The following is a 72,089-nucleotide window of genomic DNA, read 5'->3' as shown; positions in this document are numbered from 1 at the left end:
CAGCATGACTTATATGAGACCAGGGAGGACAAAATAACCTCCAAAATGTCATTGTGGATGAACTGCACTGCATCTTCTCTAAGCAATAAAAAAAAAATTTTTTAATAGCCTTCCCTATTTTACCTCTATAAATTCTTTTGTCTTTTAGGAAGAGATGGGGAAGATCTAAAGAGAACTCAAAGCATATGTGCAATGACCCTGCACAAGATAGAGTTAAAATGTGGTTCCGTTATTAAATTGCAGTCCATTCTTATTTTTAAATAAGTGTTTCTACAATTTAAATTCATTGGCTTGCTTTTACTCTTGGGAATTTTTCTTATTCAGGGACTATTGTCTTTGATATTAGACCTGGGGGAAAAAAAGGGAAACAAATAATCAAAGATTATTTCATTAAAAAAAAAAAAAAAAAAATCCAGCTTCACAGGTATTTATTTCCCTGTAAGCTAGAATGACAGTGTCTGCCTTTCCAATGAATTACTAGTCCAGTGAGTCAAAGTGGACCATCTGGTTATCTGAGAATATATTATCTAAGATAAATCTGGGCGAAGTCATGAATAGATACGGTGCCCTAAAAGAGACCGTCTTGAAAAATGTCCTCATTTTGTTATTAAAATCTCCTATATTGAAAACAATATGGGGGTAGTGCTTTTTTTAATCAATAGACCTGGATATTTCATTACGGAGATACACAGTGTAGATAATGTAGAAAATGCGCGAGCTTTTTGGGAGTTCAGGTTCCTGGGTGGCGCAAATGGTTTGCATTCAACCACTAACCTCAAGATTGGCAGATTAAACCCACCTAGCAGTGCCATGGGAGAAGGGTCTGGTGATCTGCTTCCATAAAGATTATAGCCAAGACAATCCTATGGATCATTTCTACTCTGTAACACATGGAGTCACTATGAGTCAGAATCGACTCAAAGGCAACTTTTTTGGAGGGGTGGGGGGAGGATATTTTTGGCCTCTTCCCAGTTCATCTATCTATAAACCACTTATAGTCAGCATAGTCCAGGATCTCAGATATATACCAACTTGAACTTATCTACAGCGCACCACAAGGCTCTTTGATAAAACTCAGAATATTACGGGAGATACACATAGAGTTTCCAAGGAGCGCCTGGTGGATTTGAACTGCTGACCTTTTGGTTAGCAGCCGTAGCTCTTAACCACTATGCCACTAGGGTTTCCATGGGAGATACACAGTTAATTTAAATAACAGATTTCCAGTGCAACTTACAAATTGAAAATGCCCTTTTTTCATATTGTTTCTGGAAATTGTAGTCTGGGTTGTTCAGACCTGTTGTTGTTAGTTGCTGTTCAGTCATCTCAGACTCATGGTGACTTTATAGACAACGGAATGAAATGCTGCCTGGTCTTGTGCCATCTTCATAATCTTCGGTGTGTTTGAGTCCATTGTTGTATCTTTTGAATATATAGATTTATTTTCTTGTTAAAATGATAAAAACTACGGATAAAAATTTTATTTAAAAATCAACTTAAAAGCTTTGAAGTGCTGAAAATAAAAAACGGGGGAACTGCCAGGCCAATTTACGAATGAAAGCCAGTATCAAAAAAAAAAAAAAAAGGTAGACTATTGGAACAGCCAAGCTGCCTATGCCATCAAAGCACTTCCCAATGCAACACACTTGGGTTTTGATTCAGTGCCTCAGTCTTGCAAAGAGGACAGAAGTCAAGGCCCAAGCCACGCTGAAGCTGGGAGGTTTTGTGAGAGTCTCATTAAGCTGAAACTCAAAGAGCTATATACTTGGGATTGACCCAGAACTAAATCCACTGTCTCCTCCTCAACCCTAGGAAGTGTAGAGAAGACTGCAACAGTACTGAGTAGAGTGGAAGGAGAAAAGGAAGGGAAAAATTAAAACTATCCCTGAGATATGATGGCAACAAACTCTACAGATTTGTACTCTGCACATATATAACCTGAGGGAACCCTGAAGCCTCAAGCCTTTGTTTGAGATGGTCCCTGACTACAAGTGCACCTAGGTGCCTGGCAGAAGTAAATACAAGCTCTCGCTATGGGAGGACACCGTTCATCCTTCGTTGCATATTATTTTTCAAGGACACTGATCAGCATGCACTCAAAAATAACTATGCACCCAGGGAAGCAAGGCAATATGCGTGAGGACTAGCAGAAACAATAGGCAGTAGCAGAAATAGGCTAGCATAGACATTAAATTTTGGAATTATCAGACCTAGATTAAAAACAACTAAATTTACCAAGTTTAAAATAGTAATAAAAAAGTTTGAAACTATCTACAGGAAATGGGAAACCATAAAAAGTGTCAGAGAAGAGATTTAGGGTTTTAGGGTCTCATATTGTAAATGAAACCTATAAAAGGATAGAAATCACATCACTTCTTACCCCTGGAGCTTCTTCTCCGATTCTGATGAGCAATAAAATTCTAAACATAGTTTCTTTGTAAACCTCAAGGAGTCAGGTAACGGGATATATCTATTTTATCTTGTATACAAGATAATCATCTCAGCAAACAAATGAAAATAATTGTCCACCATCCTTCTCACATACTCACAAACCTCCAAACAAGTACAAACTGAGCTAAGTTTAATGGTGGTCTGGCACAGAGCGAGTGGTTTATATAAATGAGAACTACTGTTTTATTTTTTACCTGTGAGGATGTTATTTTAGCACTGGGTCTCCGTATAAGACAGTCTCTTTATAAATCTCACTTGAAACCACAAAGGAAGATTAAGGCTAGGTTCTGCATTTCTGTCGTTGAACAGTTTATCTTCTTTTGAATATTAACTGTCTCTAGATTGTTTTGAACATCTATTTCAGTATAGGTTTTTTGAGTATGTGTGTACATGTGTGTGCATGTATATATATGTATGTAAGTGGTGTGTGTGGTGTGTATCTTGTGTGTATATGTGGGTGTATGTGAGTGGTGTATGGCTTTGTGTGTGTGAATGTGTACACAAATGGTGTGTGTGTGCCTCTGTGTGTGTGTGTGTGTGTGTGTGTGGTATGTGTATGCCTGTGATATTTACATTTCTGAAATAAGACTCAGCGCTTTGGGTCATAAATCAGGACTTCCTCTTTCTCTTGGTTTTAGACTTACTGCTGACAACCGTTTGTAACCAAGTTCCCCCAAACACCCACACACAGTGAAAGAATGGAGACCTGTACAGTCAGGCTCAGCAACTTCAGGCTTATGAGAAATATGCTCCAATTTCTTGAAAAACTTTTTCAGCGTGGACACAAGTCAAAGGCTGGGGCTGTGAAAGTGATGTTTACATTGTTCCTCGACACCAGGGCCTCCCAATTACAGAAATTATTGAAACTAGAATAACTCAGACAGCTCAAGAGCTTGCATTGCTCTTCCTAGGGCCAGGTGTAAAATATAGTGTGCGTGTGAGTGTGCATGTATGTATGGTGTGTGTGTGTCTGCATGTGTGTGGTTTGTATGTGGTGGTGTGTGCGTGTGTGTGCATGTATGTATGTGTATGGTGTGTACAATGTGGTATGGTATGTGGTGTGTATGTGTATGTCTGTATGTACATGTGTGGTGTGTATACGTTGGTGTATGTGTATGTGTGTGCATGTATATATGTGTATGATGTGTGTCTATGTATGTGTGTGTGTGTGTGATGTGGTATGGAGTATGGTGGTGTGTGTGTGTGTCTGTGTGGTGTGTATGGTGCAGTATGTATATTCCTCCAGCCTTTAGGCTGAATTAGGAAGCAATGTCTTTGGGGGTTCCTGCTTTGCCCAAATCCTGCATACTTTGTCATTTCCTTCACTTTTAAATTGACTTTTGTCAACATGGTAAGTAGAACTGTGGTTGCAATCCTTGCACTGTAAAAATCCTTTCTTAAAACAGCAAAACAAAATAAACAAAAAACTTGTAAGTGAAACAGAAAGCTTTGTAGAAATAGTGAGTTATCCTTATAAAGCTAAGTTTATTTTAAGTAAATTTGTTTTTTAAGGATAGTTTGGGTCTTCTTTAACACAGGATATGAAGGGCACAAAAGTACCTCTTATTAAAGGGCAGTTTGTATCTCCTCAACAATGCTTTAAAGCTGGTGAGTAGCAAATTTCTGGCACAGAGTGGCAGCTCAATACATATTTCTTAAACAAATGAATGAAGATAGAGCAAAGTGATCAAGAGCAACGAGTTAATCTTGGTCAAGGCACTTAAACTCCTGGTGTCTCAGATTTCTTATCTGTTAAATGGGAATAAGAATAATATCTATCCCTTGCAGTTGTGAGGACGAAAAAAATTAGCAAAGGTAAATTGCCTAGTAGAGTGTCTGGCACATAGGAAATACCCAGTAAATGTAAGTATTACTATGGTTGATGGTAATCACTTCCTTCTATATACATAGGAAACTAAAGCATCGAGAACTGTTTATTTTAATATGACACATCTAATCACATCTTTAAGAACTGATAAGATAGACTTGGACTTTATCTGATTCTCCTTATTCCATTTCAACTGTGGGGGCATCTCTACAGACGGAAAAAGTGTGAAGGTGTCTAAGACTCCAACAGCTCGCCTACAGTCTAACCCTGTGATCTTGGTAGAGGGCTTCCTGGAAACCCCTCTGATTGGCAGGAAAACCCTCTTTCTCATTGTCTTCCCAATTTCCCTTAATGTCAGTAACCCCCTGTGCTGGGCTCCCCTGCAACCTGCGAAGAAAATGGTTTTCATCTGCCTGGAAGTGGTACGTGTGACCCGAGCAAATCAATCTTGGGGCTGTCACATTCTGTGATGTAAGAGCGATTATTCATCTCTTTTCCTAGCTGGTTTCTGAGACTTGCAGGCAAAGTGGGCTTAAGGTGAACACAGACTGAGGGTTTGGGGGAAGTACTGCTTGGGCGGAGAACCACCACCCTCGCTTGACATCACATTGGCCTCTAGTGGCTCACAAGCGACTGGCAGACGGCTCAATCATTTCCTCAGGGCCAGCGGGCTCCCGGCTCCAGCTGGCTTTGACATTAATGCTCGGGCCTTGACTGACAGGGTACTTGTTCTTGGCCAAGCCCTGGGGGCCCGTGAGAGTCTATTCAAACTCCTCCTTTTGTCTGTTGATTTACCGTCCCTGCTGGTCGGTTGTTGATCCATTTTTCCTCTCCGTTTGCTCACAGGGCACCCTAGAAACCGTCCTCTGGTAATATATTTGGTTTATGATTTCCTCAGGAGCTAAGGAAGACAAACAACCTAGGCAGTGCACCTGTTGGATTTTAATGTGCAAGGGGCCCTACAGCCAGGAGAGCCCAGGAAGAGAGGCTGTGAGTGTCCCAAGCCCACAAGGAGCTCACATTATGCTATCAGGCTATCAGCAGAAGCGGAATTAGTTCCCTTTCAAATATATTTGTTATTTCATTTGTAGGTCCATTTGGACCCTGCTGCCTAGAATCTGACTTTGGCCAGTTCACTGCTGAAGAATATGATTCCAAATGACAAATATCAGGGAAGTAGCCAGTGTATGCTCCAGATGGGTGGGGGGTCAGCTCCAGCATTGATAAGGACGAAGGACAGAGGCATAAAACGTTGGTGGTTCAGTGGTAGAATTCTCGCCTTCCATGAGGGAGACCCAGGCCCCGTTACTGGCCAACGTACCTCAGCACAGGCACCACCAGTCTGTCAGCGGAGGCCTGCAGGTTCCTATGCTGCTGAACAGGTTTCAGTGGAGCTTCCAGACTAAGACGGACTAGGAAGCAAGGCCTGTGGATCTGCTTCCGAAAATCGGCCAGTGAAAACCATATGGATCATCACAATGGTCCAATCCTATTGTGCACAGGGTCGCCGTGAGTTGCCGGATGACTCAATGGCAGCAAACAATTACAAGAGCAAAGGAAACCTGGTCACTATTGTTTTCCCTCGCAGACGTGAAAGTTAGGTCAAGTGTTCCCTGCCCAATACTCAAGAGACTCAGCCAGTCTTGAAGCAAGTCAGTATGGGAGAAATTAAGTGTCTTTTTTTTTTTTTCCCACATATTTATGGAGAGTTTCGAGCTGCTTTGAATGAATCTGTCCATGATAGACATTTCACTTTTAGTCCGGACTATGCTATTTTGGGGAGTGAGCAATATTCACCCACAGAAAGACACAAAGCAAACTGATGTCTACCCTTCCTGGTCAGGTGGGGATTTCAAGGGTTCCATAAACTCCTCTCTTCTCCCCTTCTCTCCTCTCTCCCCACTACTTCCATCCACCTCCTACCCTCCCTTGCCCTCTCATTTTCTCTGAATTTAAAAGAATAACTTAAAGGAAGTAAAAGGGGCTGTGGACACAGAAGTGGGCTGTTGTAATGTATACCATTTTCGGGTATACGTGCATGTGAGAAGTGGCGAATGCATGTGAAAGGACAGTTGGCCTCTGTTTTTGGAGTTGAACACATGGGTGATTCTCACAGTATACTTCCCATACCAGCATCAGCATCGCCTGGAAACAAGCTAGAAACTCAAATTCCTGGGCCTTTCTGTTGCTGTGAGTCTGACTCAACTCGATGGCACCCAACAAGAATCACCACCCCAGAACCTGGGAAACAGAACTCCTGGCGGTGTGGCCAGCAGTCTGTTTGATTAAGTCCCCCAGCTCCACGGGATTCGGATGCACAGCCAAGCTGAAGACCACTGTTCTACACCAACAGCATCATCTTAATTGTCCACCTGATGTTGACTAAGGAGGAGCGCCTTAGCTGGTGAGAAAGAAGTATCGTGCTTAGGGTAGAGAAGGACTTTCAGCACAGGAATGACAATGATGCCAAGGATTTTCAAAAAAGATAAAATAGGAAAAGCACAAACTATGCAAAATCACCTCTGGCAAGTGAAGGGTATTGTTTTCTCCATTTATGAAAAACAACAGTAGCAACACATCAGCCTCTCCACTGCTACAGGGAACTCTAAAAGACTAATTTTTGAGATATATCTCATAGGATGTGTTTCTCAGCTGGAACAATAAAGTACAGTGAGAGACTGATAATAAGCTATCCTTATAACGAGGCTGATAATCCTGTCCCTGCACATGAAAAGTTGAATGTACCAGCTTAGAGTAAAAGAAAATTGTCCAAATCTCCTGACAGGTCCGTTGACAGGGCAGAGGTGCTAGAGGTGGACATTGAGGGCCTCAGATTACGTGTCTGGGGAATATCGCGTGGAAGTTCTTGGCCCTCAGGACTCTGCCATCAACTGGCTTTGGGATCTTGGGCGCTATTTTATTTGCTGGACCTTTCCTTCCACGTCTGTAAAATAGGGAGGTTGGACAAGAGGATCTGTAAGATTCCTTGATAGTCCATGATTATCTGATTTATCATACAGTCACTCAGCTAGTTAATTGGAGAAAAATGATCTTTCTGTGTGGGAGGGAATACTCTTTCCTCATCTGAACTTAAGAAATCACCACTCTTTCCTGGAATATTTCATTTAGGCTCTACTGGGTTCAGTAAATATTTATAAGAAGCAGATTCACAAGTAGTCTTGGTTATATAATGTCACCTTAACGTAGCTTCCAACAGCACAGTTATAACGTTGCTTACTGAAGAAGAGTGTGCCTACAAGAGTTGCTTTGTGTGAAGATCAGAAGCCAGCTACTATACATCTGCCAGGGACGGATTACTTAATAAGCAAGGTACACATGGGCTTACTTATGCTTACTTACTAATCTGTAGTGCACAATTTCACCTGTTTGAAATTGTACTTGTACTTCCTTGCTAATCTGCAGTGCACAATTTCACCATGTTTCAGGGATTTTACGTACCTTGCTCACTGGTTAATCCGCGCCTGCAGTCAACTCAACAGAGGAGAGAGGAGTTAGGATGAGCAAGAGGTAAGGTTTCTCTCTGGGGGCAGCTATGTCAAGTCAAACTTTCTCCCATGATTTAGGTGGAAGGGTTTGGAAAGCATCCTGCTGAAGTCTTTCCTTTTGGTGGTGTCTACACAATGGCTTTCGGGTACTAATCAACACACCTGCAGAGTCTTGTCAATACGCATGCTGACAACTTTAGTAACCTCCAGCTGAAATGAATCCAGGTCCTGGGAGAATGTTGCCCCCTTAACATCTGGGAGGAATCTCAATTTTAATGCTGGATCCAAAAGACTCACTCTCAGGAAACTGCCAGGTACTAAATGTACTTTCTTCAGGAGGCTTTAGTCTTCTTGCCAGAGTTTAATGATTCTCCAAACCTCAGTGTTCAAAATCCAGGCTTAGTTCTATGATTCACCCTCTGCAGGTTGCCCAACCATGGCTCAGAGTCATCTTGTGAAACTCCAATAGGAAAACAAAGGCCCTATGTAAGGGCAGCAGTTTTAAAACCTAATAGGAAAAGAGTTGCTCCTAAAATCAGATGGGAGGAAGAAAAAAAGGTGTGAGGAGAGAGAGAAGAGGGGGAGAGAGAAAGGAAACATGCAAATCAGGATTGGGGACAAGTGTAGCTTGAAAATTTCTAGATCCTTTATTGAGATCAGAAGAAAATTTCTTTAAATATTTCCATTTCGTGTTGAGTTATTGTTGTTGGGTGTGGTGGAGTCGGTTACAACTTAGAGCAACCCTGTGTACAACAGAACGAAACACAGCCTGATCCTACTCCATCCTCACAGTCATTGCTATGTTTGAGCCCGTTGTTGCAGCCACTGTATCAATACATTTCATTGAGAGTCTTCCTCTGTTTTGCTGACCCTGTACTTTACTAAGCACGGTGTCCTTTTCCAGGGACTGATCCCTCCTGATAACATGTCCAAAGTACATGAGACAAAGTCTCACCATCTTCACTTTTAAGGAGCATTCTGGCTGCACTTCTACGAGGACAGATTTGTTCATTCTTCCGGTAGTTCACGGTATATTAAATATTTTTCACCAACACCATAATTCAAAAGCATGAATTCTTCTTCGGTCTTCCTTATTCATTGTCCAGCTTTTGCGTACATATGAGGCGATTGAAAACACCGTGGCTCGGGGCAGGTGCACCTTAGTCCTCAAAGTGACATTTTTGGTTTTTAACACTTTAGAGAGGTCTTTTGCAGAACATTCGCCCAATGCAGTATGTCGCTTGATTTCTTGACAGCCGCTTCCACGGGCGCTGATTATGGATCCAAGTAAAATGAAATCCTTGACAACTTCAATCTTTTCTCCATTCATCAAAAATGTTGCTTATTGGTTCAGTTGTGAGGATTTTTGTTTTCTTTATGTTGAGGTGTAATCCATACTGAAGGCTGTAGTCTTCGATCTTCATCAGTAAGTACTTCAAGTCCTCTTCACTTTCTGCAAGCAAGGTTGTGTCATCTGCATAATGCAAGTTGTTAATGAGTCTTCCTCCAATCCTGATGCCATGTTTTTCTCCTTAAAGTTCAGCTTCTCAGATTATTTGCTCAGTATACAGATTGAATAAGTATGGTGGAAGGATACAACCCTGACACACACTTTTCCTGATTTTAAACCACTCAATATCCCCTTGTTCTGTTTGAAGAGCTGCCTCTTGGTCTACATACAGGTTCTGCAATTTCCATTTTTTGCAATGTTATCCATAATTTGTTATGGTCCACATAGTCGAATGCCTTTGCATAGTCCATAAAACACAGGTAAACATCTTTCTGGTATTTCCTGCTATCAGAAAAAAAATCCATCTGACATCAGCAATGATATCCCTGGGTCCACCTCCTCTTCTGAATCTTGCTTGAATTTCTAGCACTTCCCTGTTGATACACTGCTGCAACTGCTTTTGGATGATCTTCCATAAAATTTTACTTTTGAGTGATAGTAAAGATATTGTTCAATATTTTCTCCATTCTTTTGGATCATCTTTCTTTGGAATGGGCAGAAATATGGATCTTTTCCTGTCGATTGGTCAGGTAGCTGTCTTCCAAATTTCTTGGAGTAGACGAGTGAGAACCTCCAGCACTGCGTCCATTTGTTGAAACATCTCAATTGATATTCAGTCAATACCTGAAGCTTTGTGTTTTCACCAATGCCTTCAGTGCAGCTTGGACTTCTTCCTTCGATACCACTGGTTTTTGATCATATGCTACTGCCTGAAATGGTTGAATGTCGACCAATTCTTTTTTGGTACAGTGACTCTTTGTATTCCTTCCATCTTCCTTTGATGCTTCCTGTGTCATTCAATATTTTGCCCATAGAATCCTTCAGTATTGCAACTTGAGGCTTGAATTTTTTCTTCAGTTCTTTCAGCTTAAGAAATTCCAAATGCATTCTTCCCTTTTGGTTTTCTAACTCCAGGTCTTTGCACATGTAATTATAATACTTTGTCTTCTCGAGCCGCGCTTTGTAATCTTCTCTTCAGCTCTTTTACTTCCATTTCTCTCCATTCGCTTTAGCTACTCTGCATTCAAGAGCAAGTTTCAGAGTCTCTTTTGACATCCATTTTAATCTTTTCTTTTTTCTTGTCTTGTTAATGACCTTTTGCTTTCTTTGTGTATGAGATCCTTGATATCATTCCACAACTCATTTGCTCTTTGGTCATTAATGTTCAATGTGTCAAATCTATTCCTGAGATGGTTTCTAAATTCAGGTGGGATATACTCAAGGTGGTACTTCAGTGTTCACAGAATTGTTTAGATTTTCTTCAGCTTCAACTTGAACTTTCATCTAAGCAATTGACTGTTTCTCAGTCGGGCCCTGGCCTTGTTCTGACTGATGATATTGAGATTTGCCATCATCTCTTTCCACGGATGTGGTTGATTTGATTCCTGGGTATTCCACCTGGCAATATCCACATGTATAGTAGCTGTTTATGTTGTTGGAAAAGGTATTTACAATGAATAGGTCATTGGTCTTGCAAAATTCTATTATGCAATCTCTGACATTGTTTCTGTCACCAAGGCCGTGTTTTCCAACTACTGATCTTTTTTGTTTCCAACTTTCACATTCCAAACGCCAGTAATTACCAATGCATCTTGATTGCATATTTGATGAATTTCAGACTGCAGAAGTTGGTAAAAATCTTAAATGTCTTCATCTTTGGCATTAATGGTTGGTGCATAAATTTGAGTAATAGTTGTACTAACTGGTCTTCCCTATAGGCATATGGGTATTATCCTATCACTTACGGTGTTTTACTTCGGGGTTGATCTTGAAATATTCTTTTTGATAATGAATGTGATGCTGTTTCTCTTCAATTTGTCATACCTGGTGTAGTAGACCTGATGGCTTTCTGATTCAAAATGGTCAATACCAGTGCATTTCAGCTCACTAATGCCTAGGATATCTATCTTCAAGAGTTCCATTTCATTTTTGACAACTTCCCCTAGATTCATACTTCATACATTCCATGTTCCTATTATTAACGGATGTTTGCAGCTGTTTCTTTTCATTTAGAGTCATGCCACATCAGCAAATGAAGGTCCCAAAAGATTTACTCCATCCTCATTGATTTGGGTTGACTCTGCTTTGAGGAGACAGCACTTCTCCAGTTGTGTTTTGAGTGCCTTCCAGCCTGAGGGGCTCATCTTCTGAGAGTATATCAGTGTTCTGCTGCTATTCATAAGGTTTTCACTGACCTTTTTTTTTTGGAAATAGATAGCCAGATTCTTCTTAGTCTGTCTTAGTTTGGAAGTTCCACTGAAACCTGTCCATCCTGGGTAACCCTGCTGGTATTTGAAACACTGGTGCTATAGCTTCCAGCATCACAGCAACATGCAAGCCTCCACAGTCTGACAAACTGACAGATGAGTGGATGGTCTTGTTGAGTAGCCTGGGATTAATGGCTACAGGGAAGTAGGTCAGCATTACTGTGGGTGTGTGTATGTCCTGGGGAATGGCCAAATTCATTGGTCTACTGTTGCTACTTTTTCCATATCATCATGGGTAAAATTTAGTGGTTAGGCAGCTTTGGAACATTGTTGAAGTCTCTGATCAGTCATTGCTGTTATTAGGAAAGAGTTCTATCTCATTTAAGTTCAAGGTGGGCTAAGTTGATGAAATAGATTGTATTTTCAAAAGATGGCTCCAACAGCATCTTGCATCCTACGTGTTCTTCAATATGACATTGCCACTCCCCATCAAGAAAACCAAACCAGTTGCCATTGAGTGGATTCTGACTTATAGCAACCCTATAGGACAGAGTAGAACTGCCTCATAGGATTTCCAGGGAGCAGCTGGTGGATTCAAACCGGCAACCTTTCGGCCAGCAGTCGAGCTCTTAGCCACTGTACCACCACAGCTTTCCCCATCAGGTGGTAGAGTCCAGTTCCTCTTCTCCTGAATTGAGGCTGTCCTTAGTGACTCAGCAGGATGCAGCACAAAAAATGCTCCAGAACTTCTGAAGAGAGGTCATAAGAAATCTTACAGCTTCTAATTGGGTCTCTTGGTGGCTTGGCTTTCTCTAGAATATCTTCTCTTGGATCCAGTCTCCATGTTGTGAGAGTCCTCTTAGCTGAGCTTCCAGCAGACAAGCAGTATCAGCTGCCAACCATCCGAGGGAGCCATTTGGATACCCAGCCCAGCTGAGCCTTCAGATTATAGCCCCAGCTAATATCTGATTCAACCAACCCCCTGGAAGATATCAAGGAAGAACAATGAAGTTGAGCCCTAGTCAAATCACAGAACCACTGACAGACAGTAATATATTTTTGTTCCAAGCCATGAAGTTTTAGGATAGTTTGTTATACAGGGATAGACAGAGCAGTTGGCTATGGTACTTGAAGAAAGACAGCTCCCTGATTTCCTAAACTCTAGCCTAAACATTTTATAGGCTCCCTTTCTGTCTCTGTTTTATAAAGCATTTCAATATTCCCTCATTTTAAATGATAAATTAGAAGATAAGCATTGGGATTTCCAAAAATGTTCTCACTTTACCAAATGATTCCCTACCAGCCTTCAAAGCAGACTTTCTTAGTATATACAGAATAAATGAAGATATTAGTGGGAATGTACATGGGTCACTACAAAGAAATACGTTTTTAATATGATTCATCCTTTAATATTTTATGTGAAATCTCACTCATTTATTTTCACTGGTGACAATAGAATGCTGAGCCTAAGTCCTGGAGACACTTTGGTTTAGGATCTGAAAATCAGCCCAGGAAGTGCCTTCATATTTCTTAAAACCAAGAATGGAAAAAATTGGGATCTGGCTTATAAGAGGAGCCCTGGTGGTGCATTGGTTAAGCACTAGGCTGCTAACTGACAGGTCAGTGGTATGAACCTATCAGCCGTTTTACAGGAGAAAGGTGTGGCAGTCGGCTTCCATAAAGATTATAGCCTTAGAAACCCTATCTGGCAGCTCTACTCTGTCCTATAGGGTCACTGTGAGTTGGAATTGACTTGATGGCAATGGGTTTGGTTTGGTTTTTGACTTATTTAAAATTCATAGACTAAAGCACTTTTTTAAAATAATTTTTATTATGCTTTAAGTGAAAGTTTACAAATCAAGTCAGTCTCTCACACAAAAACCCATATACACCTTACTACACACTCCCAATTACTCTCTGCCTAAGGAGACAGCCCGCTCTCTCCCTCCACTCTCTTTTCGTGTCCATTTTACCAGCTTCTAACCCCCTCCACCCTCTCATCTCACCTCCAGGCAGGAGATGCCAACATAGTCTCAAGTGTCCACCTGATCCAAGAAGCTCACTCCTCACCAGCATCTCTCTCCAGCCCATCGTCCAGTCCAATCCATATCTGAAGAGTTAACTTCGGGAATTGTTCCTGTCCTGGGCCAACAGAAGGTCTGGGGGCCATGACCATAGACTCAAGCACTTTTAAAGAAATGCAAATATTTAATTATTCTTAAAAAGGAAAAGCAGGTGAATTAAAAATACATAAATATCTTTTCATATACTTAAGAATTAAAAAAAAGGAGAGAATAAAGGAAAAGTCAGGAGGAAAGGGCTGTGGTGTGCAATACATTTGAAGTTTTATCAACCCTGGGATGGAATTAGCTAAACTAGTTGAGTCTAACATGCCATTGTGGTATGTGTCCGAAGGAGGGAGAGATTCACAGCGTCCATTTACAGAGGAAATTCTGATAGAAGGTCTCTAAATTCCTGAGTTGTGTGGTGGGAGGAACTATTGGGTAATTTATACTTTAGATATAGAACATTAATCTCAGTTTAACAGCAGGTTGAGTGAAATAACAATTTTTTAGTAATTTATAATTCCCTTAGCGGGAGTGTTAAAGAAGTGATACACGGTCATCAAATCATGTGTCTAGAAAGAATTATTCACAGAATGTGGTCCATCTCCTGGTTAGGAAGTGACTCAGTCTCTTTATCCTGAAGGGTGATTAGCCCAACTGATCATAGCATGTCTTCATAGTCTTCACAGAGGAGAGGAGAAAGAGCCAGGGGAGAGGGGTGGGGGAGGAAGAGGAGAGGAGAGGAGAGAACAGAGAGTCAAGAAGACAGAGAACAGCTTCCCCAGTTGTCAGCAATTTTATAAAGGGGAAAGCCAGGACTAGGATGTACAGGCTGAATTTAGTCTGTGAAGACTTAGTCTCATTCCTCCTAGAAGGAGACTTGAGAGTGCCAGATCACAGATAAGAATCTGCTTTAATTGAAGCGGATTTTCTACTTCTCTATTGCCCCCATTTAATCTTCTGTAATGATCTTAAACTAATCAAGCAACCAACCAACGAACAGAAAATAGATTCACCCATTCATTCAATACAGCTTGATTGTGCACCGAGTGCCAAGTGCTCCGCTAGGCTTGGGGATGCAATAATGAGAAAACCACATAGTACTGTTTCTGCCTGTCCTCCCGGAGCTTACAGTCTGGTGGGATAGATTTCAAACAATTACAGGAAAAAAAAAATTGTAAAGCTGGAACTGTGATGAGCTCTCTAAATGAGGGTTTACATGTGCTTATGGAAATATATCATAAAATGTTAAACATAGTCAAGGAGTTGAGGGAAGATGTCTCTCCCTACATGGTGGCAGCAGACCTGAGAAATAGGATGAGTAGGCAATATCTAGGTGAGGAGAGGAGGTAAGAGCAGTCTAGGCAGAAAAGCAAGTGTGCAAAGACCTTGTGGACTCAGAAGCAATGATAAGGCAATGATATGGCTGTGTAAAAGCAGGCCCTTGGAACTGGAATTCATTGCCTCTCCACCCCCAATTCTAACTTCTGCTTCCCTCTCTCACCTTTTAAGTTCCAGTCATCTGGATCTTTTACTAAAATTACATTGATATCATAATGATTATGTTCACTGATCATAATTCAATAAATACGGAAATAAACACAGAAAGATATCCAAGCTTGTTTTCCCCATACTAACACTGTTTAATAAGCTCATGAGCAAAAAGGAAATTAATATGGAATTGTAAAATATTTAAAAGACAAAGAAAACAAACACAGTTTCTAACATCTATGGGAACGAAGCCAAATTGATTCTTAGGCAGAATTTTATAATTGTAAATGCATTTACCTGGGGAACAAAAAGCTTTCAAGTAAATGAACTATGTTTTTAACTTTGGAAGTTAAAAATAAACAAGAAAACAACACAAGGTGGTGAAAAAGAAGTAAATGATAAAGATAAAAGCAGACATTAAAGAAAAAAAAAATAGTTAAAATAGGGTCAATTAACAATCCAGAAGCTGGATCTCTGAAAAGAAATAAAAGAGACAAACTTGTAGCAAACATGACAAAGGAAAAGAGAAAAGTCATGAACGACACCAGGAAATAAAGGGTAATTTGCTCTACACCCACAGAGAATAAAATTTTGAGTTTACTATTAAACACAAATTATATCAATAAATTTAAATACCTAGATGCGACTTTTAAGGAAAATACTCATTACGAAAATTGTTCTAAGATACAGGAATCCTGTGACCATAATGACCTTAAAAGGAACAGAACCAGTAGTTAGAGATGTACCCGTAGCCACCAACCTTCAAACACCACTACAAATCCAACCAACTTGCTGCCTTCCAGTTGATTCGGATTCATAGCGACCCTATAGCACAGAGTAGAACTGTCCATTAGTGTTTCTACGGAGTGACTGGTGGATTCGAACTGCTGACCTTTTGGTTAGCAGCCAAGCTCTTAACCACTGAACACTGGGCCAAACTAATAGTACATTTTTACTAAAAATCTAAAGACCAGCTAATTCTTACCATACAAATTATTCTAGAGCATAGAAAAGATGAAAAGTTATCTAATTATTTTAATGATATTAGCACGGAGTCCTGGTTAAGCACTTGGCTGAGGGAAAGGTCTGTGATTCAAACTCGTCAGTGGCTTTGCAGGAGAAAAGACCTGGTGATCTGCTCCCGTAAAGATATTAGCCTAGGAAACCCTATGGGGCAGTTCTCCTCTGCCATATAGGGTCGCTATGGGTTCCAATTGACTAAATGGCACACAACAACAACAACATATTTCAAAGACAACAAAACAAAACCATAGGTTAATCTCAGTTATAAGTGTGGATGTAAAAATCCTAAATAAGGTTATCAGAAAAGAGACGCTAGCAGTGTTTTAATAGAATAACATGTTATGACCAAGTAAGGTTTATTCTGGAATGTGAGGTTGTTTAATATTTTTTAAAAAGTATTAGTGTAATTTGTTACTTTAACAGATTAAAGGACAAGAGAGTATGTTCATTCCAATGGATGTTACAAAGGCATTTGATAAATTACACTACTTATTAATGATAAAAATTTTATCATTTTATTTTAGAATAAAAGACAGCTTTCTTAATCCAATACTAGAAACTTAAAGGAGTCCTGTTGGTGAGATGGCTGGGGTTCAAACTCATCTAGTGCCTGCATGGGGGAAAGAACTGGCAATCTGCTCCCACAAAGACTACAGCCAAGAAAACTCTATGGGGCAGTTCTGCTCTGTCGTGTGGGGTCCATATGAGTTGGAAATTGACTCAATGGCACCAAATAATAATGAGAAATTTATAGCAAATATCACTTAACAGTGGACCATTAGAGTAAGTATAATTAAAGTTCAGGAAAAAGATAAGGGTGCCTGCTCTCACCTACTAATTCAACACTGTACCAAAGGGCTCAGCCATATGCTAGAAAGAAGCAATAAAAATTAAATGGAATGTAAATATTTGAGGACAAAAGTGTCATTACATACTGTAGTGGATGCCATGGTGTGTCACCCAGATCTCCCCTCTCAGGACTGAAGCACTCACTCTCTCAGCTGCTTTGAGTGTTGATGGCTGACAGCTCACAGCTGAGTCCCCTCCTGGTGGTGGCTCTTGGTTGACGGAAAAAAAAAATTCAGTTGCTCTCTGTTTGATTCCAACTCATGACAACCCTATGTACTTCAGAGTAGAGCTGTACTTCATAGAGTTTTCATGGCTGTGACCTTTGGGAAGCAGATTGCCAGCTCTTTCTTTTGAGGTGCCTCTGGGTGGGTTTGAGCTGCCAGCTCTTTAGTTAGTAGCCACATGCTTAACCGATTGCTCCATCTAGAGACTCCTCTTGGTCAGAGAGCTGCCTTAGTCATGGTCCCGCCAGCTCCTGTGTGTGGTTCATATGCAAAGACTGGTATAGGCTGGGGGAGACTCTGCAGGGTCATCCCAGACCTAGAGCTCTCTGGAGGAATAACCTTAGCATTACAGTCCCAATTTTCCCTCTGTCCAGTCCTGCTGTCATCTGTCCCCAACAGGACCTGATCCAGAAAGAACTCCCCAGTAAATTCCCCGCACAAAATTTCCATCTTAGGTCTTCTTCCTAAAGTCTCTGAGCTGAAACCCATACTGAGGATTCATGATCTAACTTAATGCTCCTCCTTTGTCATGGACTGAATTGTGTCCCCCAAAAATATCTGTCAACTTGGCTAGGCCATGATTCCCAGTATTGTGTGATTGTCCATCATTTTGTCATCTGATGTGATTTTCCTATGTGTCGTAAATCCTGTCTCTATGGTGTTAATGAGATAAGATTAGCAGTAGTTGTGTTGAAGAGGCAGGATTCAATCTGCAAGATTAGGTTGTGTCTTAAGCCAATCTCTTTTGATGAATAAGAGAGAGAAGCAGTCAGAGAGATATGGGGACCTTATACCACCAAGAAACAAGAGCCAGAAAGAATAGCTTGTCCTTTGGACTTGGGACCCCTGCACTGAGAAGCTCCTCAGCTGGGGAATATTGATGACAAGGACCTTCCCCCAAGCAGACAGAGAGAGAAGGACTTCTGCTGGAGCTGGCACTCTGAATTCAGACTTCTAGCCTCTTGGACTGTGAGAGAATAAATTTCTCTTTGTTAAAGTCATCCACTTGTTGTATTTCTGTTATAGCAGCACTAGATAACTAAGACACCTCTAAAAAAATCCAGCAAAATATTAAGACTGATAAGACAATCTAGAGAAAGGACCAGTAGGCTAATTCAAGGTCAATGTACAAAAATCAGCAGCTTTCCTATAATCTACACAGAAAAAAAGAAGATAGTAATAAACATTTCTTTCACAAGAGCAGCAAAACCATAAAGCATTAAAAATTAAACTAAAAGAAATACACAGGATCTTTATGAAGAAATGATATGAAATTTTACTGAAGGAGATCAAAGAAGACCTAGATAAATGGAGAGAGATATTGTAGAAAATCTCTTTTTCCTAATGATAATTGGTCAGTTGGTTACAAAAGGTTTCTCAAGGCATGGAATAATTAAAGAAAAAGATACATGGACAACTAAAATATTTTATAGCAACTTTAAACATATACATATACATTTATTTGCCAGTGTTTTGTTGTACAGTGGAAACCTTATCTTTAAGCAAGGCCATTGATTGGCGTTCCTCACCGACTTTCTTGATAAATCACATTCCTAGAAGCATCATCTCAGATGCCCATTTTTGTTTTCTTTGAAGTAGAACTAGTAGTTAAAAGTAACGATGAAGCAATCTGAGAGCAGAATCCTAGAATTTCACAATCTACCCTATTTATTTATTTATTACTATTTTCTCACCTTGTCTAATTTGATATTTTTCAAACACTTTGTTTCCTTAAGTCTCTCCAAAGCGTTCAATTTAGCTTTGCAGTAACAACTCTCTTTTTTTCATGCTTTGGTTTGTGCAATATTTAATTAAATTACATAATAACATTAACCAGTGCAGATGACCTGAAAGGGTTTGTAAGCTTTCAACTCATTTGGTAAGAGCTGAAGTATGTGGGTGTTCTGGTGTTCTAGCTGGGTGGATCTAGAGTGCTACGGGTGTCAGTGAGTATGTTTCAAGTGAGTTTATATGTTTGTTTGACTCAGTATTGTAAAGATGTCAATTATCCCATAATTAGATAATAAATTTAATGTGATTGCCTTAATTTTCATAGAAGTTGATAAACTGATTCTCAAATTCACGTGCAAGACTTTTAATAAAATAATATCAGCAGAGATCAAAGATAGAAAGCAGGTTCTATCAGATATCAAAACATATTATGATCTAACATAAATTCAGCCACCTACGAGCAGCTGACATTTGACGAAGACCCAAAGTCAGTTAAATGGGGAAAAGACAGTCTTTTTAACAAATGGTGCTAGCATAACTGGATATTCATCTGCAAAAAAATGAAACAAGACCCATACCTCACACCATGTACAAAAACTACCTCAAAATAGATCAAAGACCTAAATATAAAATCTAAAACGATAAATATCATGGAAAACAAAGTAGGGGCAATGCTGGGATCCCTAATACATGGCATAAACAGAAAAGAAAATGTAACTAACAATGCACAAACACCAGAAGAGAAACTAAATAACTGGGAGCTCCTAAAAATCAAACACTTATGCTTGTCAAAAGACTTCACCAAGAGGGTAAAAAGACAACCTACAGACTGGGAAAAAAATTTTGGCTGTGACATATCTGATCAGGGTCTAATCACTAAAATCTACAAAATGCTGCAAAACCTAACAACAAGAAGACAATCCAATTAAAAAATGGGCAAAGGATATGAACAGGCACTTCACCATAGAAGACATTCAGGTGGTTAACAGATATATGAGGAAATGCTCACAATCATTAACCATTAGAGAAATGCAAATCAAAACTGCAAAGAGATACCATCTCACCCCAACAGGTGATCTGCCCCGTCCTCAAGGGGCTTGTAATTCAGATATATTCATTGAAGTTAATTTTTAATTACACAAGCAGTACATACAGTCTCTTTTAAAATGCCACAACCAAAGTCAAGGTTAGGAAAAAATATTTGCAAAACACATACCTGATAAAGGACTTGTACCCAAAATATACAAAGAACTCTTAAAACTCAACATTAAGGTAACAAGCAACCCAATCATAAAACGGGCAAAACACCTGGACAACTCACCGAAGAAGACATATTGATAGAAAAAAAAGTATGGAAAGATGCCTGTCATGAATTGAATAATGTCCCCCCCAAAATGTGCATCAGCTTTGTTAGGCCATGATTCCCAGTATTGTGTGGTCATCCTCCATTTTGTGATTGTAATTTTATGTTAAGAGGATTAGGGTGGGATTTTAACACCACCCTTACTCAGGTCACCTCCCTGATCTGACGAGGCAAAGGGAGTTTCCCCGGGGTGTGCCCTGTACCACCTTTTATCTCTCATGAGGTAAAAGGAAGGGAAAGCAAGCAGAGAGTTGGGGACCTCATACCACCAAGAAAGCAGCACCAGGGGCAGAGCACGTCCTTTGGACCTGGGGTCACTGCGCCTGAGAGGCTCCTTGACCATGGGAAGATTGAGGACAAGGACCTTCCTCCAGAGCCAACAGAAAAAGAAACCCTTTCCCTGGAGCTGATGCCTTGAATTTGGATTTTTAACCTACTTTACTGTGAGGAAATAAACTTCTGTTTGTTAAAGCCATCCACTTGTGGTATTTCTATTATAGCAGCACTAGATAACCAAGACAGAATTTGGTACAAGGAGTGGGATGCTGCGTAACAGATACCTAAAATGTGGAAGTGGTTTTGAAACTGTGAATGGATAGAAGACTCAGAAGGAAGTGAGGAAAACTAGCAACACTGGAGAAGGCACAGGTGGTAAGAAACAATAGCAGAGGACCAGCAGCAGAGAGCCAGGGCACCAGCACCAGACAGCACTGGAGCTGACCCACGGAGAGAGAGAGCTGTGTACCTGTGTGCAGGAGGCTTCCTGGTGGAGTGGGATGCCTCCAGGCACTTATCTGTGGGCTACTGAGCTATGGAACACTTGTTTCAGCAGGGCAGATGTGGGCATGAGGCCGGAGGAGCTGAGAGACCAAGAAATCAGAAATCAGGAAGCAGAAGCTGAAGAGACAACACAAGAAGCCAAGCTGCCTCAGTCTCAAGAGGTATGGCCATGACTTCAGGGGTTTCAAAGGATGAAGCCATGGCCTCTGGTATTTCTGAGGGTGGAGTTGCCACTCAGATGGACTTAGAGAATGGTGCATCTAAAGCTGAGGGAACAGAGTTACTGCCCCAGTGGGCCCAGAAGGCGTAGCTGAAGCCCAGGGCCGAGGAGCCTTTACTCAGAATCTGTAGAGTGTGGCCAATACCTAGAGTCTGGAGGGTAGGGCTATTCTGTAAATGGTCTCAGAGATCAGAGGATTATTTTCAAAGCCTTGAGGGCTAATGTAATGCGTCCTGCATACTTGCTTGTTGCCTGTAATCCCTTCTTTCCCTCCAGTTTCTCCCATTTGTAATGGAAATGTAGAGCTTGTGCCTGTTCTGCCATTGTACCTTTGGAAACAGGTAACCTGTATTCTAGATTTCACAGATGAAGAGGAATTTTTGGATTTTGGACTTGGAGTTAAGACTTTCGGTATAATATGATAGATGAATATGTTTTGCATGTTGCAAGGATGTGATTTGTTGGGGGGCCAAAGGGTGGAATGTCCAACATCATATGTCTTTAAGGATGGCTTTAATAGGCAGAAGTTTATTATCTCACACTCTAGTAGGATAGACGTTCAAATTCAGGGTGTCAGCTCTAGGGGAATGCTTTCTCTGTTGACTCTGGAGAAAGGTCCTTGTCATCAATCTTCCCCTGGACTCAGAGCTTCTCCACACAGAAACCCTGGGTCCAAAGGGTGCGCTCTGCTCCCAGCGCCTCCTTGGTAGTCTGGGGTTCCCAACTCTCTGCTAGCTTCCTTTTCGTTATATCTCTTGTAACATAAAAGGCCGTATAGGCCACACCCAAGGGAAACTCCCTTTACATTTGATCAGGGATGTGACCTTAGTAAGGGTGTTACAATCCCACTTAATCGTCTTTAACATAATCCAATCTTGCCTCATTAACCACAGGCAGAGATTAGGATTTGCAACATATAGGAAAATTACAATCACGAAATGGAGGACAACCATACAACACTGGGAATCATGGCCTAACCGAGTTGACACATATTTGGGGAGGGCACAATTCAGTGTCCCACAGGTGGAGCAAATAATCTTCCTTATCTTGGCTCAGGCTTAGTGTTTCTAAGTTACTACCACGTCTTCAGGGTGGGCAGAAACTTTTCTCAAGAAGGAAGCTGGTGCTGAAGTGACACATTTACAAGGTGATGAAGCGTGAGCACGTCAGAGGGCCCTGAGTTAGGAAGTAAGTGGATTCTAGTGAATCTTACTGCTCAGAGTGGGGGGTAGAAGGGCTCCACAAAGAATTTCTAGCCTTTAAAAAAAATTATTGCCAGAAAGAAGCTTTACCAAGATTATATTCTAAGTAATCCCTTTTAGCAGCTCTTCCAGAAATGAGAAAATCTGAATTAAACAGTTCCCTATTCCATCCGTTAGTGTATTTTAAAATATTGAAAGTAAACGTGAGGAGGAAGTCAGACTGTCTGAAGCGCAGGCTTTCTAGCAACAAGGATTATTGGGAAACATCTAGCAACCATGGGAGGATTTTATTTTCAATAATAAGCTTTCAAACGTGGGAAAAGTTAGGACAGTCTCTGGCCTCACTAATGAATACAGAAAGAGAAAACGGCCCCAGGCAGGCTCTTGGCATCAGAAGAAGGGACAAAACTGTCTCTTGAGGAGTTGTTGTTAGGTGCCGTTGAGTCAGTTCTGACTCCTAGGGACCCCATGTGCAACAGAAGGAAACACTGCCCAGTCCTGTCCCATCCTCACAATCATTGCTGTGCTTGAGCCCATCATTGCAGCCACCGTATCAATCCATCTCATTGACAGTCTTCCTCTCTTTACTAGGAGTAGATCCTAGTAAAGTCTGCTTGGAAGGGGATGACTTCTGGAAGTGTCCTGTTGGGCAGGCACACATAAATATCCAGTGGCTGGAGACCGAGATGCACTGGAGTCAGCTCACACCATTCGTGAGAGCTGACTGTTAGATTTTCAAGAGTTCTGTGAATTGTTAAACGCGGCCATCAAATTAAATGATATGAACTTACAGTTGAGTAAAATTATATTGAAAACAAAATAATAAACACTTGAAACTCGTTGCTTCCTGATTATTTTACTATTATCTAAGCTCTGGAGGTCATGTAAACCTATTGTAGCTGTATGGTGGAAATACTATATAATGCTGCACTACTGCGTGTTTCTTTCCTACTTCATAATCAGTGGCATTATTGTGGTAGCTTGAAGTCAACCACGGTGGGAATATTTACACCAGGAAAACTGATAAATGGTACAAACCAGGGCTTGAATCATGACTTTGTTTGTTGTCTAGATTAGGAGAGTATTGGAGAAAACATTAATATTCAGATTAATCGTAAAATTGTGTCTGTAGCTGTTAGATTATGAATAGCACAAAATATTGGCAAAATTACTCTTCCAGAATTTGAAAACTATTATCCAGTTCAGTAAGAAGTCAGTCAAGATATTGACCAGCAAGTGAAGCTGTGCCATAAGTCTTTACCTTTCCAAGTTAATAACTTGCTAAAAACATGAAGAAAAATATCAACCAATGGTCACGTGGAAATTACACTCATAAATCAATTGCAATCACAGGTTAACGATGGATACAAAAGTTTAGCAAAAATTGATGAAACCATTCTTTGAGGCACAACTGGCTTTATGGAAACTACAATAAAATTTTATTTGCAGATTTTGTTATTATTTCTAAATGCTATGCGGCACATCCTTTATATCAGTGGAATTTACAATCATATATACATAGGTGTGCGTGTGCATATACATACATTTTTATTTCAGGGAGACATCGGTTACGCATTTACTAGCCCATGACTGGCTGGAGGAAACTTGCAGGCTTGACCAAGAAAAGAGGGAAGCAGGATGAGGCAGCATGGCAAAGTGCTTAAGCACAGGAGACATCTTGGGTTCCAGTCTAGCTCTGCCACATTCTAGCTGGGTTACATTCTGCATGTTACTTAATCTCATTGTGCCTCAGTTTCCTCAATGTGTACAACCTACTTCATATGATTGTTTCTAGGTTTAAATGCATTGATATACATACAGCGCTTAGTGCCTGGTGGTACATGCTAAAATTACTATCATTTTATTATTAGTGGAGCCAAGAGACCAAGAAACCTAACCTCCGATCAGAAGGAGGTTTTTTGAACTTTGATTTTGTCTACTGATAAAGTTAAAAAAAAAAATTATGCTTACAGGATTGTTGTGGATTCTAGTTGTCGCGGGAAGATTAGTGGATGTTTTCTAAATTAAACTTGGTTTGACTGCGAGGAAAGAATGAGATACTTAGTGGACACCTGTTTTTGCTCCAGGGTATTGGTGGTTCAGTGGTAGAAGTCTCACCTGCCATGCAGGAGACCAGGCCTGATTCCCAGTCAAAGCACCTCAAGCGCAGCCACCACCCATCTGTCAGTGGAGGCTTGTGTGTTGCTATGATTTTGAACAGGTTTCAGCAGAGCTTTTGGACTAAGATGGGCTAGAAAGAAAGGTCTGGTGGTCTGCTTCCAAAAATCACCCAGTGGAAACCCTACAGATCACAGCAGTCTGGTTCGGTCTGTAAGCGATCATGGGGATGGCGCAGGACCGGGCAGCATTTTAGTCCATGTGTTGGGGGCCAGCGAGGCGGCAGCTAACAGCAGTTTCTGCCTCATGGATTATTATTTCTCATGGAAAAATAATAAATACCGTTCTGGTTTTTATCTCAGTTGAACAATATGAAATAGTCTTCAGCCATTTTTTTACTTAGAAAGTGGAAGCTGCTTATGGTTCAGCCAGATTGGATAAGTCTGGGGTGAATTTGTGAAGCATCAGCTAATCTCGTTATATAGGATGTGCTTGCCTCGCAGAGCCTAAAACCCCTGGGAATATAAACAAGGTCGAGCAGAGTCTGGAATCTAAGCTGTGAGTCCAAATGTGATGACCACACCCATGTCCTGCCACCTTTCTGAGCAATGGGGGTGCAGTGACACTGTCAGAGGGGGTGACACCAAATGGCTGTCTATAAAACTTTTGTGCAGTGTTTCAGCAGGAATTTATTATTATTTTTAATAAAAATATCCCTATAGTTAGTTATAACAACAGAAATACTTTTCATGTATCGATATGCCTACAAGGCTAAAACTCTGGTCTAATTTACTTTTTGAACCTTCTAAGGTGCTCCAGTCAGAGCTGTCATTATTACCCACTTACAACGACGCTTCCAGCCATGTGGTTTTGTCTGTGCACGCTACAAGCATGCGCTATTGTTTTCGTTGCTGCCTGTGTTTTTATAGTCACTGATTTCGTCAAATACTCTGGTGTTTTAGCTACAATATTGTGGTTTTTAGTATTTGGGAACCTATATCAATAAATCTTTTGAAAACAAAGTAGCAAATAAGGGAAAAGAAGGAGTGATATATGGGACTTATGATTTACAAATAACGTTAGTACGAACAAAATTACTAAGGATTCTGCATATGGTCTGGTACTGGAGGAGGTCCATGGGAGGCGGGGTGACACCACGAGTTGCCACACTGAATGACACCAACTCTAGTGATGCCATCACTGTAGAAACCTGCCTGGGCATTCACTTCTCCTTCCAGGTGTGCCTGTCTCCTGTCCCTTCATGCAGCTCAGCATTAAATGAGATTGCGTGCAGCAAGACACTTTGACATGTGAGAGGTTAAGATTAGTCTAAGTGTACGGTTCCATGTGGTGGCTGGAGCAGTAAATGTTTACAACCTCTTATGCAAATTTCAGAATTCAGAATTTGGGGATCTTAGAAAGCTAATCTACCACCCATCTGCCTGTTTATCTTACTGTGGTGACTTGCGTGTTGCTGTGATACTGGACGTTATATCACCAATATTTCAAATACCAGCAGGGTCACTCATGTTGGACAGGTTTCAGCAGAGCTTCCAAACTAAGACAAATTCGGAAGAAAGAACTGGCAATCTACTTCCAAAAATTAGCCAATTTTTGTGGGTCACAACAGAACATTGTCCAAATCACTTTCTTTGGATAAGTCATCAGCAATGATCAACTGCTAGAGGAGGACGTCGTGTTTGGTGAAGAAGAGGGCCGGCGAGGGTGAAGAAGACCCTTGAGGGGATGAATTGGCACAATAGTCACAATGATGGATCTGAACATGCCAGCGATCTTATAGGATGACACAGGACTGGACAACGTTTTGTTCTGTTGTACATAAAGTTGCCATGAGTTGGAGTCAGCTTGATAGTAACTATCTATCTAAGGAGCCCTGGTGATGCAGTGGGATAAGCACTCGGCTGCTAACTGAAAGATTGGCGGTTCAAATTCACCAGCTGCTCCACGGGAGAAAGATGCTTCCATAAAGATTACATCATTGGAAACGCTGTGGGGCTGTTCTACTATGTTCTATGTGACTCAACGGCAATGGATATCTATCTTTCTGGGTATCTGTCTATCAAGCTGTCTTAGGCTGGGTTCTCTAGAGAAGCAAAACCAGTAAAGTATATAAATATATATATATAGAGAGAGAGATTTATATCAAGGAAATGACTCACATGGTTTTAGAGGCTGAAACATCCCACGTTCATGGATCAGGATAGAGGCTTCTCCTGATTCATGTAGCTACAGCAGCTGGTGAACCTGAGATCAGGAGGTCAGTAGCAGGGCTCTAGTTCACAGGCTGTGAAGACAGATGAATCCCAAAGATTGGTAAGCAAGACTGCAGGTAAGCTGCTAGCTCAAGTCCCAAGAACTGGAGATTGGATGAACAGAAGCCAGCTGCAGGATCCAGAATAAGCAAAACCCACAAGCCTTGCCAGAATACCCACTTATATTCAACGCAGGCAACATGCCCAAGGAAACTCCCTTTCAACTGATTGGCTACTCACAGCAGATCCCATCATGGAGGTGATCACATAATATCCAATCTCATCACGGAAGCTATCACACCATCATATGACCATCAAATCACTGAGAATCATGGCCCAGCCAAGTAGACACACAATCTTAACCATTACACCAGCTAATATGATGCGTATGTTGTATATTGTAGTAACACCCAGAAGGGATTGAGGCAACAACCTGTAATCAAATGCATGGGTATTTCTGTGATGAAGCCAATGAATATTCTAAGTCGTAAAAATGAAGAGTATAAACAACCTAACATCAGTTGAGGTCAGGTTTCACTACCCAATGAATTCAGGTCAGACCAAGTTTTGCCATCAAATGAGTAATAATAATAAAAAAAAAAAAACTTATGATCTTGGAATAAGGGTCTGCGGACCTATACTGACCAGCCAACCCTGGAAGTCTGTCTAGAGGACTGGAGCCCTGGGAATGGGCTTGTTTGGGACTACGCATTGTGTAGTTTTGCCTGCCCGCAGCTCTGTCCTCTCATTGAGGGATTTCTGGGGAGAACAAGCAGAACATACACTTTTTCCTTCACACAATTCAGCAGCATTTTCAACATTCCTCATTTCCACCAGACAGGGAAACAGGCCTGAGATCCTGTGAAGCTTTGGCCACTTCCGGCCCTGGGAGTTGGGGTACGCAGGACGTGCTTGCTTTGCACATCCAGGAGGGAATAGCCAAGGGATCACCATAGGGGTTTGCAGTTTCACCAGTAAAGATAACGATTTGCTATTATCAGTTATGGAGCCCTGGTGGCGAAGTGGTTAACAGCTCATACTGCTAACTGAGAGGTTGGCAGTTCGAATCTATCAGCTGCTCCTTGGAAACCCTATAGGGCAGTTCTACTCTGTCCTACAGGGTCGCTATGAGTCAAAACCGACTTGATGGCAAGGGTTTTTGTTTTTTTTATTATCAGTTATAGAGGATGGCTTCTATAGTTTTGCAAAGTATTAATTCAGGGTGTGAAGGATGACCAAACTCATTCAGAAGCAGATTCCGGGATAAATGAAGATTTAGCCAAGAGTCTAAGAGAATGGAGGTTCAAAGCTTCTTGCCCGAGAATCTACCTTTAGCAAAAATAAATAAATAAATAATAATAAAAATAGCCAGTTTGGGCGGGCCATTCCACTTTCGTGGTACTATCTTCTGTCATTATCCTAAATACACAGCTTCTAACAGACCACAAGACCTTACTAGTGGAAGCACTACCCAGGCTTTGGTAATTTCCGATCCTTATTCCCACGTGAGGTTTCACTGCTATCCTAGATCAAAGCTCCTGCTCTATCACTACCATGGACATAGGAAGGAAGGTAAGCAATAATGTACCTCCTTGTTTGTTATCTACAGTTGAGTTGGCCTCTGGCTCACGCCGATCCCACGTGCAATGAGGCAAAAGGCTGCCTGGTCCTGCACCATCACCATGATCAGTTGCAGATTGAACCGTTGTGATCTTATGGTTTCTATTGGCTGATTTTCATAAGTAGATTGCCAGCCTTTCTTTCTAGTCCATCTTAGTCTGGAAGCTCCTCTGAAACCTGTTCAGCATCATAGGAGTGCGTAAGCCTCCACAGAGAGCTGTATGGTGGCTATGGATGGAGTGGGTCGGCCGGGAATCAAACCAGGTCTCCCACATGGAAGGCAAAAATTCTGTCACTGAACCACTAATGTACTTACCCCTGCCTCCACATGCACAGATATTACCACTGACAACCTAACATACTGTTGTACCAAGATTTGCTAACAAAGAACCCTTCTCGCAGAGGATTAAAGGGTGTAGAAGGAAGCCACATCCTTGGTGACAAATATATTCACTGCCTCCTGTTTTATCTTAAACATTTGTGGAAATTTTAAACTCTACACCATAAATTGTTTGCTTTAGCATTAAAGAGTGGATTTTCCTCAAACATCTTCAAGAACATTTAATGCACCAGGAAGATACTTCAAGCTTATCTTGGGGCTTTGCCTATTTGCAGGCAAAGTGCCAAGGACCCAGGGTGCACACGTGCCTTGGTTGGAGAAGTATAGATTGCTGTGTTACCCTCTGAGCTGTCCTTGGAGGAAGGGATTTTTTTTTTTTTAATTGACAACTGTCTGTGTTATCTATATATCCTAAGTGGATCAAGCAGCCACATATCTTGGTTAGAGAAGATGAGAGTTTGAAGGGACCCTGTTAGCGAGTTCTGTCATGATCCAACTTTTTTTTTCACATGTGAAGAGACCAAGGCCCAGAAAAGTTGAAGGGCCTGCTCAAGGGCACAGAGCCGGGCCCCATTGCTGGACCTCCTGACTCCAATCCTGTTTGAACTTGGCTGCTAGCATGAGAGGTGCTGATACCAGTTGGAGGACACCTGAGTTATGAGGATGAACCAGCCATCTGTTTCCTCTATATGTGGCTCAAAATGGCTTTTCTTTTCTTTCTTTCTTTCTTTTTTTTTGCTAAAGGTATATTCTGGGGCAAGAGGCTTTGAATCCCATCTCTGAGACTCTTGGCTAAATCTTGATTTATCCCAGAATCTACTTCTAAATGAGTTTGGTCATCCCTGACAAGCAAAACCATAGAAGCCATCCTCCATAAATGATAACAGCAAATCATTATCTTTAAATTTACTGGACTTGGAGATGCATTTGCAGTACTTTTGCTTTTAAAACAGAAAAAGTGTCTACTGATGAAGATCAAAGTATGGATTATACCTCATCATAAAGAAAACAAAAACCTGCACAACTGGACCAATAAGCAACATCATGATAAATGGAGAAAATATTAAAGTTGTCAAGGATTTTGTTTTACTTGGATCCACAATCAATGCCTATGGAAGCAGTGGTCAAGAAACCAAGTGACGTATTGTATTGGGCAAATGTACTGCAAATGTACCTCTTTAAAGTGTTAAAAAGCTAAGATGTCACTTTAAGGGCTAAGGTGTGGCTGACCCAAGCCATGGTGTTTTCTATTGCCTCTTACGCATGTGAGACCAAAGACGAATTGATGTATTTGAATTATGGTGTTGGCAAAGAATATTGAATATACCTTGGACTGCCAGAAGAATGAACAAATCTGTCTTGGAAGAAGCACAGACAAAAAGTTCCTCGGAAGGGAGGATAATGAGACTTAGTCTTATGCACATTGGATGCCTTATCAGGAGGGACCAGTCCCTGGAGAAGGATATCATATTTGGTAAAGTAGAGGGTCAGGAAAAAGAGGAAGACCCTCAACAAGATATATTGACACAGTGGGTGAAATGATGGGCTCAAATGTAGCAACAATTGTGAGGATGGCGCAGAACCGGGCAGTGTTTCGTTCTATTTTACGTTGGGGGGCTATGAGTGGGAACTGACTTGACGGCACCTAACAACAATTGGTGTTTCTTCCCAACTCGTTGGTTTGAACTGTCCATTGCCATTGAGTCAATTCCAACTCATAGCGATCCTATAGGACAGAGTAGAACTGACCTACAGGGTTTCCAATGAGTGGCTGGTGGATTCAAACCACTGACCTTTTGGTTAGCAGCCTGTGTTTTCAAGCACTGCACCACCAGGGTTTGAATAATGACTCAATAATGACTTAAGATCAAGATTAGTGATAATGCTTATAAAATCTCTAGCATGGTTCTTGGCATATATTTGCCACCAAAGACATGACGGTAAGAATTTTATTAGTAATAGGGCCAGTTAATATCTGTTTTGTTACCTGGACTACACTTGAAATACCTCCCTAGATAGAACTGCTGGCTAATTGGGGACATTTTCAACATTGTCACCTCCTACTATAATGGGTGGCCCAAACACAATGAAGTTATGATGATGGGTGAGTTCAGAAAATGTACTGCCTTCCTAATTATATTAAATTGTAGTAAAGATTGTGATCGTTCTTCCTTATAAAATAGATATAATTGGATCTTGATGTACATTGTCTTTAAATACAGCATTATTTTTTGTCTTTTCCCTATATGGGTCGTTTCTGATGAGCTCATTTGGATTCCAGCATCTCAGAACTGCCACTGGGATGCCATTGGAGTCCTTTGAGGGCCGAAAAGTTGCATCACCATGGGATGAAGCCACCAAAGGCAGAGCCAGAGAGTGGTTGCCATGGCCCTCACCTCCACGGTGACCTGTGACCTAGATTCACCCCTCCATTCCCACTGTCCTCTTGGCCAAAAGAAGAGAAACAAAGGTGACATGGGAGAGAATTTGCAAGTCTTGGACTGAAAGCCTGAAGACACAGCTATGCTGCTGAGAAAGCTGATTGACTGGGCAATTCACTTACACCTTTGAGACCATCAGTTTCCTTAGAAGAAAATGTCTGGCCTAGACTCAGTTTAATTCATCGGACTTTCATTGAACAACTATTATGTGATAGGTGCCAGCCACCAAAACCTAAAAACCAAATGCACTGCCATCAAGTCGATTCTGACTCATAGCGATCCCATAGGACAGGGTAGAACTGCCCCATAGGGTTTCCAAGGTTGTAAATCTTTAAAGAAGCAGACTGCCACATATTTCTCCTGCAGAGTGACTTGTGGGTTTGAACCACTAACCTTTGGTTAGCAACTGAGTACTTTAACTACTGAGCCATGTTGGTGATAGCCACTGAGTTGTCTAATTGGTTCAGTAAGTTCAGTAATATTTCCACAGGGTATTCTGTGCTATGGGTATGTCTTAGTTATCTAGTGCTGCTATAACAGAAATACCACAAGTGGATGGCTTTAACAAAGAGAAATTTATTCTCTCAGTCTAGTAGGCCACAAATCCAAATTCAGGTTGTCAGCCCCAGGGGAAGGCTTTCTCTCTCTGTTGGCTCTGGAAGAAGGCGCTTGTCATCAACCTTCCCCTAGTGGAGGAGCTTCTCAGCACAGAGACCCTCCGGTTCAAAGGATGCACTCTTCTCCTGGCTCTTGTTTTTTGATGGTATGAGGTCCCCCTGTCTCTCTGCTCACTTCTCTCTTTTATATCTCAAAAGAGATTGGCTTAAGACACAATCTAGTCTTATAGATCTCATCAACATAACTGTCCCTAGTCCATCTTATTAACATCATAGTGCTAGGATTTACAACACATAGGAAAGCCACAACACATGACAAAATGGTAGATAATCACACAATACTGGGAATCATGGCATAGCCAAACTGAGGCACATGTTTTTTGGGGGACACAATTCAGTACATGACAGGGTATAAGAAAATTAAAGAAGTTCCCTCAGATGTACCCCTCTCTGGTCACTGCTGTGTTGTTTACCACCGTCGCCTTTTGGTTTCTCCCTTAGGCACACCTATAACCAAAGGGGATGGACTGGGGCTTCCTCTCCAGTCTTGATCAATCTAATCAATAAAGGGATTTCCAAGGGTATTTGAGGGGACAACGTTGGTTCTCAGATTGCACCAACCCACACACAGCTGATTAGCTGGGGAATCTAGACTGTTGCCCCTTTATTTTGGGGTGGTAGTTCAGCTCATGACTTGACATTGTTTCCAGCCCAGTGGTTTCTCTGCTGACTTGTCTAATAGTTCATCTTTGATGTTCGAAAGCAGGAAGAGTATTGGATTCTTATTTTAGAAAAACAAAGCCCATTGGAACTGGGTAATTTGTAATTTTTGTGGAAAACTCTTGTTTAAAAAAATCTTGACGTCTAAGCTGTCCACCCTGCCCCTTTTGACTGATAAGCTACAGCACCCAGGATCTGGAGATATATTTTCGGAAAATTCAACATGCTACTTTTTTAACACTCCAAACCATTATAAAAGAATAATTTTGCCTCATTTGAGCATTAAAAAACAAAACAAAAACAAAATACAAAGCAATGACCTTCTGAAGCTAAACAATGTATATTCTGTACAGTTATAAGGCATACAGAATAAGAAGAAGATTGTAAAAAACAAACAGGCAAGTGAAATAGAAATGTTTGAGAAAACTCAAATGTATGAAATTGTGTTATATTAAGAAATTATTAGGTCAAATATTATTTAATTATTTCCTATGATCAATTATTCTATGATACAAATAATTACCTTCTAATGTATTTTGGAGCCTTGGTGGCACAGTGATTAAGAGCTATGGCTGCTAATCAAAAGGTCAGCAGTTGGAATCCACCAACTGCTCCTTGTAAACCCTATTGGAGCAGTTCTACTCTATTCCATAGCGTCACTAATTGACTCGATGGCAAAGGGTAGTGTATTTCCTGGAGTCCCTGGATGGTACACATAAATAACATGCTCAGCTGTTAACTGAAGGATTGGTGGTTTAAGTCCACCAAGAGGTGCCTCAGAAGAAAAGCCTGGCAAACTGCTTCCAAAAAATCAGCCATCTAAAACCTACTCTGACACAAATGGGGTCTCCATGAGTTGGGGATGACTTGACGGTGACTAGTTTTTTTTTTTTAATATGTATTTACTATATAAGTTCTGATTTTTATCAGTTAGGTTTTATTAAATGAGGACAGATCATTAACGTGAAGCTTGTTGCTTAGAGGAATTTACAGTTTATAAAACGTTATTCCTTTTGAGCCAGGTGCTAACTGTTTACAACAGTATGTATCTGCAAGACAACAGCAAGCAAAACCCTAAGACAGCCTGAGAAACCTTGTATCTTTATTTTCAAGGCTGGCTTGTTTAGGATTAAACTAAAGTGAAGACAATAGCATTGCATCATATTTAGATTTCTGCGATGCATTTTAAAGCTGAAAAGAAAGTACAGGAAATAAAGAAATGTTCTTTTTTTCATTTAAGATTTTAAAAGGAGTTTAAGTGCCTTAACAAAAAAAGTTGCTTTTTGACTATCGGTAATCTTTTCAGCAGACTTGGAAAGGGGAAGCCTTTATACCTTTGTATTTTTAGTTCCTAACAAAGGACGACTGTGCACGAATGGGGAGAACATTAACCCCCATCCGCCCTCAGAAGCTACCTGTGATCCCATTGTGCCAACCCTACAGTGCACACCAACACATACAATTAATTATCTGAGGTCTCCCAAACATCTGGGCTTCTGGCATCCAGGACCAAAACATCTGGAGGCTTGTTTGAATTCTCCACTTGTTTTCCAAGTTGGACGTTATGTCAGAACGATAATAACAGCTATGGAGTACTTCCCGTGTGCTGGAGCCAGGCTAACTAGTCTACCAGCATTCGCTTGGTTAACCCCCACGACAACTGAATGAGCCTTCAACTATCACAGAGGAGGGCGCCGAGGCTCAGACAGGGAAGGCCAGAGCTAAGATGCCATCCCGTCTGTCTCACTAAAACCCTGGCTACGAACTCTATTCTACTCTGTCCAAATGACTACAGAGGGTCAGGGCAACACATGGCATACATGGATTTGTAGCAACACTATGAAGGGAAAGGGGGGCTATATCATATCTATGTGAGTAACATAACCAAGTAACATTGTCATGGCTAGCCAGTTTGTGAAATTTGGGAAAAATTGTTCTTTTCTTGAATTATTTGGATGGACAACACAGATGCTTTTAAATTCACACATAATTATGCATTCATGTATTATAATTTGGGAAGGAAGGAAACAACGAAAAATACTGGCATTTGCATTGTCACATTCAAGAATTAAGAAAATAACAACAACAAAATAAATAAAATTTAAAAAAAGTTAAGAAAAAGAAAAACACAAAAACCAATCTAATAAGAGTAGGGCTTGATGCCTGGGCCAGTGGATGAGTATTCTAGTTCTCACAGCTAGTTAGTTGTTGGTTTTAACTGTGTAAGCTTGAGCAAGCCTCAGTTTCCCTATCTGTAAAACAAATAATAACAAAGCCGACTTCATCCTGCTTTGCCAGAAGGTAGGGTAAAAGAAAGCATGTGAAGTCTTGAAGGCAGTGCCCGGTTCAGAGCATGGCCTCAAAACATATTAGTTACTATTATTATCATCATAAAGATTTCTCATAAAAAGCTAGGAGATAGTAGAGCTGGAATTCTGAACCACACCTAAGGCTGACTCTTGTTGGTGGGAGGGCAGAGAAACCCCATGTGACCTTCACCTTCCCTCCTCCTTTGCCTATCTTCACATTCAGAGAAGAAAGCAAGTTTCACGTCCTCTGTTACTTCTGCCCCCTGCTGGCTGGGGAGGGAAAGACAAGATGGTGGAGGTGAAATTCAATTTCCCTTCCTTTCTCCTCCTCTTCTCTGCCAGCTCTTCAGACTTCTTGAAATGTTAAAGTTGAATAACCCTCTTATAAAAGGATGTGAGAGCACGAATATGACCATTGCCTCTTTCGTACAGTAAACTTTTATAGTTATGTAGAAACTCAATGTTTAAAAAAAAAAAAAAAAGAACCCTGTGATGAAATTGGTCTGGATAAATAATTAGTTATGCCCGGAGACGCATTGCGGGGGCAGTGTATTCTTTGACTCTTCAACATAAACAGATGGTTTACGCATCTTCGGCATTCAGAGATTTCTGAGGAGCATTATATAATCTCAGTGCAGTCACCAAATGAAATAAAAATTGCTCGTTTGGCAGATGGAGCTTGCATATCGAGTTCGTAAACTTTAATACTTCTCCCAAGTCCAAAATCAGGGACAACCTACTCCAAGTCAGTTTCCCATTTGCACTTAATTAGGGAGTGTGTTTTAGAGGTCAGTGAAAACCAGTGGAGGACATTTTCATAATAACTTTCCTCACAATAAAATTATTTAGGAGGCAGCTATCCAGCTTTCTCTGGACTGAGGGCAACAAAAGCGGGGACACAGAGTGAAGTTATTGGATACCTTATCTGGAGCTGCCCGAAAAGTTGTCTGGGATCCAAAGAACACACAGTACCTTCTGGATCAGAGGAAAGGAGCCAAATGCTTTTACGTTCCCAACAGTTTTCATAACTATGCAACTTTGCTTCATTTCTAACAACTAAATGAATTAGCTTTAAGGATTCCAAATAAAGAGAACAAAAGCCTTCTTCAAGTTGTAATCACATGGCACTCTTACAGAGGTAGAAGCATCCCCCTTAGAAGCACCCTGGTTAAAAACAAACAAAAAACCGTTGCCTTCGAGTCGATTTCAACTTATACTGACCCAATAAGACAGAGTAGAACCGCCTCATAGGGTTTCCAAGGAGCAGCTGGTAGATTCAAAAGGCCAGCCTTTAAGGTTAGCAGCCAAGCTGTTAACCACTGGGCTACCAGGGCTCGATCCTGATTAAGGACAATGTGAATGCACCGATTAGAGAAAGTAGTTGGTAGTTAGGACGACAGATAGTGAAATTGCCATTTACGGGCTCTTTTGCACTTGGGTTTCACAAAGGAACACAGCGAGATGGAAACATATTCCATCTTAATTTAAAAATGTGTCATATCATTGTAGCTATAGGAAAGAATATTATGCTTGTATTTACCTTGCCCTAAAAAGTTCTCCAGAATACAGATGAACTCTAAGTCATAAAACTTTAAGTTTCTGAGTAGAAAATCAAATCAAAGAGAGCAAATTTCCTTAAAAGATCAGGAAGTCAAATTCCAATTGGCTATCAAGTTCTTTGGAGTTGTTTATTTTTCTTTCTTTTTTAAAAATAATTATTTTTGTTGTTATTGTTAGAGGCCCGAGTTGGTTCCAATTCACAGCAACCCTATGCTCAACAGAACAACACATTGCCCGGTCCTGCGCCATCTTCACAATCATTGTTATGCTTGAGCCCATTGTTGCAGCCACTGTATCAATCCATCTCATTGAGGGTCTTCCTGTTTTTGGCTGACCCTCTACTATACCAAGCATGATGCCCTTCTCCAGGAACTAAAACCTATTGCCATCAAGTCAATTCCGACTCACAGTGGTCCTATAGGACGGAGTAGAACTGCCCCATAGGGTTTCAAGGAGCAGGCTGGTAGATTCAAACTACCAACTTTTTGGTTAGCCTGAGCTCTTAACCACCGCACCACCAGAGTCTCCAGGGACTGGTCCCTCCTAAATTATTATTTAGCTGCTTCTAAATTCTGTTTGATTTTTACAATTCCCATTAATCCAGGAGAACATGACCAAGGTCCACAATTTCTGTACAGTGGTTGACAGGCTTTTATTGTGCTATGGAGTGTATGGTTGCAAAAAGTTGAAAAGATGTTCAGCATCGTGTACAGAACATGGTTAACCTTTTTGTCTTTTTATTACACACACACACATACACACACACTAGTAGGATTAGTAACATTTATACTGTGTGTGTTCAGTGATAAATTGTTCAGAGATGAAGTCTTGGGAAGGTTCATGTGTCAAGTTGCTACATTCGCCAAATGACTGACGTGTAAGCGGAGCCAATGTAGCATGACCAATGTCTCAGAATGAAGGCACTATTTATCCGTAGTTTCTTAATTTGCTAGTGATGATAACAGGGAATTTGTCATACTTTCCTTCCAATATTTGGCAGATCATTCAGACTGTGGCTTTTACGAGTTACCTGCACATAAGTCACTTTAAATTTAATTTGACTGTTATTTTTCTGGGTTAACAGAACTAAACTGATTTAAATACTAATTTTATGAAGCCTTGATATCTTAGGGGTGCTGGGTCATGACCTGCGTGGTAGGCAGCCTTTAAGATGCCCCTCAGTGTTCCTCGTCTCCTGGTCGGTCTCTCCCCTTAAGTGTGCGCTGAACTTACCGACACACTGTTTTTTTTGTTTTTAATTTTTATTGTGCTTTAAGTGAAAGTTTACAAATCGAGTCAGTCTCTCATACAAACATTTATATACACCTTGCTATATACTCCTAATCGCTCTCCCCTTAATGAGACAGCATACTCCTTCCCTCTACTCTCTTATTTTCGTGTCCACTCTGCCAGCTTCTGACCCCCTCTGCCCTCTCATCTCCCCTGACACAATTTTAATGAATAGAATAGCGATAGGATGTCACTTCTTAGATGAGGTTATAAAAAGACTGTGGCTTCCACCACAGGTCACTCTCTTGTTCTCTGTCTTTCCTGGAACCCTCATGCTGGGGGATGCATGCCGCCATATTGTATATAGCCCTAAGGAGAGGCCCATGTAGCAAAGAACTGATGAATCTGGTCAACAGCCAGTGAGAACTTAAGGCCTGCCAACAGCCACATGAGTGAAGTTAGAAGTGGATCCTCCCCTAGTCAAGCTTTGAGATGACTGCAGTCCCAGATGACTCCTGAATGTGAAAGAATGCAGCCTTGTAAGAGACCCTGAGCCAGAGCCACCTAAGCCTTGCCAAGATTCCTGATCTACAGAAATTGTTTGCCATTTTAAACCACTAAGTATTGGGATAATTTGTTACACAGCAATAGATAACTAATACGTATTGCTACCTTTGTTGCTCTCTTGTGTGCCGTTGAGTAGATTGTAAATCATAGAGAACCTGTATGACAGAGTAGAACTTTCCTACAAGGTTAATAGGCTGTAATCTTTATGGGAGCAGACTGTCAGGTCTTTCCTCCTGCTGAGTGGCTGGTGGGTTTGAACCACCCACTTTTTAGTTAGCAGCTGAGTGCTTAACCACTGCACCACCAGGGCTCCTTATTGATACCTTTACGATGGTTGATTGCCTATTCCCAAACATAGTCCAATCACATCCTTTGACAGGCATGATAAGCCAGACTTCCAGCCAACAGAAGGAGGAAGGGTACAGTAACTGAGGTCTTTTGGTTTTAGAGTTAATAAACATATATGCATGTGTAATGATAATGTCCCATTTTATAGGACACAGGTCATCCTCAAATTCGTATAATAAAAGGATAAACAGCTGAACAATCAATGGAAAGAAAACTATATTTGTAGTGTTTTTTTTAAATTGATTTCTAATGATTTTCCACAATTGTTTTTCCTGAGCATTGGCAAAATTCAATTTCTACAAAGCGAAGACGGATTTTCTTTCTTCAATCACTTTAATTACATACGGACTCAGGGAGAAGGGAAATGAGACTTGTGATTTTGTCTATTCATCCCTCTAAATGGCATAAACACGTCAAAGTACTAGGAGTTTAGCCATAAATAGTTTGTTGTGAAATAGAATAACTCAGAGAGTTCCATCCAAGGCAGATTTTTTTGGAAAGAAAATTTAACAATAAATGTCTTAGGGTCAGGAGGATGCAGTTGACCAGAGCCGAGGGCCCACAAAGATTGTAGCAGCCACAGTGAAACAATATTGTTTGCCCTTCCCTTCATTTCCTCAGTGGCACACAATACTTTTCCCTCCCCGCCCTGCTGCTCTCTTTCTAAAATTGTTTTGAACCTTTGGCGGCCTTCTATATTAAGACTGAAGGAAACTACAGCCATGACTTGTTCTTTCTTCTGAGCATTTTTCCTGGCCGTGTTAGACCAAGCCAACGTGAGGAGCAGCCATTTCCAGGAGGCTCTGCCCTGGCCTCTCCCAGACTCCATTGCCTCACACTGAGTGCCTTGCCTCCTTTCCTCCTGGATCCTCTCCTCCATGTTTTCACACTCTCTTTGATGTCCCTCAGCATTTATGGAATTTCTCCCAACCCTCCGCAATTTACCAAGAAGCAAACTGGGGTAAGGAGAAGGAAGGGAAAACAAAAACAACAGAAAACCATTCAGAAGTTTCTCACTTCTGAAATAGTGAGGCAGCTTCATTAACCAAGGGCATTTTGGAAACGTCTTGGCAATTAATTTCTTGGGAATCTGCTGGGTAGTAGAATCTTCTTCCCTTGAATCCTAGGAATGTCTGAAATACCAGACAAAGCATTCTTCCCATAAAGTTATGTTAAGAGGTTTAATTAACAGTGTGTCACATATATCAAACTCTAAATGGCAGAACTGAATCTGGCCAGTAGGATATTTGAGGCAATCCCAGGCTGCCAAAACCTATTTTTTATACCCAAAGGAGCAAATGAGAGGTATGTTTCTCACGTCAGCTTCCTCTGGAATTCTGTTGGTCCTGTACTCTTCTCCAAGGTTACTTTTTACGAATCCATAGGGCAAGCTATCATCATGGATTGCTTACTTGGCTTTTCTTCAATCTGCAGTGTTATTACTATTTCTTTCTTGATTTTTTCCAAGGGTTGAAGAGAACCTGGCTTGTTTGCTGGAGTCCATTCTTCTTTTCCTCCCTGTATTCTTCCTATCCCCTCCTATGCAAGAGTCCCTTCCTTTGCCCACTTCGCTCCTCAGGGGCCTTTCTGCCTTTGAGTTCTCTACGGACTGTCTGTAGCACAGCTTTGTATCAGGGCTTTATTATGAATTGAAATTAAAGCAGTCCCAAGTAGAACTGGAATTTCATCTCGCCCCAGGTAAAGCCCTGTTACCTCTCAGTGTCAACAGAGAACGTTTCCTTTTTCAAGGTTTTGCAAAACTTAAAATCACACCTTCCAGACTTAAGAAGGGGAGAGTTTGCACAGTGAGAAGAAAATGGGTGGATGGAGAGATTCATGATTCTCACTGACCTCCCTCCTCCCTCCCTCTCCCTACCTCCCAAGGAGAACAGCTGCCTTCTCTTTGTGCAGTCCTTTAAGATCTCTCTGCGGAAACAGTAGCAGGTTGGCTAATGGCTCCGAGGCATTTCCATGTTTGGGTCATCAGCTATATCTCACTCTGCTCCCTTCCGTAAAACAAAAGGCATGCCACCTCATAGCACACTGTATGATTACCTGATGGATAGTGTGCTCCTAAAAATATTATTAACAGATGGCTTATAAAATTGTCCTTGCAACATTGTGATGGAAAACGACTGTTATCAATAAACCAAGCCAGAGATGAAACTTATTGAATATGTATGCGTTCAATAGAATCAATGCCGTTATGAAATATTAAATGAATTTTGTGCTTCCTTTTTCTAGCCCCTATAACTAGCTCTGTGACATTGGCCAAGTCCTTTTTGGCTCTCTGGGTATTAGCTTCTCCATCTGTTGAATAGGAGAAGATGAAAAACTAATTCGACCCTATCTCTTACAGCTCCTCCATTCTCTGCTTCTGGGACTCTCCTTCTGATCAGGGCATGGATGGTATGGGCAACCAAAACACACAGATGACCCCTAAGCCACAAGCTAGTCAATAAATTCAGCCTTCTCCTCTTAAAACATTTTAACTACATGAGCTCATTTGTCACTTGCTGCTCAAAAGGAACCAAAAGGAACTCAAAAGGAACCAAGTAGACTATATGAGCTCATTTGTCACTTACTGCTCCAACTGTCTCCATGGATGTTTTATGAGCAGTTAAATCAATTTGGCATCAGCTCAAGTTCAGTCTCCGAAACTTTCTGTATTCACCATCCAACCCATGAGGGCCTCTAAGCCATGACAAGATACCTTTACAGTTTCCAAGTCTTATTGGAGCCCTTTGGATTTTTAGACCATCGCTCATTAGCTACATGATTAATTGGCAATTAAATGTTCAAGGCGGGGAGAGAAGGAGGAGACTCAATGGCTTTAGTCCAGTCACGAGCTGGATTACTCATCCTGAATCATTAGCGTTATAGATTGACTTGTGTCCCCCCAAAATATGTGTTGGAATTCTGACCCCTATACCTGTGGATGTAATCCTGTTTGGCAATAGGGCTTTTTTGTTATGAAAAGGAGGTAATATCTGTGTGGGGAGTGCCCTAAACCTGATCCCCTCTGAGTTAGAAAAAGAGCAAATGAGCCACAGGAGCAAGCAAAACGGAGAGAAGATAGATGCTGTGTGAATGTCGCCAAGGAACCAAAGAATGCTGGGACTACAGAAGCCAAGACAAGGATTGTCTCCCAGAGCTGATAGAAAGACAGATGTCTCCTGTAGCTGGTGCCCTGAATTCAGTCTTCTAGCCTCCTAAACTGTGAGAAAATAAACTTCTGTTTTTTAAAAGCCACCTCCTCGTGATATTTCTGTTACAGTAGCACTAGGAAACTAGGACAATTAGTCAACACTCCTTCATTGCGCAGCAGCTTAGGTACTGATCCACCCCAGGGGGTACTGGTGGTGATTCTGGATTTCCTTTGCAGAATGGTTTCTACCCAGGCTCTGAAAGCTCCATCTGATAATAAGCTTTCCTCTGTGAAGATGAACCTGGTTTAAAACCACCTGTAGGAACAGCCCTCTTAGTCACTCTGATGGTGACGGTGATGATTTGAATGGAGCTGTGCCTCTTGTCCTGTCTCCTGGGGGCAACATATGTGGGCATTTGTGCAAAGGCTACGTGACTGAGTTCCAGGAGGAGGAGTCACTCTGGTCCCGAAGCAGCTTTCATTCATTTGTGAATTGTCTCTGTTTTTATTGGCGTCCCTGGGTGGCACAAACAATTAACATCCTTGGCTACTAACTGAACGGTCAGCGGTTCAGGTCCACTTAGAGTCACCTCAGAAGAAAGGCCTGGCAATCTACTTCCAAAAAGTCTGCCACTGAAAACCTTATAGAGCACAGCTCTACTGTGGCACACAGGGGGTCCTGACGAGCCAGAATTGACTCAGCAGCAACAGGTTTTCATTTGTATGTGAAGTTAACTGGCTTTTGTGGGAACTGAATGGCTTTTTAGTACCTTGATCTGACTGAATTAAGTATATGCATGTTTGTTTTCTACCTGACTGACTGACCTGTTGACCACGAGAATAGAACTTTATTAGCGTTGCAGAAGGAATTATAAAATTTTATCCATATAAACATTTGGCCTTCAGGGTGAACCACATTAAAACTCCCTTGACTGAGAGAAATTGATTCTTATTTTAGAATCTTCAAGAGAGTAGAAGTCACAATCCATGACCTCTGCCACATTGAGGGATACTTAATAGACGCTTTTCTGGCGTGTCTTTGTCAAAAGAATTCTTTCTCACGCTGGAGGAACCAAAGAGTTATTCTAACATCAACACCTTCAAACAGAAAATATTTTAAGAGGGCTTTTCCTCTGCTTGTTCTTGTGTTCACATTCAACTGACTGGTTGATTCCAAAATGGAATTTCATCACTCCACGGTTAGTGGAGACAACCCCAAGGAAATAGAGTTAGTGTGTAGAATTACCTGGGGAGGAGAAGAGGGCTTGCAGAACTTGGCAACAACTCAGGCTCGGTCTCAAAAATTTTCCGTGTTCATCATCCAACCCATAAAGGCCTCTAAGCCACGACAAGATACCTTTAGAGTCCCCAAACTTCGTTGGGTCCCTTTGGGTTTTCAGAAGCCCTGGTGGTGCAGTGGTTAAAGGGCTTGGCTGCTAACCGAAAAGTCAGTGTTTTGAACCCACCAGCTTTTCTGTGGGAGAAAGATGCGGCAGTCTGTGTCTATAAAGATTTACAGCCATGGAAACCCTGCGGGGCAGTTCTACTCTGTCCTATAGAGTTGCTGTGAGTTGGAATCAACTCGACGCAGTGAGTTTCGTGGGTCTTTTGGGTTTTCAGAGCATCACTTATTAGCTACATGATTTTTTAACCACTGTGACATCAGTTCCTAATTTGAAAAATGAGAATAATAATTCTGGCCCTACCCACCTTGCAGGCCCACTGTAGAGGTCAAAACAAATGACGTATGAATTTCTGAAAAGTAAAGTTTATAACACAAACACAGAGTAGCGAATAGTGGTGATATCAGTACTTTGACACAAAACCTTCCTGACTCAGTAACTTAAAGAGGATGAAATAAATCTTTCTACGCTCAGGAGTTTTGAATTCCTTTCCCCCGAATGACAACACGTATACACATACATACGTTGCCTAGCTTCTCTGGGTCTCAATAAGCTGACATCACAGCCGAGGTCAAAATAAGGCAAACAGCGGCCTAGATAGCGTGTGTGCACGCCTGTGTGCGTGCATTCAAGAAAGCGCAGGTGTACCTTTGACCCAACTACTACATGTGTTCATACAATTAAAAAAAGAATAATGACTCATTAACTAAACAAGTCTTAGAAAAAAAAAAATCCTTATTTAATACAATCACAGTGACTTCCTCACTGTTTCCACTTCATTGCTGCTTATGCGAGTAAAAACAACATGCTAAATGGAGACCTTCAGGACCCCCTGGGACCAATTAATGCCACGTGACTTCCTCTCTGCCTTCCATGAAAATAACTATATTATAATGGTCTGTGATATTAATATCAGCTTTGGAAAAGTCAGGCAGCAGCTCCGTAGGGAAGGAAGTGGCCTGAGCAAGAACTGTGGAATCTGCAACATTTGACAGACTAGAGGCCACATCTTTTTATAAGATCCATCACATAGTTAAATGATGTGGGGGCACCAAATGGGCTAGTGGGTTAATTAGGGTTAAAAGGCCACCAGGGTAGTTGATCTCTGATCTTGAACTCCAAGAAAATGTGGTTACTGGGGGAAGCTTTGGAAATTAAATTTCTCAGAAATAAAACCATTTCCAAAGGCTTTTTTTTCCCCCCTGAATTTCTGCAGATTTCTGCCCACCACAGAGGCAGGATGTATTTTGACTGCCTCTGTTTTTGTTGGAGGGTAGATGTTGAGATGAGGAGTGGCTGTTGTGTTGTGCAGTTTGATGGGGTTTTCCCGTGGAATTAGGGGCACAACCAAGGGAAATGTGAGTCACAACAGCGGCAGCTTTCAGCCCAGGGTTCCTTCAAACATAATTGTAGGAATGCCCCATACAGGCCCCTTCCTAGGTCCGTTCCCTGTGGGGTCCTAGATGAGTTCAGTGTTCTCCCTCTGGCTGGTCCCATTCTCCCATCTAGTATATGGCCGTGGGCCAGTCAATCTTCTTCGTTGTAAATTGCTGTAGTGCCTTAGCTCCACTCAAGGGTGGTCCCAAAGCACAATTGGGAGTAAAAATTCTCCTGGGACTAGATGTTAAGGGGTACATCTAATTATCCAGGCAATTATCTAGGTGGCTCAGTGGTTAAGTGTTAGGCTGCTAACCAAAAGGTTGGCAATTTGAATCCACCGGCCGATCCTTGGAAACATATGGGGCAGCTCTACTCTGTCCCGTAGGGTCGCTCTGAGTCGGACTCAACTCGACAGCAAAGGGCAATTCCGAGACAGTGGCTAAAAGTGTGGCCAGGTGGTCAGAGACTTGGAAGGAATCATGTTGGAGAATTGGCCATGGGGAAGTTTAGGGAAGAAGTTGGGTAAACATCTTAGACTGAGCCCAGAGTAGGAGAGTATTTGTGGCCCGTCTGCATGCTCATGAAAGGCCCCCACTGGAGGATAAATGGTCAGAAGGACAAAATGACTTTCTCTGGGAAGTCCCAGATTCTTTCCCTAGTGCTTGGTCAATGGACTCATAAACACAACAATCATGGTGGCAGGGAGGAAGGTTAGGTATGAAGTTAATGACAAGGACTTTCTCTGGCTGTGCTGACCTGGCTAGTGCCTTTTCCCCTACTGGCCAGCAGTAGCAACCAAGCCTGAGCACCAGGAAGGCACTATACCAGCAGATGGAGTCAACAGCTTGGTAGAAATCATTTATACTGGACCCCTTCTATCATGGAAGGAACAGAAATTATCATCCTTGAAATAGACAGCTATTCCATATTTAGTTCCCCCCGCCCCGCCCAATTGTGCTTCTGCTAACATTTCCATTAGACAAACTTACTTAAATTCTTAAACATCATATGGAATCCCTAGTCTACATTGCTTTTGTTATGTAATCATTGTGAGTTTCTTGACATTTATTTTCCAAATTCCCGGAGATAACATTAAAGATTATTGCTAATATAAGGATAACGTCATTCAAATAAACTTTCAAAATAATTTAAACAAACTGATCTCTAGTAAAAGTTATGATTATAAATGAGAAGTTCTAGCTTGCCTCTGACTAAGGAAATGCCTTCACAAAAAAATAAACTGATGGGTTGGTGGCCAAAGAATCCATTGGTCTAACCATGCATTTCACTACTCAGAAGCCACTGCCCTTACAGAAAGAGGGAACTGGCTACTAGCCGGTAGACAGCACCTTGCAAACTTGGGTACTGTCTTACAGGAGTATTTACTTTGAATTAATGGTGAATAAATGGCACTTTTGCTCCCAGTGCAAGAACACTCAAATTTAGGAACCTCAGGGAAGAAAGAAGAAGGGACCCGCTCACAATTACATCTAGTGACCCATTATTAAAATTTTTCTTTCTGTCTCTGAGCTCGGTTCGTTAGGCGATTTTAGTACCCAATAGAGAATTGCTTCCACCAAGGGATGTTACAATAATTATACAAAATTGGGAGCTGAAATTGCCACTGGGACATTTAAGAAATTCTCAAAATACTGTGAAAAAAAGAAAGTTGCCATGTTTGCAGGGTTTACTGATCCTGATATGTAAATAAGAAAACAAATAAATAGGTGAATAAATAAATACATAAATAGGGAGGGCCAGAAATGGGACCCAAGGGTACCTCCTTGTACTACAATTTTCAGTAGTAACAATGAATAGAATACTGTAACAGGCTTTTACAAAAAGGACCAACAAGGGATCTGATTTCTACAGAGTGAAGATTTAAGTTTAGGTTGTCCTACTGTGCGCTAGCTGAGGCAGAGAGAACATGGAATGGCAGTGAGGGAAAAAGCCACAAATGTCAGCTATGGTTTTATGTATGTATGTAGAAATGTCTATTGTGTACAGAGTGTATCACTGGTGATTATAATTGCTATTTAGTCTTCAGTTTTAGGAATTCAAGATGGTTTGTAGCATACGAAGAATGCACAATGGCCAGAGAACCTGGACCAGAGGGAGTAAATAAAAAATAAACTTTGTATTTTCTTTCTTTGAGGAAAGAGGGAGTATGTTTTTGGTTATATGAGGTGGGTTACTTACATTGCATAGGAATATTTTGGGAAGTGTAAATTTGGGAGGGAACATTTGTAAGAGGCAGGTCAGCCAAAGGAATAGATTGAACATAGACCTGGCTCTCTAGGATCTGAACATTCTTACTTGGAAGGAATCTCAGAGCAGGTGGAAGAGTAGGATCCCACTTTCTGGAGGAAATCAAGGGAGGCAGATATTTCCTCCCCCTGCTTCCTGACCTCAGCGTGACCATGAGACCTAGACTTAGCCAGTTGGATTCAGGATCCTACTCAGAACTTTGAAACTCAGGGCAGGTAAGAAAAGGGCAATTTATGATGGCAGAATCAGCCCAGTAGGAATTCCTGAGGTGGGTCGGCTAGTGTCCAACGTGGATGTGGTGACGATGGAAGCATTAGCGTCTATCCAGAACTGGTGACATTTTGACCAGGTTGTTTCAGTGCTGTGAGGTCGGCTATATTCTTGGCTGCCCAACCTTCCTTGATTCCCACTGGTTTTCTTAGTCAAGTTTTCCAGCCTTCCTTTAGATTCAGAAGCTAGCCAATATCGTTCCAATACATTTATTTTTGACGTAAGATGTCCAGAGTCAGTTCCTATTGTCACCAAGAACCTTGAGTGGTACAATGGCTCAAGGTGCCATTTACTCCATTGGATAACCTTGATGCAGTCCTGGCTCATGAAGTTGGTAGACCATGTGGCTGCATTAGGGTTGGTCACTGCCTTGCAGCATCATTCCTCTTTTCCCCAAAGCGTTGTTAGTCCTGTGGTTTCCACTGCAGTGGCTGTCCACAGTCTCTTTTTTTGTCTTCTCCTTCTGAAAACATTATTTCTTATGACTGGTTTAGGGGACAACATGAGTAAATCCTCTCTGTGAAGCAAGTAAAATTGTCCTTTGACGTGAATCCCAGCTGTCATGTGGGGATTGATTCGATGAACTTTGACTAACTTGATTTAGGGTGAGTTCTTTTCCCACCTAGTTAAAGCCATGCTAATTTGGCTTATCCTTCCACCATACTTATTCAATATGTATGCTGAGCAAATAATCCCAGAAGCTGGACTATATGAAGAAGAATGCCACATCAGAATTGGAAGAAGACTCACTAACAACCTGTGATATGCAGATGACACAGCTTTGCTTGCTGAAAGCAAAGAGGACTTGAAGTACTTACTGATGAAGATCAAAGACCGCAGCCTTCAGTATGTACTACATTTCAACACAAAGAAAATAAAAATCCTCACAACTGGACCAGTAAGCAAAATCATGATAAACAGAGAAAAGATTGAAGTTGCCAAGGATTTCATTTTACTCAGCTCCACAATCTATGCCCATGGAACTAGCACTCAAGAATTCAAATGATGCATTTCATTGGGCAAATCTGCTGCAAAAGACATCTTTAAAGTGTTTAAAAGCAAAGATGTCACCTCGAGGACAAAAGTGCACCTGACCCAAGCCAGGGTGTTTTTAACTGCCTCATATGTGTGCAAAAGTTGGGCAATGAATAAGGAAGACTGAAGAAGAATTGGTGCCTTTGAACCATGGTGTCGGCGAAGAATATTGACTATACCATGAACTGCGGGAAGAATAAACAAATCTGTTTCGGAAGAAGTACAGCCAGAATGCTCCTTAGAAGGGAGAATGGTAAGACTTTGTCTTTTGTATTTTGGACACGTTTTCAGGAGGGACCAGCCCAGGAGAGAGACATTGTGCTTGGTAAAGTAGACAGCAAAAAAAAGGAAGCCCCTCAACAAAATGGATTGACACAGTGGCTGCAATAATGGGCTCAAGCATAACAACAGTTGTGAAGATGGTGCAGGACCGGGTAGTGTTTCGTTCCATTGTACATAGGGTCACTATGAGCCAGAACCGACTCGATGGCACCTAACAAGAACAACAATTTGGTTTATTTTTTTGTATAATGTCAGGTCACTTCCTGGAGTCGGCAGCCGCAATATATTCCAGCCCTCTCCCTTCCAGACATGTCATTGAGACACTGGACATTTGTCTTCTTGGTGTTTTTTGTTGTGGCACATTTAAAATCCCCCAGTAAAACACAAGAAATTTGGGGGATTTGGCCATAGATGCATAGTGTTAGATCTACAGAGAGCCACTCAATGATACAAATCAGCTTAGACCTCTTAGACTGAAAGGGCCCATTGAGAATAAAGGAAATTATTTTTAGTGGAAAAAACTATCACTCAGTCATTTAATTTTTCATTCAACAAGTATTTGTTGAATACCTATTATGCATCAGGCATTGTCCTAGGTATAAGGATTTAGATATGAAAAAAAAAAAGTGTTTGAATTCATAAGCTTACATTTATTTTGGGGGAGGCAGACAGCAAACAAACAAGAAGTACATGTCCAGTAGTGTAAGTGCAATGGACAGAAACAGCAGGTTGAGGGCTTTGAGTGAGCTGAGAGCTTGCTTAGCACGTTAAGGAACTGTGAAGAGGCCTGGGCCCGGCCTGCAACAGGGAGAAATAGGGAGCGTATTGGATGTTGTGGGGACCGTTATGCTTTGTTTGGATGCCAGCTCAGCGCACTGTGATTGTGATCTTGTCCCTAGTGTAACTGTTTGCCTTACCACGTGATCTGCCTTTCTTCTCAGGGACCACAGTCCTTCACTGCCCATCGTCCAATGGTGGATAACAATTGCCGCATATATGTATTAGTCAGGTGGTGCAGTGGTTAAAGCCATCGACTGCTAACTGAAAGGTCAGCGGTTCGAAACCACTAGCAGCTCCGAGGCAGAAAGATGTAGCAGTCAGCTTCCACGGAGATTTACAGCCTCAAAAACCCTATAGGGTCGCTATGAGTCTAATTGACTCAAAAACAACAGGTTTATAATGTAAAGTGGTTAAGAGCTTGGCTGCTAACCGAAAGCTGACCGTTTGAATCCACCAGTCGCTCCTTGGAAACTCTATGGGGCAGTTTTACTCTGTTCTATAGGGTTGCTATGAGTCAGAATCGACTTGACGGCAGCGGGTTTTTTTTGGTATAGAGTTGCTATGAGTCAGAATCAACTCCACTGCAACGGATTTGGTTTCGGGTTTTATAGTGTAAAGTTAAGTCTGGTGCCAATTATTTTGTCATTGCTAGAAGCAAAGGAATCTTCTTGAACAGGTTTCTCCACTCACCCTCCACGGTTTTAATACAGTTAATCTGTGGAGACATTGTCTTTGTTCTGAGCCTGGACAACGTAGCCTCTCTCTTTCCTACAGGAAATTTTATTTTCTAGGTCTTAAAATTCTTTGCAGCTGGACCTTCATCAGGATCATCCTAGCCCATCCTGGGTCTTCTCGCAAGCTGCAAATCCTGATATTTAAGCAATGGGTTTCTTGTTCCTTACCTTCCAGTAGGCCCTGGGCTTCTTATGCAAAATAGTCCACCTTCTTTTCTTCTCCTCTACATAGCAAACAAGCAGGACAAAAACCCTTTTTCACTTCTCCCCTCCCCATATAGCAAACAAGCAATACAAAATCAACAAAAGGTACTATGAAATCCTAACTGGAGGGTAGTGGGTGCTTGCTGTTGTTGTTGTAGCCCCATGTATAATGGAATGAAATGCTGCCCACTCCTCAGCCATCTTCATAATCACTGACATGTCTGAGTCCATTGCTTCGGCCACTGTGTCAATCCATCTCACTGAGCGTGGCCTTTGCTTTCGGTGGCCCCCCACTTTACCGAACATGATGACCTTCTTCAGTGATCAGTCTCCCCAGATGATGCACCCAAAGTCAATGGGCTGAAGTCTTGGATGATATTCCATAGGTTTTTCATTGGCTGATTTTTGGAAGTCGATCTCCAGACCTTGCTTTCTAGTCTTAGTCTGCAAGCTCTGCAGAAGCCTGTTCACCATGGGTGACCTTGCTGGTATTTGAAATACTGGTGGCATTGTGTCCAGCATCATAGCAACATGCAAGCCACCACAGTAAGACAAATTACATACGCATGGCAGAGAGAGCTGCTCAAGTGACCGTTCTCAGGTCAAAGCTTCTCTAACTTGGGCAAAGCAAAAAAAGACAAAAGCATTCCACTAAGTTTTGATGAAGAATCAGTGTCCCAGCTCACACAGGGAGCCAGAACTGGGCAACAATCCTGGTGTGTGTGTGTGTGTGTGTCTGTGTGTGTGTGTGGTGGGGAGGTATAGTTGTGGACGTAGTGTAGGAAAGAAGGATCTAGAACTGAGGTTGCTGCTTGGGTGGACACCAACCAGAGAGGGAGCTCTTAGCACCTGGGGATAGTGGAGGGATGCTGCTAGGACTGGCCTTGTTAGGTCTTTGTAGCAATTAGGGTCCCCTGAGAGTCCTCTAACTTCAGGTGAGGGGGTTGGCTTCAGCCAGCCCCTTTTCTCACAATTACCGCGGCTCTCACTATGTCTGTATTCCTGCCACGACCCAGAAGAACGTTTATTTCCAGACTTGGACCTTTGGCTGGTTGGCAGAAAACTGAGACTCCCAAATTCAGACATGCACAGGCTTACGGGGCATCTGGAGGGCCTCGCTCCCCTCTCCTTTCCCTGGGTTCCTGCTTTGCAAGTCCGGGGCGGTGGTGGGGCTCGGGGGTTCTCAGAGCGCGGACTCCAGGACCTGGGATGGAAACAATGGCTTAGGACTCTTTCTTGCCTCCGCTGCTTTCTCCTTCCCTCCCCAAAGGCACTTAGTGTTCACCCCTTAGTGACATGAGGAAGGGTCCCCCGAGAAGCGGGGCGCACCCAGGCACCCCAGGGGAGCGGGGCTGCCCCTCCCCCACATTCCCCTCTCCCGCGGTGCAGCCCCTTTGCAGCCACATCCAGAGAAGCCTATGGGAACCCCTCGGCAGGGCGGCTTTGATGATTTCTTCAGACACAGGGAGCAGACTGACAAATTGACTTGCGAGTGAAAGGTCAGTGCGGAGAACCGAAGGGTTAGGGCATCTGGATTTACAATTAAAACGCCCGCAGAGCACAGTTTGCAGCTCCGGCGTCTCGTCCTGTAGGAGGTGCCGTCGGAGGGACTCATTTGGCAGCTGTTTCTCACCCTGGATCAGGATGGGAGAAAATAAAAATTCCTTGTGGTTGTCTGTGCGTGTGTGCGCGCGCGCCCCCGCGAGCCTGTGTGGGTGTTTCCAGAGAAAGTCTGCTCTTTGGCAAAAGCCAGCACAGCTTTTTGCTAACTCAGTGCTGCCCGAGGGTTGACCTCCGAAAGGGTCGGCGCAGGACCAGCAGACCCACGGAAGCCTGGCCAGGGCACCGCCCTGCCCGGCCGCCTTACGGAGCTGCTGATGCAAACGCTGGGGAACCCAGCCCAGTCACTGGTTTCTCCTCCGACCTTGGGCAAACCAGCCCTTACAGTGTATAAGGAGCTGGACCCAGACACCTGCAAAATGGAAATAGGCTCGCTCTATTTGAAAAGAAAGCCAGACTCCATGAATGCCTTTTCTCTGTGTTGCTCGGTCATAGGAACATTTGTTCTTTTCCCAGCTTCCAAAGTGCTTCCATACCCAAGGACATAACGAGACCAAACAGGATGCTCCGCAGAAGAACTGAGGGCCTCAGGGCCTCCGAAGGGCTGTGTAGTTTAGGGGCCCAGGAAGCTCTCAGCTCAGCTTTCTCCCGGTGCTTTATCTGCTCACCACTTGCTTTTGAGTGCTTGGCGACACAGTGAAGCAGGTAGATGATAAAACCCTGCAATGACACCATTCATTAGGGCCTGTTTGCTTTACTCAGGCTTGTAGCAGCCAGCCCCACAGGAGGCCTTTAAAACCCCTTGATGAAGGATCAGATGCAAACCTTGGCCCACAGTGGAGTCTCTTCATCTCCCTCTGCCACAGGCAGGCCCTGCTGGGTAGGTGGTTCTACTCTGGGGGGTACTTAGGAAGGGGTATTTATAGCTCACTCTTCCCCTTCCTCCTCCTCCCAGGAAGCAGTCAAAAGAATGAAATGAAGCTTGTGATGGGAAGCGTTAGAGAAGGTCGTTGCTAGAAAAAGAGAGACAGATCTGAGCATGGAGTAGCCATGGTCTTGATTGAAAGTACAGGCATTTTCTGATAGACAAAAGTAACCAAGAAGGGAAGGAGCCCTTGTTCTGAGCTTCTGCACTGTTTGGGAGGCAAGGCAACCTTGACCTTGGAGCAACACTGGGAAGATGTCATAGAGTTGCTGCAAGGATAAACATTAGTTAACACATGGGAGCTGATTAGGAAGGTGGATAGCCCTGGTAAGCACTGAGTAACTCTTGGCAAATATTATTCTCTCTTGGTTAAGTCACTGTCCTTTTGTTACCTGCCTCGTCCATCTGCTTCTTTCAGGTAGATACACTCTGATTTAAGCTTTGCAGCAACCTATATGGGGAGACAGGGCAAATGCCATTATTATCATTCTATTACAGATGAGAAACTACAGATAAAGTCTTACTTCAGTTCGCCTTCAAGGCTGTGATTCTTACCTGCGTTTTCTCTTGTGTTTTTCCTATTCCCTTTTAATAACCATTATCAGGTATAAGGAACCCTGGTGGCACAGTGGCTAAAGTGCTCAGTGCTCAGCTGATAACTGAAAGCTTGGGGCTTTGAACCCACCAGCCTCGGATTGAGAGAAAGATGTGGTGGTCTGCATCTGTAAAGATTTACAGTCTTGGAAACCCTATGGGGCTGTTTTACTCTGTCCTATAGGTCACTCAGAGAGTTGGAATCGACTCAATGGCAATGCATTTTGGTTTTTCATAGGGTCACTATGAGTTTTTTATTATTTTTTTTTAAATTGGATGTAAGGAGTCCCTGGGTGGCACAAATGGTTAACACACTTGGCTGCTAACCAAAAGGCTGGAGGTTCCAGTTCACCCAGAGGTGCCTCCGAAGAAAGGCCTGGTGATCTGCTTCCAAAAATCAGCCACTGAAAACCCTGTGGATCACAATTCCGTCCCGACACACATGGGCTGCCATGAGTTGGAACCAACTCATGGCCACTGGTTGCTAGGTAAAAGAGTTATTTATATACACATTCATTCAGTGAGTGTCTGTTGGGTACCCGCCACCAGACTGAGTCCAGCACAACTACACGGTGCCCGGCTACCACCACTAACTGCTTTAACGGGAATCATAATAGAGGGTCCCAGACAGAGCTGGAGAAAAATGTAGAACAAAATTCTAACTCACATAAAAAGGACAGACAAACTGGCCTGACAGATACCGGAGAAACCCCAAGATCCTGGTCCCCACGCACCCTTTTAGCTCAGTAATAAAGTCACTTCTGAGGTTCACCCTTCAGCCAAAGATTGGACAGGCCCATAAAACAAAACAAGACTAAAGGGCCACACCGGCCCAGGGGCAAGGACTAGAAGGCAGAAGGGGACAGGAAAGCTAGTCATAGGGAATCCAAGGTCGGGAAGGGGAGAGTGTTGACATGTCGTGGGGTTGGTAACCAAAGTCACAAAACAGTATGTGTACTAATTGTTTAATGAGAAGCTGGTTTGTTCTGTAAACCTTCATCTAAAGTGCAATAATAAAAAAAAAAAAAAAGCTTATTGGGTACCTACTATGTAGCAGAAATTGTCCTGGGTGGTAGGGACATTGGATGAATAAGACATACAAGGTCTTTGCTCTCATGGAGCTTACAACTTGACCTGATTTCATCTCTTCTGTTAGTATTTAAGTTCCTTGCAGACAGGATACATGTCTGATTTATCTTTATATCAACTAAAATATCTAACACCAAGTTTTGCTAATAGTAGGTATTCAGATTCTAGTACTTATTGATATAAGGAGCCCTGTAGAGCAGTGGGTAAGTACCCAGGTGCTAACCAAAAGGTCAGCCATTTGAATCCACCAGCTGCTGCATGGGAGAAAGATGTGGCAGTCTACTTCCATAAAGATTACAGCCTTGGAAACCCTACGGGGCAGTTCTACTCTGTTCCACAGGGTTGCTATGAGTAGAAATTGACCTGACAGTAATGGGTTTGGTTTGATATTGACATAATAGTTGTAATTAATATTTGAGTACTTGCTAATGTTAGACACTCTGCTATTTGTTTTACTTCACTTATCTTGTTAATGCTGTAACAGCAACACTATGAGATTGGTAATTTTATTATTTTCATTTTATGGATCCCAAAAAACCAAATCAAACCCATTGCTATTCAGTTGATTCCAAATCATAGCGACCCATAGGACAGAGTAGAACTGCCCCATAGAGTTTCCAAGGAGTGCCTGGTGGATTCAAACTGCTGACCTTTTGGTTAGCAGCCATAGCACTTAACCATTATACCACCAGGGTTTCCATTTCATGGATGGAGAAATAGATATTAGAGATTTCCCTGGGTTCACTGACTTGGCCTGGGCTTGTTTGACTCTAATATACATTTTGACCTTGGAAATGAAGATGAGATAAAAAAGTTTTATTAAATTACCTTAATAGATGGGTAAATTGAATCTCAAAATTATTAAACAAGCTACAGATAATTGCATGTCTCCTTATTACTCTCTGGCCTTTTTCATTTGACCCCTTCTATACTCTCCTGAAGGACAAAATTTCTTACAGGGCACTGTCTGCAGAAAATCCCTGTTCCCCTGCCATCCCCGTTTAGTGGTAAATTTATGCCCTCTAGCATCCTGCTGTGAGCAAGTGGCAATCTAAATGCTGGATTGTTGTCACAACCCTGGGAAATAGACACCGTTGTCATTCCACTTGCCACATTGCCTGAAACATGGGGGCCCTAATTTTAAGCACATGGATGGGAAGGAAGTAATGAAACAGTGATTGCACAGTGACTGAGGTATAGACCTAGATTGTGTGAAGACACATGGAACATATATAGTTTTTTAAAGATTTTTTTTCCTGCCACCTACTCAAAAATTTGAAATGCTGCATTTTTTTTTTTTCTTTAAACTTACAGAGAAAATGGAAACCAGTTGCTGTCAAGTCGAGTTTGACTCATAGCAATCCCATGTGTGTCGAGTAGAACGTAGAATTTTCAGTGAATGATCTTCTGGAAGTAGATTACCAGGCCTTTCCTCTGAGGCCCCTCTGGGTGGATTAGAACCTCCTTTTGGTTAGCAGCTGAGTGTGTTAAATGTTTGCACCACCCAGGAACTCTATAAAGAGAACCGAACCCATCTCATTGCCGTTGAGTCAATCCCGAATTCATAGGATAGAGTAGAACTGCCCCGTAGGGTTTCCAAGAAGCACCTGGTGGATTCAAACTGCCGACCTTTTGGTTAGCAGCCGAACTCTTAACCACTACGCCACCAGGGTTTCCATAAACAAAAGGTAGTATATAAAAAAAAATCCTTAAATGTCATCATTCCCTACTCTCTGCAGCTTCTACCTTTCTCGCCAGCCCAGTGGTAAAAATCCCTCCTGCTTTTGTAACTTTCCAAATAAGCAGAATATCCAAATAATTTTAAAATTGTCTTTCCCACTCTCAGCATGAAATCTACATGTGGCATTATTTCTGTCTTTTCTGTTTATGCTCAGTGTGTTAGCACAGCTAGTCAGGACGAACGGGTCCTGGCATTAATTTACTCCCCATTATGGTCATGAGACAAATAGCACTGGGGGCTGGGGGCAGTAGATGTTCTACAGATAAACTCTCTGTGGGCACTGTAAAACAGACAGTAACAAATATGACTTCTTCCCAGGTGCTGAGAGATCTTTCATGTTTCTCTGTCTTCTCAGCCGTTCTTGTTTATTTCCTGCTACATAGAGGTTTATGTCATTGTACGAAGGAAGTTGGTGTTTTACTTGTAAGAGATATAAATTAAGAAAAAAAGAACAGGCCAGTTCTCAATTGCAGGTCTTGTAAAATCATCAAAACTTTACTTCGGCTGCCTTAGAGTCTTTAAGGAACCAGAAAGGACCAGATTCCGGATGTTTACTGATGAGTTAGGCCCCCAAAACCTCAAAGATCATCACGTTTTAGAATTGTCAAGCATTTCATAAGGTCCTCTGACTCACCCTTTTTTCAGGCAGCTAACATGGTATTATCACCATTTTAAAGATGAGGCAACTGAATTCCAGACAAGTTAAAATAGCTTGCTAAAGGTCACAGAGTTCTTAAGTGGTGAAGGAAGCAAATCTTGAACCAGACTTGCTATTATATAGGGTGTGACCTTTTCGCTATTTCACGCTGGAAAAGTCTTTACCAGCCTAATGCCTTGTGCGCAACGTGATGCCAAGTCAAACGATTATAGACCCAAGACACCCAGTGTGATAGATTTTAATGATGGCCTCAGTTCTCTACCCCTTCCTGTATTCACAAAAAAAATTTTTTTTTTTTTTTATGTATCTTTGCAGTTTTTTTTTTTTTTTTTTTTTCACTAAAGAGGCAGAGTTTATTTCCTCACTTAGTCCTTGATCTAGACCTGGGACCTGCTTTGGCAAATAAAATTTTTTTTTTTTTTTTTTTTTTTACAATGTAGCAAAGGTGTTGGTGTGGCATTTCCAAGCCTGTGCTTCAAGAGACCTTGTGTGTTTTTATCAGGGCTTCGAACTGGTTTTTCTTCCTGGTTCAATCATAGCAGAGGAAGTGACACTGGACAGACTTGAATTTTTTTTTAATTCGAGTGAACTGGAATCACAACTGGAATGGGAAAAAGCCCTGCTGGAAACTTAATCTCCCTCTTGGAAAACAAGGGCTGTGTAAACGTTGCATAGTAACCAGTCTCCTGCTTGCGCAGAGTCAGAAACAGCTGTGCCCTGCTTAAAGACGGCGGCCGACCACGGTGCCTTGAACGTGTGTCGCTCTCCTCAGTCCTGTCCATAATCCAGTCTCACGCATCAGACTCCTGAAAGGGCTCACTACATTACACCTCTGCTCAGTCTCGCATTCCAGGGCGTCAACTCATAATTTTTCCTGTTCTGTTTATCGTTCCAGTTCACTCAGATTTTAAAAATTCAGGTCTGTTCTGGTCTCAATTTGTTGCTGTGTCTGAACTGGTTTTAACTGGTTCAAAGCCCTGGTTTTTATTTACTCTTTTAAGCCTCTGTCACACTATGAGAACACACCTATGCTAACTTGCTGAAGAATGAGAAAATGAACTGAGCCAAATGGAATTGTCTCAGTTTTCCCAGCTGAGGTCACCCTACATCAGCCAATAGCCAGCTGGCCTCCAGATAGATGAACAAGCCCAGCTGAGACCCCAAGAATCATCCAGTTCAGGTCAGCATAAAATGCCAACCTGCAGATGTGTGTGTTAAATAAATGTTTATTGCTTTAAGCCACCTTGTTTTTGGGAAGTATCTCTATGAAGCATTATTATGGCAATAGTTAACTGACCCAACAAAAAATGGAAAATGTAACCAAAGGGGGTGTGTTTTTAATCTTTCAAAATAGTTGTTTTATTTGTGTAACTATCAGTTGATTTATTTTGGTCTCAGCCAGTAAGCACTCAAGTATATGGACTTGTTATAGTGTTTTCAGTTTGTTTACCAGAGAGAAGACTAATCTTTATTCCTAAATGGAAAAGCTTTGTGGTAATCTTTGGCAACCAATCTTCAGGATATATTTAGAAATTATTCTAGGATGAAAAACTGGAAATATGATTTCCATCTCCTTATCTCTTTGTTGCCACTTAACAGTTTTGAGAAGATCTGAGCAGTACATGGCTTTTGCACATATCGATACTTGTGGGGTCTAACTTCTACAGGTATTTTGCTTGGGAAGGTCTCTTTAGTGTCTTTGCTTATTGGGACAAAGAAGAACTAATACACTTGCATTATATAAGACAGTTTTTTTGTTTTGTTTTATTTTGTTTTTGAGCACTCACGGAATACAGCTCAGTGAGCTGTTACTAAATCTTTGTCATATGAGTGAGTCTTGCCAACGTACTAATAGGAATCCTCATGCATGGTGTATAGAATTAACCTCATTACTTTAGAGTCACTCATATATTTAAAAATAAAATGTTAAAAAAAATTACCCAGGAAACAACACATTGAGAGAAAAATTTGAAATTAAAAAAAAAAATTATATGTAAAAAAACCAAAACCAAACCCATTGCAATCCAGTCAGTTCTGACTCATAGTGGTCCTGTGTACAACAGAACGAAACACTGCCCAGTCCTGCACCATTCTCACAATAGTTGCTGTATTTGAGCTCATTGTTGCAGCCACTGTATCAGTCCATCTTGTTGAGAGTCTTCCTCTTTTTTGCTGAACCTTCTTCTTTACCAAGTATGCCCTTCTCCAGGTACTGGTTCTTCCTAATAACATGTCCAGAGTATGTGAGACAAAGTCTCCCCATTCTTGCTTCTGAGGAGCGTTCTGCCTCTACTTCTTCCAAGACAGATTTGTTCATGCTTCTGACAGTCCCTGGTATATTCAATATTCTTCGCCAATGCCATAATTCAAAGGCGTCAATTCTTCTTCCATCTTCCTTATTCATTGTCCGGCTTTCACATACATATGAGGTGACTGAAAACACCATGGCTTGTGTCAGGCGTACTTTAGTACTTAAATTGGTATCTTTGCTTTTTAACACTTTAAAAATGTCTTTTGCAGCAGATTTGCCCAATGCAATATATCATTTCATTTCTTGACTGCTGCTTCCATGGGTTGATTATGGATCCAAGTAAAACGAAATCCTTGACAATTTCAATCTTTTCTCTTTTTAACATGATGTTGCTTATTGGTTCAGTTGTGACCATTTTTGTTTTATGTTGAAGTGTAATCCATACTGAAGGCTGTGGTTTTTGATCTTCATCAATAACTGCTTCAAGTCCTCTTCACTCTCAGCAAGCAAGGTTGTGTCATCTGAGTAATGCAGGTTTTTAACGTGTCTTCCTCCAATTCCGACGCCCAGTTCTTCTTCATATAGTCCAACTTCTTAGGTTGTTTGCTCAGAATACAAATCGAATAAGTATGGTGAAATGATACAACCCTGATGCACACCTTTCCCAACTTTAAACCATGCAGTATGTTCTTGTTCTGCTTGACCACCTGCCTCTTGGTTAAAGTACAGGCACCTCATGAGTACAACTGTTATGGAATTCCTATTCTTGGCAAAGTTATCCATAATTTGTTATGATCCACACAGTTGAATGCCTTTGTATAGTCAATAAAACACAGGTAAACATATTTCTAGTATTCTCTGTTTCAGCCAGAATCCATCTAACATCAGCAGTGATACCCCTTGTTCTGTGTCCTCTTTTGAATCTGGCTTGATGTACTGCTATAACCGTTTTTGAATGATCTTCAGCAAAATTTTGCTTTTGTATGATATTAATGATATTATTTGATAATTTCTGCATTCTGTTAGATCTCCTTTTTTTTGGAATGGGTACAGATATTGATCTCTTCCAGTCAGTTGTCCAGGTAGTTCTCTTCTGAAATTCTTGGCGTGGGTTAGTGAGTACTTCCAGTGCTGTATCGGTTTATTAAAACATCTCAATTGGTATTCTGTCAGTTCTTGGAGCCTTGTTTTTCACCAATGCCTTCAGTGCAGCTTGGACCTCTTCCTTCAGTACCATTCATTTTTGATCATATGCTGCCTCCTGAAATGGTTGAAGGTGAACCAGTTCTTTTTTTGGTACAGTGACTCTGTATATTCCTTCCATCTTCTTCTTTTGATGCTTCCTGTGTCATTTAATATTTTCCCCATAGAATTCTTCAATATTGCAACTCGAGGCTTGAATTTTTTCTTCAGTAGTTTCAGCTTGAGAAATGCTGAGTGTGTTCTTCCCTTTTGGTTTTCCATCTCCAGGTCTTTGCACGTTTGATTTTAATACTTTACTTAACCTGTCAAGCGGCCCTTTGAAATCTTCCTTTTGCTTTAGCTACTCTGTGTTCAAGAGAAAGTTTCAGAGTCTCTTCTGACATCCATTTTGGTCTTTTCTTTCTTTTTAATGACTTCATGCTTTCTTTGTGTATGATGTCCTTGATGTCATTCCACAACTCATCTGGTCTTCAGTCATTAGTGTTCAATATGTTGAATCTATTCTTGAGATGATCTCTTAAATTCAGACGGGATATACTCAAGTCATACTTTGGCTCTCATGGACTTGTTCTAATTTTCTTCAACTTGCATTTGAACTTGCATATGATTAATTGATGATCTGTTCCACAGTCCGTCCCTGGTCTTGTTCTGACTGATGATATTGAGCTTTTCCATCATCTCTTTCCACAGATGCAATCGATTGATTCCTATGTATTCCATATAGGGAAGTTCATGTGTATAGTTACCATTTATGTTGTTGTAAAAGGTATTTACAATGAAGAAATCGTTGGAGTTGCAAAATTCTATCATGCGATCTGTGGTGTCATTTCTATCACCAAGACCATATTTTCTAAATATCAATCCTTCTTCTTTGTTTCCAACTTCTGCATTCCAATCACCAGTAATTATCAGACTGCAGAAGTTGGTAAAAATTTTCAATTTCTTCATCTTTAGTTGTAGTTGTTGGTGGGTAAATTTGAAAAATAGTCATATTAGCTGGTCTTCTTTGTAGGCATATAGATATTTTCCTATCACTGACAGCATTGTACTTCAGGATAGATCTTCAATCTGTATGCTGAGCAAATAATCCAAGAAGCCAGATTATATGAAGAACACGGCATCAGGATTGGAGGACGACTCATTAACAACCTGTGATATTCAAATGAACACAACCTTGCTTGCTGAGAAGCAAAGAGGACTTGAAGTACTTACTGATGAAGATCAATAGTAAGTATGGATTACAGCTCAACATAAAGAAAACAAAAACCCTCACAACTGGACCAATAAACACCATCATGACTGACAGAGAAAATATTGAAGTTGTCAAGGATTTCATTTTACTTAGATCCACAATCAATGCCCATGGAAACAGCAGTCAAAAAATCAAATGGTGGTCTGAGGTCTTAAAAGCTTGTGAGCAGCCATCTAAGATACATCTGTTGGTTCTATCCTGACTGGAGCAAAGGAGAATGAGAAAAATCAAAGACACAAGGAAAATATTAGCCCAAAGACTAAAGGACCACATGAACCAGAGTCTCTACTAGCCTGAACCCAGAAGAGCTAGGTGGTATCCAGCTACCACCACTGACCAGTCTGACAGAAAGATCACAATAGAGAGTCCTGGACAGAGAAGGAAAAAAATGTAGAACAAAATTCAAATTCACACAAAAAAAGACCAGACTTACTGGTCTGCCAGAGACTGGAGGAACACCTGAGACTATGGCCCTGGACACTCTGCTAACTCAGAGCAGAAACCACTCCCAAAACCCACTTTTCAGACAAAGATTAGACAGGCCTATAAAACAAGCAATAACTCACATGACGAATGTGTTTCTTAGTTCAATCAAATGTATGAGGCCAAATGGGCAACTCCTCCCCTAAACAAGATGAGAAGGCAGGAAGGGACAGGAACTGGGCTAATAGACACAGAGAGTCCAGGGTGGAAAGAGTGCTGTCACATTGTGGGGGGTTGCATACAATATCACAAAACAATATGTGTATAAATTTTTTTTTTTTTTTACTTTTCTTTTTTTTTTGTTTTTTGCTTTTTGCTTTTTTATTAACTTTTATTAAGCTTCAAGTGAACGTTTACAAATCCAATCAGTCTGTCACATATAAGTTTACATACATCTCACTCCCTACTCCCACTTGCTCTCCCCTTCTTGAGTCAGCCCTTTCAGTCTTTCCTTTCGTGACAATTTTGCCGGCTTCTCTCTCTCTATCCTCCCATCCCCCCTCCAGACAAGAGTTGCCAACACAATCTCAAGTGTCCACCTGATATAATTAGCTCACTCTTCATCAGCGTCTCTCTCCCACCCGCTGACCAGTCCCTTTCATGTCTGATGAGTTGTCTTCGGGGATGGTTCCTGTCCTGTGCCAACAGAAGGTCTGGGGACCATGGCTGCTGGGATTCCTCTAGTCTCAGTCAGACCATTAAGTTTGGTCTTTTTATGAGAATTTGGGGTCTGTATCCCACTGATCTCCTGCTCCCTCAGGGGTCCTCTGCTGTGCTCCCTGTCAGGGCAGTCATTGATTGTGGCCGGGCACCAGCTAGTTCTTCTGGTCTCAGGATGATGTAGGTCTCTGGTTCATGTGGCCCTTTATGTCTCTTGGGCTCTTAGTTGTCGTGTGCCCTTGGTGTTCTTCATTTTCCTTTGCTCCAGGTGGGTTGAGACCAATTGATGCATCTTAGATGGCCGCTTGTTAGCATTTAAGACCCCAGACGCCACATTTCAAAGTGGGATGCAGAATGATTTCATAATAGAATTATTTTGCCAATTGACTTAGAAGTCCCCGCAAACCATGTTCCCCAGACCCCCGCCCTTGCTCCGCTGACCTTTGAAGCATTCATTTTATCCCGGCAACTTCTTTGCTTTTGGTCCAGTCCAATTGAGCTAACCTTCCATGTATTGAGTGTTGTCTTTCCCTTCACCTAAAGCATTTCTTATCTACTGATTAATCAATAAAAAACCCTCTCCCACCCTCCCTCCCTCCCCACCTCGTAACCACAAAAGTATGTGTTCTTCTCAGGTTTACTATTTCTCAAGATCTTATAATAGTGGTCTTATACAATATTTGTCCTTTTGCCTCTGACTCATTTCTCTCAGCATAATGCCTTCCAGGTTCCTCCATGTTATGAAATGTTTCACAGATTCGTCACTGTTCTTTATCGATGCGTAGTATTCCATTGTGTGAATATACCACAATTTATTTACCCATTCATCCGTTGATGGACACCTTGGTTGCTTCCAACTTTTTGCTATTGTAAACAGAGCTGCAGTAAACATGGGTGTGCATATATCTGTTTGTATGAAGGCTCTTGTATCTCTAGAGTATATTCCCCAGAGTGGGATTTCTGGGTTGTATGGTAGTTCTATTTCTAACTGTTTAAGATAACGCCAGATAGATTTCCAAAGTGGTTGTACCATTTTACATTCCCACCAGCAGTGTATAAGAGTTCCAATCTCTCCGCAGCCTCTCCAATATTTATTATTTTGTGTTTTTTGGATTAATGCCAGTCTAGTTGGTGTGAGATGGAATCTCATCGTAGTTTTAATTTGCATTTCTCTAATGGCTAATGATCGGGAGCATTTTCTCATGTATCTGTTGGCTGCCTGAATATCGTCTTTAGTGAAATGTGTGTTCATATCCTTTGCCCACTTTTTGATTGGGTTGTTTGTCTTTTTGTGGTTGAGTTTTGACAGAATCATGTAGATTTTAGAGATCAGGCGCTGGTCGGAGATGTCATAGCTGAAAATTCTTTCCCAATCTGTAGGTGGTCTTTTTACTCTTTTGGTGAAGTCTTTAGATGAGCATAGGTGTTTGATTTTTAGGAGCTCCCAGTTATCACGTTTCTCTTCATCATTTTTGGTAATGTTTTGTATTCTGTTTATGCCCTGTATTAGGGCTCCTAGGGTTGTCCCAATTTTTTCTTCCATGATCTTTATCGTTTTAGTCTTTATGTTTAGGTCTTTGATCCACTTGGAGTTAGTTTTTGTGCATGGTGTGAGGTATGGGTCCTGTTTCATTTTTTTGCAAATGAATATCCAGTTATGCCAGCACCATTTGTTAAAAAGGCTTTCTTTTCCCCAATTAATTGACACTGGTCCTTTGTCAAATATCAGCTGCTCATACGTGGATGGATCTATGTCTGGGTTCTCAATTCTGTTCCATTGGTCTATGTGCCTGTTGTTGTACCAGTACCAGGCTGTTTTGACTACTGTGGCTGTATAATAGGTTCTGAAATCAGGTAAAGTGAGGCCTCCCACTTTCTTCTTCTTTTTCAGTAGTGCTTTGCTTATCCGGGGCTTCTTTCCCTTCCATATGAAATTGGTGATTTGTTTCCCTATCCCCTTAAAATATGACATTGGAATTTGGATCGGAAGTGCATTAAATGTATAGATGGCTTTTGGTAGAATAGACATTTTTACTATGTTAAGTCTTCCTATCCATGAGCAAGGTATGTTTTTCCACTTAAGTATGTCCTTTTGAATTTCTTGTAGTAGAGCTTTGTAGTTTTCTTTGTATAGGCCTTTTACATCCTTGGTAAGATTTATTCCTAAGTATCTTATCTTCTTGGGGCTACTGTGAACGGTATTGATTTGGTGATTTCCTCTTCGGTGTTCTTTTTGTTGATGTAGAGGAATCCAAGTGATTTTTGTATGTTTATTTTATAACCTGAGACTCTGCCAAACTCTTCTATTAGTTTCAGTAGTTTTCTGGAGGATTCCTTAGGGTTTTCTGTGTATATAATCATATCATCTACAAATACTGATAACTTTACTTCTTCCTTGCCAATCCGGATACCTTTTATTTCTTTGTCTAGCCTAATTGCCCTGGCTAGGACTTCCAGCACGATGTTGAATAAGAGCGGGGATGAAGGGCATCCTTGTCTGGTTCCCGTTCTCAAGGGAAATGCTTTCAGATTCTCTCCATTTAGAGTGATATTGGCTGTTGGCTTTGCATAAAAAAAAAAAAAAAAAAAAAAACCTTTGCATAGATGCCCTTTATTATGTTGAGGAATTTTCCTTCAATTCCTATTTTGGTAAGAGTTTTTATCACGAATGGGTGTTGGACTTTGTCAAATGCCTTTTCTGCATCAATTGATAAGATCATGTGGTTTTTGTCTTTTGTTTTATTTGTGTGATGGATTACATTAATGGTTTTTCTGATATTAAACCAGCCTTGCACACCTGGTATAAATCCCACTTGATCATGGTGAATTATTTTCTTGACGTGTTGTTGGATTCTATTGGCTAGAATTTTGTTGAGGATTTTTGCATCTATGTTCATGAGGGATATAGGTCTATAATTTTCTTTTTTTGTAATGTCTTTACCTGGTTTTGGTATCAGGGAGATGGTGGCCTCATAGAATGAGTTGGGTAGTATTCCGTCATTTTCTATGCTTTGGAATACCTTCAGAAGTAGTGGTGTTAACTCTTCTCTGAAAGTTTTGTAGAACTCTGCAGTGAAGCCGTCCGGGCCAGGGCTTTTTTTTGTTGGGAGTTTTTTGATTACTGTTTCAATCTCTTTTTTTGTTATGGGTCTATTTAGTTGTTCTACTTCTGAATGTGTTAGTGTAGGTAGGTAGTGTTTTTCCAGGAATTCATCCATTTCTTCCAGGTTTTCAAATTTGTTAGAGTACAATTTTTCATAATAATCTGAAATGATTCTTTTAATTTCATTTGGTTCTGTTGTGATGTGGTCCTTCTCGTTTCTTATTTGGGTTATTTGTTTCCTTTCCTGTATTTCTTTAGTCAGTCTAGCCAATGGTTTATCAATTTTGTTAATTTTTTCAAAGAACCAGCTTTTGGCTTTGTTAATTCTTTCAATTGTTTTTCTGTTCTCTAATTCATTTAGTTCAGCTCTAATTTTTATTATTTGTTTTCTTCTGGTGCCGGATGGATTCTTTTGTTGCTCAGTTTCTATTTGTTCAAGTTGTAGGGACGGTTCTCTGATTTTGGCTCTTTCTTCTTTTTGTATGTGTGCATTTATCGATAGAAATTGGCCTCTGAGCACTGCTTTTGCTGTGTCCCAGAGGTTTTGATAGGAAGTATTTTCATTCTCGTTGCTTTCTAAGAATTTCCTTATTCCCTCCTTGATGTCTTCTATAACCCAGTCTTTTTTCAGGAGGGTATTGTTCATTTTCCAAGTATTTGATTTCTTTTCCCTAGTTTTTCTGTTATTGATCTCTAGTTTTATTGCCTTGTGGTCTGAGAAGATGCTTTGTAATATTTCGATGTTTTGGACTCTGCAAAGGTTTGTTTTATGACCTAATATGTGGTCTATTCTAGAGAATGTTCCATGTGCACTAGAAAAAAAAGTATATTTTGCAGCAGTTGGGTGGAGAGTTCTGTATAAGTCAATGAGGTCAAGTTGGTTGATTGTTGTAAGTAGGTCTTCCGTGTCTCTATTGAGCTTCTTACTGGATGCCCTGTCCTTCTCCGAAAGTGGTGTGTTGAAGTCTCCTACTATAATTGTGGAGGTATCTATCTCACTTTTCAATTCTGTTAAAATTTGATTTATGTATCTTGCAGCCCTGTCATTGGGTGCATAAATATTTAATATGGTTATGTCTTCCTGATCAATTGTCCCTTTTATCATTATATAGTGTCCTTCTTTATCCTTTGTGGTGGATTTAAGTCTAAAGTCTATTTTGTCAGAAATTAATATTGCTACTCCTCTTCTTTTTTGCTTATTGTTTGCTTGATATATTTTTTTCCATCCTTTGAGTTTTAGTTTGTTTGTGTCTCTAAGTCTAAGGTGTGTCTCTTGTAGGCAGCATATAGATGGATCGTGTTTCTTTATCCAGTCTGTGACTCTCTGTCTCTTTATTGGTGCATTTAGTCCATTTACATTCAGGGTAATTATAGATAAATAAGTTTTTAGTGCTGTCATTTTGATGCCTTTTTATGTGTGTTGCTGACAATTTCATTTTTCCACATACTTTTTTGTGCTGAAGCGTTTTTCTTGGTAAATTGTGAGATCCTCATTTTCATAGTGTTTGACTTTATGTTAGTTGAGTAGTTACATTTTTCTTGGCTTTTATCTTGAGTTATAGAGTTGTTATACCTTTTTGTGGTTACCTTATTATTTACCCCTATTTTTCTAAGTAAAAACCTAACTTGTATTGTTCTATATCGCCTTGTATCACTCTCCATGTGGCAGTTCAATGCCTCCTGTATTTAGTCCCTTTTTTGATTATTTTGATCTTTTACCTATTGACTTCCATGATTCCCTGTTATGTGTATTTTTTTTTTAATTAATCTTAATTTGTTTGTTTTTGTGATTTCCCTATTTGAGTTGATATCAGGACGTTCTGTTTTGTGACCTTGTGTTGTGCTGATATCTGATATTATTGGTTCTCTGACCAAACAATATCCTTTAGTATTTCCTGTAGCTTTGGTTTGGTTTTTGCAAATTCTCTAAACTTGTGTTTATCTGTAAATATCTTAATTTCACCTTCATATTTCAGAGAGAGTTTTGCTGGATATATGATCCTTGGCTGGCAGTTTTTCTCCTTCAGTGTTCTGTATATGTCGTCCCATTCCCTTCTTGCCTGCATGGTTTCTGCTGAGTAGTCTGAACTTATTCTTATTGATTCTCCCTTGAAGGAAACCTTTCTTTTCTCCCTGGCTGCTTTTAAAATTTTCTGTTTATCTTTGGTTTTGGTGAGTTTGATGATAATACGTCTTGGTGTTTTTCTTTTTGGATCAATCTTAAATGGGGTTCGATGAGCATCTTGGATAGATATCCTTTCGTCTTTCATGATGTCAGGGAAGTTTTGTGTCAGGAGTTCTTCAACTATTTTCTCTGTGTTTTCTGTCCCCCCTCCCTGTTCTGGGACTGCAATCACCCGCAGGTTATCCTTCTTGATAGAGTCCCACATGATTCTTAGGGTTTCTTCATTTTTTTTAATTCTTTTATCTGATTTTTTTTCAGCTATGTTGGTGTTGATTCCCTGGTCCTCCAGATGTCCCAGTCTGCATTCTAATTGCTCGAGTCTGCTCCTCTGACTTCCTATTGCATCGTCAAATTCTGTAATTTTATTGTTAATCTTTTGGATTTCTACATGCTGTCTCTCTATAGATTCTTGCAACTTATTAATTTTTCCACTATGTTCTTGAATAATCTTTTTGAGTTCTTCAACAGTTTTATCAGTGTGTTCCTTGGCTTTTTCTGCAGTTTGCCTTATTTCATTTGTGATGTCTTGAAGCATTCTGTAAATTAGTTTTTTATATTCTGTATCTGATAATTCCAGGATTGTATCTTCATTTGGGAAAGATTTTGATTCCTTTGTTTGGGGGCTTGGAGAAGCTGTCATGGTCTGCTTCTTTAAGTGGTTTGATATGGATTGTTGTCTCTGAGCCATCACTGGGAAACTAGTTTTTCCAGAAAATCTGCTAAAAAAAAATGCAGTCAGATCCCTATCAGAGTTCTCCCTCTGGCTCAGGCTATTCGGATGTTAATGAAGCCGCCTGGGGAGGGTGGGGGAGGGAACAGAGAGATAGGAGAGTAGCACCTCAGAATATAGCCAGAGTTGCTTGTCTTGCTTGGAATGACTGTTATATCTGAGATTCCCGTGGGGCGCATTGCCTATGTGTGCTGGCTGTGTGGAGATTGCCCCCAGGGGGTCTGGCCCGCTGGAGTCAAGGTCAGATCCTCTGCTTCCAGCCCCACGCCAAGCATCAAGGCTCCCCTACTGGGACGGTGCACTCTCGACTCCAAAATCAGTCGCTGCTTCCCGGGGACTTCTCGTCCCTCCAGCCGCGTTGCCGTGCCGCCTCCGTGAACCAGTTGGGCCGCCTCCCGGGGTTAGTTCAGTTGGGTGGAGCAGCTCCCCGTGCTTGTGCCGTGACCGAGTGTCCCGGCTGGGACGCTGTTCTCCCCGCTCCAATACCAGTCGCTGCCTCCCGGGGACTTCTCCTACCAGCTGTGTCCCACACTGCCCACGCGACCCAACTGGGCCCCCTCCCGGGGTTAGTTCAGGGGGGTGGAGCAGCTCTCCGTGTTTATGCCGTACCTGCGTCCAGTCCAAATCCTGGCGGGATGGTTCCCTGGCTTGAACGCTGCTCTCCCCGTTCCAAGACCAGTCACTGCCTCCCGGGGACTTCTCCTACCGGCTGTGTCCCTCGCCGCCCGCGGAACCGGCTGGTCCCCCTCCTGGGGTTAGTTCAGGGGGGTGGAGCAGCTCTCTGTGCTTGTGCCGTACCTGACTGGTATGCTGGCTACAGGCTCTGAAAACAATCGCTGCTTCCCCATATTAGTTCGTTCTCCGTCTCTAAATCTGTGTTTGTTGTTCAGGGTTCGTAGATTGTTATGTACGTGATCGATTCACTTGTTTTTCCGTGTCTTTGTTGTAAGAGGGCTCCGAGGTAGTGTCTGCCTAGTCCGCCATCTTGGCTCTGCTCCCAATATGTGTATAAATTTTGAATGTGAAACTAACTTGTGTTATTTTTGTGTTGAGTTTTATTGTGCTTCATCTAAAGAGCAATAAAATTAAATAAATTTTAAAAAAAGAAAGGAAAGGAAATCAAATTATGTATTGCATTGGGCAAATGTCCTGCAAAAGATCTCTTTAAAGTGTTAAAAACAAAGATGTCACTTTGAGAACTAAGGTGCCCCTAACCCAAACCATGGTATTTTCAAATCACCTCATATGCATGTGAAAGCTGGACAATGAATAAGGAAGACTGAAGAAAAATGCCTTTGAATTATGGTGTTGGCAAAGAATATTGAATATACCATGGACTTATAGGAGAATTAACAAATCTGTCTTGGGAGAAATATAGCCAGAATGCTCCTTAGAAGTGAGGATGGAGAGAAATACTTTGGATATGTTATCAGGAGTGACCAGCCCCTGGAGAAGGACATCATGCTTGGTAGAGGGTTAACAAAAAAGTAGAAGACCTTTGACAAGGTGGACTGGCACAGTGGCTGCAACAATGGGCTCAAACATAGCAACAATTGTGGGTATGGCACAGGACAGGACAGTGTTTTGTTCTGTTGTACATAGGGGTTCTTTATGAGTTGGGACTGACTCGACAGCACCTAACAACAACAATAACAACAACAGCAAATATGTGTGTATATATGTATTATAAATATATATAGAGATTTTTTTTATTGATATGTATATCTTTATACACACACATGAAGAGAGTGAGAGACCTAGATGGTGAGATGACAAAGTTTAACATCACATAGGAGAATTAATATTTAAATAGGTAGGCTAACAATATTCCAGAGTTAATAAAAGACATGAATCTTCCAAGTAAGATATGAAATAGTAAGTCACACCTAAATACATCATGGTGAAACTTCAGGAAAGATCTTAGAGTCAGCTGCATAGAAAGGATATTGTCTACAGAGGTAGGACAACTAGAGTGACGGCTTACTTTTCACAAACATCAGTGGAAGTCCGAAGAAAGTGGGATCACATCTTCCAGAAATGGAGGGGAAAAAAAAAAAAAGACCTGTTACTTTACAATTGTACATCATGCTAAATTTTCGTTCAACAGTGACAGTAAAATAGAGACATTCTTCTACATAGGTGGTGGTGATATGTGAAGGGGGAGTGGGGTTGGGCTATGTTCATGGTGTTAGAGATGACAGTGAGATTAGAGCCCATAGTTGGAATTGTTCCAGAACACACAAATCTTGCCGTAGATCTCAGACAAGCTGTCTCTAGGTAAAATCTGTACCAAGAACCATGACAAGTAAGGAGATCAAGCAACACTTTGTTATTAAGTGGAGCTTGGTCCTCAATCCCAAGGCAGCTTTCTAATCAGAAGATTAGACCACATGAAAAGGCTTTTAAAAAGATTTTCTTGTAGTTAGTTCAAAGTAATCTCAAACCAGAGAAGTCCAGCCTGCTCCATTTATCTCACGCCTTTCTTTAATGCCTACAACTGATTCACGTATCCTTTTTTAAAAAAAAAAAAAAGGGAGCCATAACAAACAAGAAGATTCCCAGAGACAGGTGGTGAGAGAGATCATACTCATGTCATTGCCTGCCAGAGCTTCCTTACAACGGGTACCCACACAAGAATGGAAGAGTGGACCACTTTACCTTATATTCCACAAAAGTTGAAGCGGAAGTGAAGTGAAGAGGAAGGAAATGTAACTGGTTTTGTTGAGAGGTAAGAGATGGAATTAACTTGAGAAATCTTCCTAGATTTTAACTTAAATAAAAAATGGACTGTATTGTCTGTGCCTCTCGCCACATCTGGCACAGAGAAAATGCTCCATAAAAATTTTGCTGAATGAATGAATGAAAAATAAATGATTTTAAAGGACAAGGAGTTGAGGTCTAGGTAGTTAGTTGAGGAAAAAGGAGAAAATCTTTATATTTCAGGAGGCTTTTATAAGAAATTGCTAGGTTTCCTATTCAGGGATACAAATCTTCCTGGTGAAATTTTTGCCAGGTTTTGTTTTTCCACAGCTGGACTCTGGAGAAGACATCTAAAATGTGCACTGTTGCTCCGAGAAGAGCTGAGTAAATATAAGGGGTTGTTGCTATGTGGTGTGGAATATTCAGGGACCACAGGAGCTGCAGAGGCAAATAGATTAATTAAAGGCTTTTAGCTTCATCAAAAAGGCCTTGAACTTTATATTGGAGTGTGGTAGCCAAAGTAGTTTCCAAAGGGTGGGCCTCGGTGACTCTTTCACCTCAATGTTAAGGGACATCATCTCCTACAGTTTACAGCTGCTGCAGCAACTGGACGCATTTCAAGGAAGAATGACTCATTATAGAATCCCTGCAGGCAAATAGACTCATGTTAATGAGAGCAATAGTTTGATGGAATTTATCTGATTTTGAAATATCACCAAGCCCTTTGTTAGGCATCAGATGCAAGTATTAGAAGGAATAATGATAACAATCTAGCTAAATTTCAGTTATCCACAGTAAATTTGTAAATTTTCCAAAAGTAATTTATGTCTGACTTTGGAAGACACTGTGTGATCTTT

The sequence above is a fragment of the Loxodonta africana genome, chromosome 25 (genome assembly GCF_030014295.1).
Source record: "Loxodonta africana isolate mLoxAfr1 chromosome 25, mLoxAfr1.hap2, whole genome shotgun sequence".
NCBI classification, from domain to species: Eukaryota; Metazoa; Chordata; class Mammalia; order Proboscidea; family Elephantidae; genus Loxodonta; species Loxodonta africana.
The sequence above is the reverse complement of the archived record's forward strand: the minus strand, read 5'-3'. Positions refer to the sequence as shown.